The sequence below is a fragment of the Neovison vison genome, chromosome 11 (assembly GCF_020171115.1).
Source record: "Neovison vison isolate M4711 chromosome 11, ASM_NN_V1, whole genome shotgun sequence".
In the NCBI taxonomy this organism is placed as follows: domain Eukaryota; kingdom Metazoa; phylum Chordata; class Mammalia; order Carnivora; family Mustelidae; genus Neogale; species Neogale vison.
In genome coordinates, this window is record NC_058101.1 from 125525715 (window position 1) to 125587656 (window position 61942).

The 61942-nt window shown below is 37.5% G+C and overlaps 2 pseudogenes; one reads left to right on the plus strand and one right to left on the minus strand.

Moving 5' to 3' along the window:
- The first annotated feature begins 34259 nt into the window (after window positions 1–34259).
- LOC122890294 lies at window positions 34260–45948 on the plus strand (annotated as a pseudogene).
- A 2707-nt stretch (window positions 45949–48655) lies between these two features.
- On the minus strand, window positions 48656–60677 carry LOC122890295 (annotated as a pseudogene).
- Between the last annotated feature and the right edge of the window lie 1265 nt (window positions 60678–61942).

The following is a 61942-nucleotide window of genomic DNA, read 5'->3' on the forward strand; positions in this document are numbered from 1 at the left end:
TGTAAAGAGAAGAAAAATATATCTCCTCCTGTGTATTCTTTCAAAGTTGTGACAGGATGTTCTGAGTCAGATGCTAATGCTGCCTCTGAGACTATCCCTGTCCTTTCTGTTCAAAATGCTATCAGTCTGTCTGAAGCTGGCAGCTGGCACAGGTTTTGTATAAATTTTTCAGATCCTTGGTTCTTGTTCTCTGTGGATTCTCCAGGGCTGGTTCAAGGGAGGGAGTAAGAAGAAATCTTCATCATCACTAGCCATCAGGGAGATTCAAATTAAAACCACACTGAGATACCACCTTACACCAGTTAGAATGGCCAAAATTAGCAAGACAGGAAACAACATGTGTTGGAGAGGATGTGGAGAAAGGGGAACCCTCTTACACTGTTGGTGGAGCCAAGTTGGTGCAAGTTGGAGTCCAAGTCGGTGGTGCAAGTTGGTGCAGCCACTTTGGAAAACAGTGGAAACATGACCTAATTCCTCAAGAAATTAAAAATAGAGCTTCCCTATGACCCTGCAATTACACTCCTGGGTATTTACCCCAAAGATAGAGATGTCGTGAAAAGAAGGGCCATCTGTACCCCAATGTTTATAGCAGCAATGGCCACGGTTGCCAAACTGTGGAAAGAACCAAGATGCCCTTCAACAGACGAATGGATAAGGAAGATGTGGTCTGTATACACTATGGAATATTATGCCTCCATCAGAAAGGATGAATACCCAACTTTTGTAGCAACATGGATGTGACTGGAAGAGATTATGCTGAGTGAAATAAGTCAAGCAGAGAGAGTCAATTTTCATATGGCTTCACTTATTTGTGGAGCATAACAAATAGCATGGAGGACAAGGGGAGATGGAGAGGAGAAGGGAGTTGAGGGAAATTGGAAGGGGAGGTGAACCATGAGAGACTATAGACTCTGAAAAAGAATCTGAGGGTTTTGAAGGGGTGGAGGGTGGGAGGTTGGGGGAACCGGGTGGTGGTATTAGAGAGGGCATAGATTGCATGGAGCACTGGGTGTGGTGCAAAAACAATGAATACTGTTACACTGAAAAGAAATAAAAAATTTAAAAAAAATCTAAATCTTATTGTTATTTGATTTAAATTACAATTATGATACTTTCGGTGAATCAAATTTTTGAATGTTAATGTAGTCAAATATTTTTTTCTTTTCATTTTAAGTTCTTTCATGTTTTTGTCTTCATTTCAACACATTCCAGACATATGCCAATAGCACATTAGTACCCTTTCAGGTATTGGTTCTCAGTATGTGAATAGGGCAGAAGACCAGCCTAGGGGCACACATCACTGTGTGTGTATGTGTATGTGTGTGTGTGTGTAAGTAAAAGGTCATGTATAATTTTAAAATAGTCTTCCAATTCAGAATGTTATATCCTCTCTATTTTATAAAGGAATCTGATAATTACTAGTGCTGAAAGTACTTCCCCAACCCAAGGCTTGAGTTAAATTTAATATAGCCAGTGAGTTATGCAGAATATGTATGCAATTCAGGAAAAAGTCACAGAGGTAATGAAAAACAAAAAAGTTCTTTGAGGGCTAAAGATAAAAGAATTAGGAATTTAATAAGAAGATTGAAGGATGATAGTGGTCACGTGATTCTGTGAAGTTGTTCTTCAAGCCCAGCTGTTTTAGTCACTGTCAGTGTGTATGGGGTGGGGAGTGAGGAAAGATGAAAAAAGAGGTTCTTTTTCTCAAAAGACGTGCCATCTAATTTGGAGCAGATTTGCATATATAAAATAAGGAGAAAAAGTGAACAGTGTATAATTATCAGCTAAAAAAAATGGTATCAACCTCAAGAGCAAGAGAAATCAGAGATGGGAGAAAATAAAATTATTCTGAGTAGTTAGGGAAGCAATAAAGGAAGACCCCAGAACGGATTTAGATATGAATTTGACAGATGGGGAGTGAGGGGGGCACATGTTTCAGTTAGGGGTGTGTGTGCAGGTGTGTATTCATTTGTGTTTCATGTTGGAGATGTAAAGAGTAAAGGACTTAAATAATGAATGTTATTATAGACATTAAGCATAACTATTTGGCATTTATTTCCTAGACAGCAAAGGGCTGCTGAAATTTTGTGTGTAAGGGACCAATGTGAGAATAGCAGTATTTTTGTCAGGTTGCAGAATGCAGGATATATTGGAAGATGGTAGAGAATAGAAAGGCCATTTTTGACCATCCAGATGTGAGGGAATACGAGTGTGGACAAGGGCAATGGCAGTGCCATAGAAAAGAAAGAACATTATATACACTGACATCAGCAATAAGATGATTTGTGATTACATGTGAAAAAAAAATAAGGGGCAGCAATCTTTTTGCCAAGACTTTCAGGGTTTCTGAAAGTCAGAGAACATAATTTAAAAATGAACTATTGACAAATTTTAATTTAAAAGAACACACTCCCTCATATACATAATAGATAAATGTTAACTCACTGGTGGACACTGAGGGCGTGAATAGGAGCATCTGTGTTACCTCTTTCATAAAGCATGTTTCGTCTCTGTACTCAAATTAAGAATTCTCACAAAAGTACTGAAGAAAGGTTGTTGTTTTTCAATTTCTTTTTCTGAATTTAGACCAACCTACAGAAATACACCTCAATCATCATCCATAACTTTTTATCTACATACATATGTATGTAGCAAAATGACTCAATTGCCACATTTAAGGATTTCACAATAAGTATTTGCTATTGTATTAACTTTGATCTGATAATATATTGTATTTCCACTTAAGACATATTCTAGAAAGGTATCTGTTTTAGAAAAAGTTGAAAGCTACCAGGTCAGAAGACGCTAAGTCTGAAATTTTAGTGGAACACTGTTCAAAGTAACCTTTTAGAAAACTGGAAATGTGGGATTAAAAATGCTATTGCTGATTCTGAGACTGGTGTGTAGATTTGAAACTAACTCACATAGTTGAAACTGAGAGTGAGTGAGTTCTCTAAGGGCAACAGGTGTTTTATTTTTAAAAAGATTTTATTTTATTTATTTGTCAGAGAGAGAGCGCACGGGCACAAATAGGAAGAGCAGCAGGCAGAGGAGAGGGAGAAGCAGGCTCTCCAATGAGCAGGCAGCCGGATGTGGGGCTCAATCCCAGGACCCTGAGATCATGACCTAAGCCAAAGTCAGATGCTTAACCAACTGAACCATCCAGGTGCCCCACAACAGGTGTTTTAGGCATCTTCCAAGGATATGGAGTGGGAGAAGGAGCTGGATCCCAGATTGGAAATGCAGGGAAATTGGAGGGTTGGAGATGTATCAGTTCTCAAGCATATTAGATTATTGGATATTATTCTGAGAAGCCAATGAAAAGAGTCTCAATCTCAAGTGAAGATTCTAACAAAAATATCTAGACAATAAAAATCAAATATTGCAAGGGGCTGGTGAAGAAGAAATCTCAAATGCATTGCATTGAAAAGTGGAGGCTTGCCCAAAGGAAAACAAACGCATTCCATTGCTTCTGTGAAGAAAACTGACCCAAAAGAAAGCGTGGCTAGCTAATATAACATCTCTTCTAACTAAGAGAGGCAAGGAGGAAGAGACAGAGAGAGGGGAGCAAGGGTAAATGGAAAAAAATAAGAAAGCAGTATTCTACTATACAACGCAAGTCAAAAACAACAGAAAACTGGGAAAGAAAACTGGTAAATATGACTAGATACCAGTAAAAAGGAAAAAAAAAAAATGAAAGAAAAGTCAAAGGGTAAAGGAGCACAAAAGAAATTTATCACAACTGGAGTTCTTTCTGTAGAGCATGACGGAAATGAAAAGTTGAACTTGGAACTTGGAGATGTTCAGGTCTCCCAACAAGGCATGTAGAAAAGGAAGAGGAATTTCAATGAAATGAGCCTGTTTCCATTTTTTGTTCTGTAGAAATGACTTTTATTTCTTCCCAGATCTTAGGAACACTTATGCTCCATTAAGGATCCCAGGCAACTCTTGTCAGAGTTTATATTTTCTTCACTCACAATTTTTCTTTCTGATTGGAGGAAGAGTTTTGTCTTCTACTTTAATAAACTGTTTAGAAAACTTGCTATTGAATTCTGGCCTTTTTCCTGTAAAAGGCTAAGAAGTGATTGCATTGAGCTTTGGACAAAGTAAACACTTCTCTTTCTGTTTATTTAATTTTAGAGCTTGTTGCTTCTTTCCTATTACATGCTTGCATGATGTATGTTCATATATAGATTCTATTCAAACCAATATACATTTTTATGTACAGAAAAGGGAAAAGACTGAAATTGTATAGAGCGTGTCCCTGTGTGTTTATATGGTTAAAAGTATAAAATCTGGGGACTCTGCTGATGATAAGAATAGGTTCTTTCGTTCAGTTAAAGTTTAATGCGACACTTCCTAAGGATAACATATATCACAATAGCATGTATGCATGTATATTGCTTCCATTTTAGCCTTGTCTACACCAAGCTTTGACTTTCAGACTTTCCAATCTAAAAAATAGATGTAAAATACTCTAGTGCCATAATCGCACCAAATTCCCTCAACTTTCCCCTAGAAAATGTACACAAAGATAATCTCATCTTGGAGTTGGAAAAACTGAGTCAGAATGATGACTAGTTTTTTCAATGATCTAATAGAAATCTAAAAGTACACACCAAAATACCACATAAAGTTCCCGCTTTCTTGACCCCACTTGCCGCTTTAGTGTACCACCAGCTGCTAGCACCATTTTGATTTTAGGCCAAAGGGATTCATTTAATGCTATGATCTGGGATAAACACACTTGAAGTTAATCTGGTGTTCATTTTGTGTGCTAACTGTGGTAACATTTCTGGATGGAACCTCCCCAAATCTTCAGACACCTGCTTTGCACCATTTTGTTTCTCTCAAAGACTGAGTGGAGTTCTTGCCTTGAGTCCCAGTTCAGTGTCTAGCTATCCAACTTCCCGCTGTCAGAGGTCTTGCCAGCAGGCTCCATGGTAGCCCCCGTGGTTCTGCTTGTCTCACCTAGGAAGGGATGTTACTGTGGCCGTGCATGCTGTGGGCCCCAGAGATTGCCTGCTTCGTTCAAAGCCTTCTGTTTATGACCCCAATCCACTACCATGGTGGTTTTAAAGCTTTCAACCCGGTATCCAGCCCTGACTTCCACTCAGTTGTGCTATGGGTTTCTGCATTACCCTGGGCATATCCCCATCTTGCACCACCTTTCAGTTCACCCAGTATCTCCTGATGTTGATAGAAATTATAACCAAAAGAAAACAGTATTAATTTTTTTTATTTTGCGTTCAATTCTACAGGTTTGGAATTAAGGATAATTAGAATAAATGCTGGTTATTAGAAGCTATTAAAGTTTAACTTTAATATCATACTAATGAAGGAGAGAAATCTGCTAAAAAATATTAAGGCATGAGGTAGAATATTAAATTTCATGAGAGAATGAACTTTCCAAACACATTTAAGATCTTTTCACCTTTCCATAGAAAATACTAATATATTATTTGGGAATCTCGTGTACTCAACAAAGCATTCCCTTTAAGAAATTTTTTCCAAGTAAGTTTTATTTCATTTATTGATCAATACTATGGTATTTATTTTAAAATTGTGAACAGATATATTTTTATTGTTTTTTTAAACACCCTGCTGTTCCTTTTCACTTAGATAAAATTAGCAAGACTTGTTGAATTAGTTCAAAAACATCGATCATGCTAACATTTATACATTTGTGAGTTTATAGAAGAACATGCAATAGAAAACATAGGAATTAAAGCCTCAATTTGGTATAACTGCCAAAAAATAGTTTTTTTCTGTACTCCATTGAAAACCTATGGTACCTGAGCAGTGTTAAAAACACATTTGACCCAGTTGCGTCAGGTTTAGAATATGGCTAACTTAAAATTCAGCTCTCTTCTGTTCATATTCTTTCTGGGCCCTATGTCCCTATTTTTGAAACTGTGCATTAAGAAGGGACATAGGGACAAAAAGGAGCCCTGGAAACTGGAAAGTGTCTGAATGAAGTGACATGTGAGGCTCATGGAGATCTCACAGTGACCCCTGTATTTCATAGATGAAGACTAGTGAAGAACTAGTGAAGAACCCAGAACTAGACAGAGGAGGAAACATGACAGGGAAAGAGCTAGACTACCTTGAACTCAGACCTCGTGCCAGGCGCCTTACAGACAGGACTGTTGACTGGGTTGGCTAGACTCAATGTTGGACAATGAGGAAGTAGCTTTATTATTGTTCTTCTACTGCCCTGAAAACTGGCTCTGCTGGGTTTTCTCATCTCTGAACGTTAATCTTGCAAATACGCCGGAGATTTGGGGTTACTCAGATCTTTTTCAAGTGTTAAAAATCTGATGCCTTTTGAAGTTTCAATCTGTCCTCAGATTAAAATCTCTACTCCCTGTGCTTAGGGAGGTGAGGTGGAAGGGGGAAGGTCTGGTTTTAAACTATTCTCCAAGGTCTTCACTCCTAGTTCTCACCATAAGGGGTCATGGCAAATTCACCAAGTGCAGACTGGAAAAGATATCTGGGGATGCCTGGGTGGCTCAGTCAATTAAGTGTCTGCCTTTTGCTCAGGTCATGATTCCAGGTTCCCGGGACCAAGTCCTGCATTGGGTTCCTTGCTCAGCAGGGAGCCTGCTTCTCTCTCTCTCTGCCTGCTGCTCTGCCTGCTTGTGTTCTCTCTCTCTCTCTCTGTGTCAAATAAATAAATAAAATCTTAAAACAAAACAAGACAAAACAAAACAGTTAATCTCTTTAAAAAAAAAAAAGATATTTTGTGCCTGAATCTGTCTGTAAAATGTTTTGGATTACATGTCCTCCTTATCAGTTACCAATAGGAAAATGGGAATAAAATGCCTTACCTTTAATTGTTTTGGATCATATTCCATTTTTCTTTTTAAATAAGGTGCAGAACATCTCATTAACTAGCTCAAGGCCATAGCAAATGATTTTCCTGGGATTTGAAACCATGTATTTGGAATCCAGGGTCCAAGTTCTTCTCATTGTTTTATCAAGCTTCCCTATGAGCCTAAACATAGATAAATAAGTTTCATACCTTTAATTCAGCTTTTGCTCTCAACCAAGGTTAAAATAATAGATTATATGTTTAAGACAACTAATACCATTAAAGAATCAACAACCAAAAAGTGACTTACAAATCAATAAATAAAATGTTTACTTTGTTTATTAAAAAGAGTCCAAAATATTGAACATTATAAATGAAATAGATTTATATGGTTTTCTATTTTTTAAATACAGATAATATTTTATTTTTTTTTTAAGATTTTATTTATTTATTTGAGAGAGAGACAGTGAGAGAGAGCATGAGCGAGGAGAAGGCCAGAGAGCGAAGCAGACTCCCCATGGAGCTGGGATCCTGATGCGGGACTCGATCCCGGGACTCCAGGATCATGACCTGAGCCGAAGGCAGTCGTCCAACCAACTGAGTCACCCAGGCGTCCCTACAGATAATATTTTAAAACTGAAAACTGATTGGCTAGGGATCAGAATATAGATGGAAGGCTTTTAAAGATTTGAATGTTTGGACATGTGGAGGGCAACCCAATAGTTCTCAAACAAAAATAAAAACCTACCATGATTCCAGGAGGAAATACTGGTTTGTGAGGTGTTCTTACCACTCATTGTTCAGGGCCGTTAGCACAACCCTGAAGACACGCAGCACTGTAACCGTGAAGTGTAGTTGGAGGTGGAGAGAAGAAGTGGGAGCAGAGGTGGCTGAGACGCCTGACTTGCTGATTTGCCTCCTTTCCATAAAACCCCCAGGTTTTATTTCCACCCTCTGCCTGATATAAATGGAGACACTGCACTGCCAGTGAAAGAGTCTTGACAAGTACAAGTAAATCAGTATTCCTCAAAACTGTTTCCTTTGGATTGTTTAAATTAGGGAAAAGATTTTTGGAAACTTGGGATAACAAATAAAAATATTGAGGAAAAACTGCCTGTTCTGAAGATAGCTATCCTTCTGGGTGTAAGGTTAAGCCAGATGTTTCCTATTCTTCCATCATCTCTCCACTGAAATCCCCTATCTCACCCATTTTGGTCCAGTATCGAAAGCTGTTCTAGAGGCAAATAAGAAGAGGGTGAGAATGAAGGGGGTAGTGACTTACTGAATTATCATGACCTGTTTTACAATTTGGGAGGTGAGTAATGGTCCCAAACTATGGGTTCACTTACCTGGAGTATTTACATAAGGGGACTCAGAAGTGTTTGCTATAGCACTTAGCTAGCTAAGAAGAAATCAACAACAATGTGATTATTTGTGACAACCCTGGGTAATAAATGGAACCAAGTTGTGGGGCTTCCAGAGCCATATCCATCCTCATAAAAGGTACCTGTAAAAAGACAGATACATTAGGAATGTACAGGGTGTTTATATCAACAGTAATGAGCAAATCATTGTTCATTTACAGTAAGCATACTTTTTTTTTTTTTTGTGAACTGTTGCTGAGGAGAACAGACTAAAGATTGTAGTTACAGAAGTGCCAACATTAGTTCTAGGTTTTGTTGCTAGGGTTGGATGACCTGAGAAGCGTTTTGTGGATATAAAGTCAAGGTTCACATTTTACAAGGCTGAGTTTGGCATGCATTATGGGGTAGAAATTTAAGCAACAGAGGAGACTATATGATGAAATCTACCTTCTGAAATACTGAAAGGAGCAACTATTACATTTTTTGTAGACAGAATCAGGTGGAGGGAGACAGATCTGGCAATGAATTAACTTCAGAATGGTAGCTGTATTAGTTGGGGTTCACAAAAGAAATAGAACCAGTAGAATATAAAAGGAGATTTATTTTTTATTTTATTTTAAAAATTTTTTATTTTTTATAAACATATATTTTTATCCCCAGGGGTATAGGTCAGTGAATCGCCAAGTTTACACACTTCACAGCACTCACCATAGCACATATCCTCCCCAATGTCCATAACCCCACCCCCTCTCCCAACCCCCAGCAACCCTTAGGATGTTTTGTGAGATTAAGAATCACTTATGGTTTGTCTCCCTCCCAATCCCATCTTGCTTCATTCATTCTTCTCCTACCTCCCTAACCACCCATGTTGCATCACCACTTCCTCATATCAGGAGATCATATGATAGTTTTCTTTCTCTGATTGACTTATTTCGCTAAGCATGATACCCTCTAGTTGCATCCACATCATCCCAAATGGAAAGATTTCATTTCTTCTGATGACTGCATAGCATTCCATTGTGCATATATACCACATATTTTTATCCATTCATCTGTTGATGGACATCTAGGTTCTTTCCATAGTCTGGCTATTGTAGACATTGCTGCTATAAACATTCGGGTACACGTGCCCCTTTGGATCACTATGTTTGTATCTTTAGGGTAAATACCCAGTAGTGCAATTGCTGGGTCATAGGGTAGTTCTATCTTCAACATTTTGAGGAACCTCCATGCTGTTTTCCAGAGTGGTTGCACCAGCTTGCATTCCCACCAAATGTGCAGGAGGGTTCCCCTTTCTCTGCATTCTCGCCAGCATCTGTCATTTCCTGACTTGTTAATTTTAGCCATTCTGACTGGTGTGAGGAGATACCACACTGTGGATTTGATTTGTATTTCTCTGATGCCAAGTGATGTGGAGCACTTTTTCATGTGTCTGTTGGCCATCTGGATGTCTTCTTTGCAGAAATGTCTGTTCATGTCTTCTGCCCATTTCTTGATTGGATTATTTGTTCTTTGGGTGTTGAGTTTGCTTAGTTCTTTATAGATTTTGGACACTAGCCCTTTATCTGATATGTTGTTTGCAAATATCTTCTCCCATTCTGTCAGTTGTCTTTTGGTTTTGTTAACTGTTTCCTTTGCTGTGCAAAAGCTTTTGATCTTGATGAAATCCCAATAGTTCATTTTTGCCCTTGCTTCCCTTGCCTTTGGCGATGTTCCTAGGAAGATGTTGCTGTGGCTGAGGTCCTTGAGGTCCTCAAGGATTTTGATGGATTCCTTTCTCACATTAAGGTCCTTCATCCATTTTGAGTCTATTTTCATGTGTGGTGTAAGGAAATGGTCCAATTTCATTTTTCTGCATGTGGCTGTCCAATTTTCCCAACACCATTTATTGAAGAGGCTGTCTTTTTTCCATTGGACATTCTTTCCTGCTTTGTCGAAGATTAGTTGACCATAGAGTTGAGGGTCTATTTCCAGACTCTCTATTCTATTCCATTGATCTGTGTGTCTGGTTTTGGGACAGTACCACGCTGTCTTGATGAAGACAGCTTTGTAATAGAGCTTGAAGTCTGGAATTGTGATGCCACCAACTTTGGCTTTCTTTTTCAATATTCCTTTGGCTATTCGAGGTCTTTTCTAATTCCACATAAATTTTAGGATTATTTATTCCATTTCTTTGAAAAAAATGGATGGTATTTTGGTAGGAATTGCATTAAATGTGTAGATTGCTTTACGTAACATAGACATTTTCATAACATTTGTTCTTCCAATCCAGGAGCATGGAACATTTTTCCATTTCTTTGTGTCTTCCTCAATTTCTTTCATGAGTACTTTATAGTTTTCTGAGTATAGATTCTTAACCTCTTTGGTTTTGGTTACAATTGTAAATGGGATTGACTCCTTAATTTCTCTTTCTTCTGTCTTATTGTTGGTGTAGAGAAATGCAACTGATTTCTGTGCATTGATTTTATATCCTGACACTTAACTGAATTCCTGTACAAGATTTAGCAGTTTTGGAGTGGAGTCTTTTGGGTTTTCTACATATAGTATCATATCATCTATGAAGAGTGATAGTTTGACATCTTCTTTGCTGATTTGGATGCCTTTAATTTCCTTTTGTTGTCTGATTGCTGAGGCTAGGATTTCTAGTACTATGTTGAATAGCAGTGGTGATAATGGACATCCCTGCCGTGTTCCTGACCTTAGTGGAAAAGCTTTCAGTTTTTCTCTTTTGAGAATGATATTTGTGGTAGGTTTTTTTATAGATGGCTTTGATGATATTGAGGTATGTGTCCTCTATCCTTATACTTTGAAGAGTTTTGATCAGGAAGGGATGCTGTACTTTGTCAAATGCTTTTTCAGCATCTATTGAGAGTATCATATGTTTCTTGTTCTTTCTTTTATTAATGTGTTATATCACGTTGATTGATTTGCGGATGTTGAATCAACCTTGCAGCCCTGGAATAAATCCCACTTGGTTGTGGTGAATAATCCTTTTAATATACTGTTGAATCCTATTGGCTAGTATTTTGGTGAGAATTTTCGCATCTGTGTTCATCAAGGATATTGGTCTGTACTTCTCTTTTTTGATGGGATCCTTGTCTTTTTTTGGGACCAAGGGGTTGTTGGCCTCATAAAATGAGTTTGGAAGTTTTCCTTCCATTTCTATTTTTTGGAAGAGTTTCAGGAGAATAGGAATTAGTTCTTCTTTAAATGTTTGGTAGAATTCCCCTGGTAAGTCGTCTGACCCTGGGTTTTTGTTTGTTTGGAGATTTTTGATGACTGTTTCACTCTCCTTACTGTTTATGGGTCTGTTCAGGTTTTCTATTTCTTCCTGGTTCAGTTGTGGTAGTTTATATGTCTCTAGGAATGCACCCATTTCTTCCAGATTGTCAAATTTGTTGGTGTAGAGTTGCTCATAGCATGTTCTTATAATTGTCTGTATTTCTTTGGTGTTAGTTGTGATCTCTCCTCTTTCGTTCATGATTTTATTTATTTGGGTCCTTTCTCTTTTCTTTTTGATACGTCTGGCCAGGGATTTATCAATCTTATTAATTCTTTCAAAGAACCAGCTCCTAGTTTCATTGATTTGCTCTATTGTTTTTTTGTTTTCTATTTCATTGATTTCTGCTCTGATCTTTATGATTTCTCTTCTCCTGCTAGGTTTAGGCTTTCTTCCTTGTTCTTTCTCCAGCTCCTTTAGGTGTAGGGTTAGGTTGTGTACTTGAGACCTTTCTTGTTTCTTGAGAAAGGCTTACACCACTATACATTTTCCTCTCAGGACTGCCTTTGTTGTGTCTCACAGATTTTGAACCATTGTATTTTCATTATCATTTGTTTCCATGAATTTTTTTCAATTCTTTTTAAATTTCCTGTTTGACCCTTTTGTTCTTTAATAGGATGCTGTTTAGTCTCCATGTATGTGGGTTCTTTCCAAATTTCCTCTTGTGATTGAGTTCTAGCTTCAGAACATTGTGGTCTGAAAATATGCAGGGAATGATCCCAGTCTTTTGATATCAGTTGAGACCTGATTTAGGACCAAGGATGTGCTCCATGTGTATTGGAGAAGAATGTGTATTCTGTTGCTTTGGGATGAAATGGTCTGAATATATCTGTGATGTCCATCTGGTCCAGTGTGTCATTTAAGGCCATTATTTTCTTGTTGACCTTTTGCTTGGATGATCTGTCCATTTCAGTGAGCGGAGTGTTAAAGTTCCCTACTATTATTGTATTATTGTTGATGTGTTTCTTTGATTTTGTTATTAATTGGTTTATATAGTTGGCTGCTCCCACGTTAGGGGCATAGATATTTAAAATTATTAGAAGTTCTTGTTTGACAGATCCTTTGATATGATATAGTGTCCTTCCTCTTCTCTTATTATAGTCTTTGGCTTAAAATCTAATTGATCTGATATAAGGATTGCCATCCCTGCTTTCTTCTGGTGTCCGTTAGCATGGTAAATTGTTTCCCACCCTCTCACTTTAAATCTGGAGGTGTCTTCAAGTCTAAAATGAGTTTCTTGTAGGCAACATATAGATGGGTTTTGTTTTTTTATCCATTCTGATACCCTGTGTCTTTTGATTGGGGCATTTATCCCATTAACATTCAGGGTAACTCTTGAGAGATATGAATTTAGTGCCATTGTATTGCCTGTAAGTTGACTTTTACTGTATATTGTCTCTGTTCCTTTCTGGTCTACTACTTTTAGGCTCTCTTTTTGCTTAGAGGACCCCTTTCAATATTTCCTGTAGAGCTGGTTTGGTGTTTGCAAATTCTTTTAGTTTTTGTTTGTCCTAGATGCTTTTTCTCTCTCCTTCTATTTTCAATGATAGCCTAGCTGGATATAGTATTCTTGGCTGCATGTTTTTCTCGTTTAGTGCTCTGAATATATCATACCAGCTCTTTCTGGCCTGCCAGGTCTCTGTGGATAAGTCAGCTGCCAATCCAATATTTTTACCATTGTATGTTACAGACTTCTTTTCCCAGGCTGCTTTCAGGATTTTCTCTTTGTCACCAAGACTTGTAAATTTTATTATTAGGTGATGGGGTGTGGATCTATTCTTGCTGATTTTTAGGGGGGGTTCTATGCACCTCCAGGATTTTGATGCTTGTTCCCTTTGCCGTATTAGGGAAATTCTCTACAATAATTCTCTCCAATATACCTTCTACTCCCCTCTCTCTTTCTTCTTCTTCTGGAATCCCAATTATTCTGATGCTGCTTCATCTTATGGTGTCACTTATTTCTCGAATTCTTCCCTCATGGTCCAGTAGCTGTTTGTCCCTCTTTTGCTCAGTTTCTTTATTCTCTGTTATTTGGTCTTCTATATCTTTCTTTTGCCTCATGTATCCTAGCAGTGAGAGCCTCCATTTTTTATTGCACCTCATTAATAGCTTTTTTTATTTCAACTTGGTTAGATTTTAGTTCTTTTATTTCTCCAGAAAGGGCTTTTATATCTCCCAAGAGGGTTTCTCTAATATCTTCCATGCCTTTTTCGAGCCCAGCTAGGACCTTGAGAATTGTCATTTTGAACTCTAGATCTGACATATTACCAATGTCTGTATTGATTAGGTCCCTAGCCTTTGGTACTGCCTCTTGTTCTTTTTTTGTGGTGAATTTTGTAGCCTTGTCATTTTGTCTAGGTAAGAGTATATGAAGGAGCAAGTAAAATACTAAAAGGGTGGCAAAGACCCCAGGAAAATACACTTTAACCAAATCAGAAGAGATCCCAAATCATGGGGGTAAGAAAGCGGATAAAAAGAGGTTCAGAAAAAAAAAAAGAATCAATTAAAAAAAGAAAATGAATAAAGAAAAAATATATATATATTAGATAAACTAGTTCAAAAACGTTAAGAAGGGTAAAAGTTAAAAAAAAATAGCAGCAGAAGAAAAAAACTGAAAAAAAAAATAAGTTAACTGCAAGATTAAAGAATCATGGGGAGAAAGCCATGAGTTCCATGCTTTGCTTTCTCCTCCTCTGGAATTCCGCTGCTCTCCTTGGTATTGAACCTGCACTCCTTGGTAGGTGAACTTGGTCCTGGCTGGATTTATTGTTGATCTTCTGGGGGAGGGGCATGTTGTAGTGATTCTCAAGTGTCTTTGCCCCAGGTGGAATTGCACCGTCCTTACCAGGGGCCGGGCTGAGTAATCAGCTTGGGTTCACTTTCAGGAGGTTTTGTTCCCTGAATGCTTTCCATAGAGTTCTGGAGGACAGGAATGAAAATGGCGGCCTCCCAGTCTCCAGCCCAGAGGAACTGAGAGCTCAGGGCCCTACTCCTCAGTGTGCCCTCAGAGAATAGCGCCCAATTACTTCTGTCTCCCTGGCCTCCAGCCACGCTCTGAGCTCACCGAGCCTGCGACTGGTTCAAGGTAACCCTGAGCTGAGAGCTCACTCCTCGGCTCTGTCTCTGTAGCCGGCTTTGCCGTTCTAATACCTGCAAGCTCTGCAACACTCAGACACCTCCGATCCTTCTGTGACCCTGTGGGACCTGAGGCCATTCTGACCCCATATGGCCTTCACCCTGGTTTAGCTTCTGGAAAGATGTCTCTCAGTGGAACAGACTTTTAAATGTCCTGATTTTGTGCTCTGTTGCTCTGCCGCTTGCTGGGAGCCAGCCCCTCCCCCTGCAGTCCATTTTCCCTTTGCTTTGGATTCACATCTCTGCCAGTCCTACCTTTTAGAAAATGATTGATTTTCTGTTTCTAGAGTTGCTGTTCTTCTCCTCTTCGATCTCCCATTGGATTTGTAGGTGTTTGCAATCTTTAGATAAGCTATCCAGCTGATCTCCTGCTACCTGATGTAGTCTCAGCCTGCTACTTCTCCGCCATCTTGACTCCTCTCCCCTAAAAGGAGATTTATTATGGAGAACTGGGTATTCAGTTCTTGAGGCTGAGAAATCCCACAGTCTGCAAACTAGAGACCTAGGAAAACCAATGATATAATTCAGTCTAAGTCTGAAGGTCTGAGACCTTGTGTAGTTAATGATGTAAGTCTCAATCTGAGGGCAAGAACAGATGAAATGTGATGTTCCAGCTTAGGCAATGAGGTAGAAAAAAGCAGCAAAAGCCTCCTTCCTCCACATCTTTGTTCTATTCAGGCCCTTAGCAGGTTGGATGATGCCTATCCACACTGGGGAAGGCAAACAACTTTCATGATCCCACCAACTCAAATGGTTATTTCACCCGGAAACACCATCACAGACACCCAGAAATAATATTCTACCAGATACCTGGACATTTCCCAATCCAACCAAGTTGACACATAAAAGTAACTATCACAGTAGCTAAGAGAAAAATAAGCAAGAGAGTTTGTTTTTCCTTAAGTGGCAGAAGAGAGAAGACCTTAGGGGGTAAGTAATAACATAATGAAAATAATGGAGAGTATCTTGAAAACCTTTATTCACTTAATAAAACAGACTATTTTTCAATCTGTTCTACTTGATGTTTTGTTATCTGTCCTGAATCTTGATATATGACACATGAAGACCGAGATAGGGCCCATATTACATGACTGGCATGCTCAAAATTATTAATAATTAGTTATGTAAAATTAGTTATGTGAATAATAATAAGAGATTAAATTACTTTAAGCCTATAGAATTGATGAAAATTAGAAAGCTTGATAATGTTAAGTGTTGGTGGGATGTTAGGATAAACAACTACTATGAATGTATAGTAGGAATTATGTGGAAATATTTGGTCAAATTATTAAATGTGATTATCTGTTTTTTGAGTGTTGAATTTGAGGAGTTCTTTATACATCTTGGATATCAGCCCTTTGTCTGTGGTGTCATTTGTGAATATCTTCTCCCATTCCTTGGGTTGCTTTTTTGCTTTCTTGACTGTTTCCTTTGCTATGCAGAAGCTTTTGATTTTGATGAAGTCCCAAAAGTTCATTTTCGCTTTTGTTTCCTTTGCCTTTGAATACATGTCTTGAAAGTAGCTGCTGTGGCCGATGTCAAAGAGGTTACTGCCTATGTTTTCCTCTAGGAGTTTGATAGATTCCTGCCTCACACTGAGGTCTTCTATCCATTTTGAGTTTAAATCTTTGTGTACAGTGTAAGAGAATGGTCAGGTTTCATTCTTCTATACATAGCTGTCCAATTTTCCCAGAACCATTTATTGAAGAGACTGTCTTTTTTCCATTGAATATTTTTCCTGCTTTGTTGAAGATTATTTGACCACAGAGTTGTGGGTCCATATCTGGGCTCTCTACTCTATCCACTGGTCTATGTGTCTGTTTTTGTGCCACTACCATGCTGTCTTAGTGATCAGAGCTTTGTAGTAAAGCTTGAAATCAGGCAACGTGATGCCCCCAGTTTTGTTATTCTTTTTCAACATTTCCTTAGTAATTTGGGATATTTTCTAGTTCTGTACAAATTTTAGGATTGTTTATTCCAACACTTTGAAAAATGGCAGTGGAATTTTAATTGGGATGGCATTTTTGATTTTGGATGAAAGGGACAGTGGAGTTTCAGAATAAAAGGTAAAAATTTACAGAGTTATCTAATAGCGATATCAGCAAAATGTGTGTCCTTGGCACTGGAGAGATCAGGAAAATAAAACCAAACAGTAAGTATTGTCACCATTACTACTATTACTACTACTACTACTACCACCATTAGGACCATAGCTCTCTGGCAAGGAAAGCCCTTAATTCACTCTAAGGTTAAGTAAACAATAACTAAATAAAGTCATAACTCAATGCTTTGACCATTTGTATAAAATATATTTGGGGGTGTTCAGGGGGACTTTCAGGGTTTACTTCTTTTTGTATCCTACTTTTATAGTTTTGCAAGGATCATGTCATTACCAGGCAGGACATATATTTAAATATATCCTTAGCAGTACCCTTAAAATCAGGCCATCTAGGTTATTTTCAAATTGTTTACAGTTTCCCTCTGCCCCATGGGGTAATATAATGAAACATTTTTGCTTAACTCAACTTGAAATCCTTTGGTTCAAGAAGTACCTTTTGAGTGCTGAAGTTTCCCCATGTACTCACATCTTAATCTTTGAGTATTATTTTTCTCTGTATCATTGGTTTGTCTCTGACAGTCAAAAATAACCTCCATGAGACTCTTCAGTGTGTGTCTTTCCTAAGTGCTTATAAGCACAATTGCTCAGGTAAATGGTACTTGCTAATATGGTAGAGAGCTGCTGTGTTTAGTTTTATTTGTCCAGAGTCAGAAGGCTCCCAATAGATGACAACTGGTTTTTGGGCAAGCAGCAGAGACATGACGTTACTCAAGCACCACAGGAATTCTCATATCATCTGCTGAATTTGAAACTGTGCCTTCTTCAAGATGAGCACTTGCTTCCTTCGGGGTTTCTCAGTCCAGAAGAAAATCTATTAGCCTTGAGGTCACATGGCCAGGAAGAAAAAATAAATTTCAACTTACATACACATTTTGTTGTTACTGTGGTCAACAAAACACTTAGAATCATAATAATGTGTTATCTTGAGATAAAATTGTGTAAAATTTAAAGGAATGGAAACACAAGGTCAAGGATTAAAAAGAATGATATAATTTCTGACTGTTAAAACAACCTTAGTTGATTATTTAAAAGTATAAATATAACACTGCCATGTTCTTTAGATTCCCCTGGATACATTGAGAAGAATATAACAATAAAGTTATTTTAAAATATTGGTATTTTTAGTGTGCCAGAGATGACATCTTTTATAAATATTTACATTCATAATAAAAATTTTGAGGTCAACTTTCAAATGGGTCAGGTAACACTTGCAAAACTCTTTTGGAGTGCTTAAGATGAAAAACTCTGAAGGCTTCAAAATCTAGAACCCTGATTCTCAATGCTGGCAATGCATTAGAATATTACAATCACTTGGGGATCAGGAGCATTTATAAAACACTGATGATTGGATGTACTAATGGTTTTAGGGAAGGGACAGGGAAGACAGCGAGTACTGAGGAAGACAGTCTAGAAACAACCCTAGAGTCACTGAGGACTCTGCTGGCTGGTACAGAAGTATATTGCTGCCTTCATCCAAGACATTTAGGAAATACTATTAATCAAAATTGTTATAAGACAGAATGTTGACTACCTAAATGTGTGTCTTGGAAATGAGTTTTAAATTGTTTTTATTTTTTTATTTTATTTGACTGAGAGAGAGGGTGTGTGTGTGTGCATGAGTGGAGAGGGGCGGAAGAAGGACAGAGAGAATCCCAGACCCCCATCTGTGGGCTCAGTTCCACAACCCTCAGATCATGACCTGACCGGATACCAAGCATTGGAATCCCAACCGACTGAACCATTCAGGTGTCCCTGGAAATGAATTTTGAAAGGAAATATACTGCAATATTAGTAGTGATAAAATTGTCTTTTTGTTCTGGGATTGTAGATAGTTTTTTCTGTTTCTTAATACTTTTCTCTTTTCTATAATAAAATATACGATTTTTCCTAACTAAAAAAAGAATATGCTCCAAATTCTGAGCATTCCCCTTAAAAATAAGTTTGCTGCATTTAGATCCAGCCCAAAAGCCCAGACACAGTAATAAGCCATGTTATCAAAACTGCTTCTTGTGATGCTGTGTCTCTCATTCCATATGATCCTAAATTAAGCAAGCATACTAAATGAATAAAATTAAGAGTTTTTAGACAGCCTTTTTTCGGGTTTCATTGTGATCATGACTTGATTTACTAGTTAAGGAAAAATAATAATATAAGAAAAGGAAAAGAGCATAATATGCAACACTTGTGAATAGAAGCCCATGCATTTATCAAGTTGTTGCTCTTTACTATAATTATTTCAAAATAAAATTTTCTACCTGGTTTTTTAATCCCCATCAATAAAATTATTTCTGGCAATAAAAGTATTTTCCTTTCACCTAATCCCAAAAGGATTCACCTTATCTCTTTCTTTAAAGGATAAGTTTGCTAGGGTCATAGCTCATGAAGGCATTATCTCCATGGAGACTCACACGCAGAACCTACAAGGCTAAAGTGGTTTTCTTTGGATGCGATCTATTAACCATGCGGTACTCTAAAGATACATTGGATTTTGTTTACTCGAGTAGAATAGAAATCAGTTTCTTGGAAAATCAAGCTCTCTGAAATAAGTTAAAATGACTATTTGGTGTTCTGACCTTAAATTACTCTGGTGAAATTTCTGATTTTTGATGAAAATAAATAAAAGTATGATACATATGCATAACATGCTCACACATACATGCCACACATGCACAAGGTGATGTTGTGGCTAGAGGCGAATGGTACTGTCACAGGGATTTTGTGGATAGTCACTTCTTTTGGTCTCAGTTTAAGGGTTCCACAGCTTCCTTTGTGAGGGTTAGTACTCTGAAATTATAGACTATGTCCTTTATGCACTTTACTTTCTACTTCCCCAGATCCCAGCTCTTTCATGACCCTGTGTTTTCTTAGTATACTATATTCTCTCAAGCTAGAGGAAGAGGGTGAAAGGGGTGAACATGGGCCTTGGAGTCATAGAGATGTGAGTTAAAACTATTTATGTAAAACGCATTAATTAACTGGCCCCAGGAAAGTTATTTATGATGCTTGAGCCTCCATTTCTTTATCCTTAATGTAAGGGCCTGCTTAGCCAGAGTGAGGCATTTTGTTGTTTATTCAGTAAACTTAGATTGACCCTGCCCTCCCAGAGGAACTTACTTAGAAACAAGTCTGGAAAACCAGAAAAATATGACTGAACAGCCCCTGATAACAGAGCCCATATACTAGGATATGGTCAGGGGGAGGTAACAGAGCCCAGAATACAAGAATGAGCCAAGCCAGGTGGAGATACCCAATCAGGAAAGCACCTCCCTAACCACCCAAGAATGTGGGCCCTGCCTTTTGGGTGCCAATTCTGACAGAGTGATAGGCAAGTTCAAATAACTACTATAGGGTGAATTATAATTCAATTGGCCACCTCTGTGTGGCCAGGCTCAACCACATGGCCTTTACTCTATTAAACTTAGTCTGTGAGGTTGGGAGGGGTCGCCTCTTTGCAAGAGGCAGTCAGTTGGCCAGTCAGTTTGATTCTCAATGCTTGGCACGAAATAAAGCTTTGCTTGACCTTCGCTTTGTATCAGTCTCGCTCCTTTGACCATGGACCCAACAGAAAGGTCAGGAGACATCCCAGCCCTTTGGCACAGGTGCTCCCAAGTTTCCCTGCCTGCAGAGACATCGCTAGATTGGCCAATTCGTCCACCATATTTCATTAAGCATTTTCTCTCATTTTGCAAATTCTCTTCCCTTAAGCTTGTTCAGTCTCACCTATTGAAATTCTTTTGTTTACTTGAATGCATGTTTGCTGTCAGAGTCCCAGAACTCAAAAGCATAATTATCAAAAACCTAGAGGCATTTTAGACAAACAAGAAGCAGGATCCATTTAATGTCCCTTGCATTCTGCTACACACTGACTTTAATAAAAATTAAGAATATTTCAACCATAGCATGACAAGTTTCACACAGAGGAGGTGAGGTGAACATTACATGCTCACATGAGCCTTATTACTTACCTACAGCTTAAACTTTCCTTAATTTCACTCCAAATAATTTACCCAGGGGTGATGCAAATGTCAGTGGGAAAACATGAATCATTTAAATACCTACTAAAGAACCTGGCTAGAGATACTGTGAAAACCCTTGAGGTTCTTCAGTGAAAAGGAGCAATATTAATCATAAAGTATGCCATCATTAAGATGACTAACCAGCAGGAAAATTTACCAATATTAATATTGCTATGACAGATCTACAAGTTTTTTTCTGTACTGTAACATATAATATGTTCCCATGGATACCTTTGGCTTACCTGAAAAAAAGCAGTGCTGATAAAGACTATGCTTTTCATATTGCCCTGATTATCTAAATGCTAAATTCTAAATTTTAGATATTTAAGTGGTCTAAACTTTAGGAGTTGGAAGCAGCCTAAAAATTCAATTAAATCATAATCATTTAATTTACTAATTACTGAAATAGAATGGTTTCTTTAGAAATTAAGTCACTAGTTGGGGAAAATGAATGCTAACACTTTTATTTTGATTTAGTCATATTTTTACATGGAAATAGATTTGTGGTTTTAAAAAGTATGAAAGCGGAGTAAGGGAAAAGCTCATTTCATTTTCTAAAACACACTACTTTATTTCTGTTTCATTTACAAAATATTTCATAATAAGCATGAACATAAACATGATACCTCCAATCACAATCTTAACTGTAGCTTGCTCAAGGGCAAATGGATCGCTTGTTTTCTTGCCTTTTTTGTTTATTGCAACTTCCTCCCGTTGTTCATGATATTGAAAGGCAAGAAAGGAGGGAGACTTGTAGTGACTTTTTTTAAAGCACTTCTGGCTCAGGTTGAGTGTGAGGAGACATTGAGAGTATAATAAAGATACGTATGAAAAGACAGTAGATGAAGCAAGCTGAGAACAGGGTCTGGATCATACTCACCAGTTGGTATTCTATGGGAGACAGGAGTTGCATCAGGAGTGAAGTTTTCAGAAAGCAGAAGAATATAATCCAGGCTCATATGGGGGCGGAGGGGGGGAGAGAAACAATGAAATGCAACTGTTATGGGCTGACCTTTGTCTCCCTCCTCCTCCTTCCCCAAAATTCATATGTTGAAATTTTAACTCTTACTACCTCAGATTGTGAATGTATTTGCAAGCAGGGTCTATAAAGAGGTAATGAAGGTTAAATGAGGGTACTGGGGTGTGGTCTAATTTAATGACTGGTGTCCTTTTAAGGGAGAGATTAGTGCACAGACAGACACAGAAGAAGGACCAGGTGAAGAAAGGGAGAAGACAGACATCGATAAGCCATGGAAAAAGGCCTAAAAGAAACCAACCCTGCCAACATCCTGATCTTCGATTTTGGTCTTTAGAACTTGTGAGGAAATATGTTTCTGTTGTATAAGCCACCCAGTCTGTATTACTCTGTTATGGCAGGCCTTGCAAACCCATATAGCAGCTAGTTAGGTTAGCAAATTGTTGCATATTCTGTGAAAGGTCTTCCCTCCATAACTCTCTTCGTAAACCTGACTTTATGATTTTAGTGAAGTTACTAAATTCATGAAGCGTTTAGATCTTGTGAAGCAGAGAAACAAAGATAAAAACAGCATGAAAACTGAAGTTGCAAGCAATACTACTCAGAGTTAGGATAATTGCAGAAAATTCTCCCAGGGGGCATTTCAGCCTTTGGGGAACTACCCAGAGGCCATATTTTTCAATCAGAAAGTACAATGGGAAACCGCTGAACTCTTTGTGAAGTTACAAGCTTGAGACTGATGTGTAACTTGTGTTCCATTAAAAAACGACTCCTTAAGGAATTGGAGTCCTCTGGGACCAACTTGCCTGAAGAACTGTGCTCTTCACAAGGAAAGCTTAATTTCCTGAACTGAGGTATCACTGTTGGAGCAGTGAGAAAACAGGAAACAGGCACCAAACCTGCCAGTTCAAGGAAGTGGACCTTTAATGTCAGAGGACACTGAATTGTCATGGCCTAGTGTTCTCAACTTTATTTTTTAGTGGCGCTTTTGGCCATGGTATTTGAAAGTAAGGGGTAAGATGTTTATTAATCTGTTCCTTGTCTTGAAACCACATTCTCTTGGCTGCCACCAAAATTATAAGATGGGTCATGAGAAGAAGCAGCCCTCCACATCACACCTTTAGTATGCCTCCAAACTAAAGCTAACAGAATGAATATTAAGCTATGAAATATCCATCCTTGAGTCTTAAGCCAGCTGTGCCTTAATGACACTGAAGTGCAATTGTCTTACACTAGGTTTGTGGTCTGAGTGATCATAGGTATCACAGCCTCCACGCTGAAATTAGTTCAACCTGACAAGAACTTTGGATGAACCATGCTGTTTCTGCTGGGATGTTTAGGTATAACAGATGAATGATACATCAGATAAATCTGTCTGCTCTGCCTTACTTTCCTCAATGTGATACTATATACACTATAAAGCCTTACACAGGGCTCCCTGATGAACCCAACAAATTGATAGATGGCAGTTCCATTTAGAATGTCAGAGTGACTATGTTTGCATGTGGGAAATTTGTACAATTCTTCTATTAAACTGAACTCAGGTAAGTCAAGGTCACCAGTCCTCCAGGATTTGAGAATGGTTGAGTAGAAGTAGAACAATCATAGCCATTAGATGTTCAGGGTATAAGAAACAATGATTCAGTTTTTACCTTGAGCTTCTGTTAGCTTTAGTTTGGAGGCATTTATTTTTAGAGATGGATCTGAAAGTTTATTGATCCTCCACTAACTTTAGGGTACTGTCTATATAATCAGGTGCCTGTAAACATTCCATGTTCCTCTAAGTAAATAAATGTATGTGAACTTTGAAAGAGAGCAAAGCATAATGGGAAAAACAATTTAGGCTTTGGAATTGGAAATACCACTGTGATGAGGAGCAATCAGTGATGGAATGTTTGAAGGCACTCAGTATCATTGTGAGCACATACTAAATATAAAATAATTGATCATTGTTATCATGGACTCTTGGCTTGATCCATTTGAGTATACCAGTAGGTCTAATTTGGGAGTTTTCTTCTCTTCTTTTTTGCTTTGGTACAGCCAATGTTTTCAATTTTTCTCAAATTATAATGACCTTATGTTGTAGATTAAATAAATATTAAAGTCTTCTCAGTCTATGTCATAGCATAGAAACATTGGTATCCTTATTCAAAACTGTTTATTCAGTGCCAGTGAAGCCAATTTTGTCACATCTGGTCTCTGCAAGGCGAGAAGTGATGGAAAAGCTGACCATGTCACCAGGGATAAGTAGCAGACATTTTGTTTTTGTCTATCTGCTGTGTGTCCAGACAGATAACACTTTGGTAGTCCTTACATTTCCATCTTTAAATAAGGAATCTGGTTCAAAAAGCAAAACAAAGAAACTTTAAATGACTTGAAGACAATTACAAAAGTCAACAAAAGCAGGGTATCTGGGTGGCTTAGTGGATTAAGCATTGGCCTTTGGCTCAGGTCATGATCTCAGGGTCCTGGAATCGAGCCCCATATTGGGTTCCCTGCTCAGTGGGGAGTGTGTTTCTTTCTCCCTCTGCCTGCCACCCCCCCTCCTTATGCACGCTCACTCTCTCTCTCAAATAAATAAAGAAAAATTTCTTTAAAAATGTCAACAAAAGCAAGGCACTGTTTTACAAGAGAAATTTAATTATCAAAAGGAAACAATGAAGCTCCGAGTTTGAGAGATTCCTGGAAAGAGTGGTTTGAGTTGAAAATGAAATAGGTGAAAAACATGAAATTTGGGATATTAGTCATTTGTTTACATGTTCTACATAATTCATAGTTATGAATAAGAAATATCTTAATTGTAGTCTTAAGATGAGAATAAGGTTACTCTTACAATGGAAGAACATAACATTTATTGAGCGCCTTTGAGTTGAAAGCTCTGTTCCTTTACTCATTCATTTCATTCATTTTTTAATCTCATGTACTCATCACTGTTGGAATATGGCTTGCTATATCTTTCTTTCAGAAACTGAAACTCTGAGAAATAATTCACTTACTCAAAGTCACACACTGTGTGGCAGATCTGGAATCGAAACTCATCTGTATGACCATAAACCCAGCTCTGCACATCATAGCATGTGAACTCATTACAAACAAATAAAAGTGATAGACCTCAGAGAAAAGCTATAAAGAAAATTTTCTTCTCCTTAGTAAATCGTTCTGTTTTCCAGTAGTAGGCAGATCTCCCTCTGTTTTTACTTACTGGATATATTAGAGCTATATCTGTGAGATGAGTATCAGTGGATTAGTTATCACAAGCCTGGTGAGAAAAATAAATTTGCTGTGATAAACATGGTTTAAAAAATGGAGCTAGGGATCAGGAGGGAGACAAACCGTAAGAAACTCTTGATCTCACAAAACAAACTGAAGGTTTCGGGGGAGAAGGGGGTATGGAGAAAGTTGTTGGGTTATTGACATTGGGGAGGGTATGTGATATGGTGAATGCTATGACATGTATAAGCCTGATGATTTACAAACCAATACCCCTGAGGTACAAAAAAACTGCATCGGTCATCCTTCTATGCATCTATCTATATATCTATCTATCCATCCATCCTCTATCTCCTCTCCTTCTCCTCGTTCCACATTCCCCCCCTCTTTTCCTGATCTTTAATGGCCCCCAAATGCCCTTCTCTCTCCCTTTATCCTTTGGATTTCCCTCACTTCTTCAACTCTCCTTTTAATTTTTCCTTTATTATTCATATTTTTTTGTTTTTTATTCATACATCTTCTTCCTTGATATAGATTGATTTGAGAGTTTTCTGCTCTTATTTGTAATACTACGAGGTAATAATGCAAATATTATGCAACCTGATGTTAACTAGATCCTCCCATGGATTTTTGTTCCATAAAAATCTTTTGACATTTTTAGTAAAGAAACACAATTCTTATGTCAAGATTTCCAAAGATAAGAAACTCCTCTCAGCACAAGGCATTTTCATGAAGAATAAGGAATTTCATGATTTGGTAAGCAGCAGGAGAGAAAGGGAATTTGGAAAGAACTATCTAATTCTTTAATGGTTTTATACAGCTTACATATGAGACCTGCTGGGTTTACAAATTGGTTCATGGATTCAGTGTATAACCTCAGGAATCCTTCTAGAACAAAGAGAATTGGGTGCTAGACCTCTGTACCATCCAGGATCAGTGGGTGAGACCCAAATACTCCATAGATTGATTTCAATTAAAGGTTAAATACATTTTTTTCTTAATTTAACTGTTACATGAGATGTTGATATATGAAATTATTGTTGTTAATAATATTAATACTTGAGAAATTTCCTAATATCTCCAAGCTTCAGTCACTTTCATCTCTAAAATTCTACAGTATAGTGTTGTTGGATGACTAAATTAGATATTATAAGTGGATAGCTCACTTAGTTGCCTAATGCAGTTTTATTTATTTATTTATATACACACAGGTGCATATGTTATAAAACCTTTTCTAAAGTCCCAAAGATGTTCCACTCATTCATGATCAAACTCTACTTGAACCAAACATCATCAGTTTCAACTAACAGTCATTGAGAAAAACTTACAAGATATATCATGATAAAAATGTGATTTGTACTGGTGCTTAGGGAAAATAAAACTTTAGATTAACCATTATACTTGCCTAGACAGTCAAGAAAATTGAAGAGTGTTTACATGGCAATTACTATGCATTTAATCTAAAGTTATACTTATTTGTTATTGTATCATCATAAAGCTGAATTTCTAAGTCTGTTTACTAAAGAAATATAAAGTAAATATTGTTAATCCTGATGATGATTATTATAATAAAACCAAATTCAAAGCTCTGGTGACCATACTAGGTCTTCATATAATAAACATTCCATGCTTTTAGTTTCAGATATTCAGCTTCTCAGATATCTCCATAGGTATCTAAGGTTCACATTTATTTCAAACAACTTGTATACTTCTATCCCTCCTTCCAGACATTTTCACCCATGTTATCTAGTCACCTATCATATCCTCTATCCCAAACCTTGCTCCTGACTAAATTCTTATCTTCGTTGTTGGCATCCCACAATGCCGTGAATCTGCTCATCCACTCAGAAACATGGTGTCCTCCTGGGTTTCTCCCTGGCCTTTCCTCCCACTCTGTATCCTTCCCATATCATTGAGTCAGTAAGATCTACCTAATCTACCCACAAATGTAAAGAACTACTTCTTGTCTACTTTTTCCATAATAGGCACTATTATAGTTATTTTAGCTCTATATCATATTTAATTCTTTTCAATAGCTCTTCTATTTACAGATGGGGAAGTAGTGGTTCACAAAACCTCCAAAGACTGACTGCTCATGCCACAAAGCCGCATTGCCCTTTGTAAAAATTTCCTGCTATCTCTTGCCATTCTCCTTTTTTGTCCTTTCCTATTTCCCTTGGTCTATTCAGAACTTTGATTTTCCCATGTAACCTTTTACAATAGTAGATGTGAGACCATATTATTCATTTTTGTATTCTCACATACAAAACAGATATTTGTTGAATTAATGACTTTATGTCATTTGTTGAATTTGTTTGTTGAATTTGTTGAATGACTTTATGTCATTAATTCAACAAATAATTTAATGATTTTTATTATTTAATTTAATTTAATTTAATGATATTTATTGTGCCAAGTACAGACAACACCTATAAAACTTATATTTGTGCATCAAATAAATTTTTATTTTTCTCTCATTTGGTACCTTTAAATTTAAAAACAATTTAACTTATGTGAGCTTCTAGAAATAATCATTATTTTGAACAATTTTTTAAACAGATTGAATTTTCTTATTTGACAGAGAAAGAGAGAGTAAGAGGGAGCACAAGCAGGGAGATCGGCACAGGGAGAAGGAGAAGCAGACTCCCAGCTAAGCAAGGAGTCCAACATGTGGGGACTCTATCCCAGGATCCTGGCATCGTGATCTGAGCTGAAGGCACATGCTTCACCAACTGAGCCACCCAGGAGTCCCTAACAATTTTTGTTTTTAAAGCAATAGAGAGAGAGCTGAGGCCAAGGAATAGCAGACTGAAATGACATTAGCTCCCAGAAGTTCAGCTAGATTGTCATCAAACCATTCCAAACACCTACAAACTCAATGGGAGATAGAAGAGAAGAAGAGCAGCAATTCTAGGAACAGAAAATAGACCACTTTCTGGAAGATAGGATGTGTGGAGAAATGAATCCGAAACCACAGGAAGATAGATGACAGGGGGAGGGGCTGGTTCCTGGCAAGTGGTGAAGCAATGGATCACAAAATAGAAACTTTTCGAAGTCTGCTCCACTGAGTGACATCACACCAGAGGCTAAGCAGGGATGGAGCCCTTGTTGGGACAGAGTGGTCTCGGGCCCCACAGGGTCACAGAAAGATAGTGGGTGTCTGACTGTGGCAGAGCTCCTAGGTATTGGAGCAGGGAAGCCGACTATAGAGACAGAGCCAAGGAGTGGGCTTTCAGATCAGGGTTACCTTAAACCATGATCCAAGGCATAGTCACACCACTGCTCTTTGAGCAGGAACCCCACAAGTGACAGATCTTGAGACCGACCTCCTCCTTCCTCCTCCAGGAGTGGCACAGGAATGTGTGGCAGGAATCTGCTGGATTTGGAGACTCCAAATAGGGCCATGCACAAGACACAGAAATGCTAGTTCACAGGCCAGGAGAGCACAGACCACACCCAGAGACCAGGGAGACCAAAGTCATCGACTGCTTTTCTCTGAGGGTGCACTGAGGAGTGGGGCCCTGAGCTCTCTGCTCCTCCAGGCAGGAGACTGGGAGGCTGCCATCTTCAATCGCATCCTCCAAAGCTGTATGGAAAGCATTCAGGGAACAAAGAAATGGAGAAATGTTCCATGCTCATGGATTGAAAAAACAAATATTGTGAAAATGTCTATGCTACCTAAAGAAATCTTCATGTTTAGTGCAATCCTTATCAAAATCCCATCAATTTTTTTCAAAGAAATGGAACAAATAATCCTAAAATTTATATGGAACCAGAAAAGACCCCAAATAATCAGAGGAATGTTGAAAAAGAAAGCCAAAGTTGGTGGCATCACAAGTTCAGACTTCAAGCTCTATTACAAAACTCTCATCCTCAAGACAGTATGGTACTGGCACACACACACACACAAAGACACATAGATCAATGGAACAGAATAGAGAACCAAAAATAGTCCCTGAACTATACAGTCAACTAATCTTTGCCAAAGCAGGAAGGAATATCCAATGGAAAAATGTCTCTTCAACCAATGGTGTTGGGAAAATTGAACTGAAGAAGAAAATTGAACTGAAGAAGAAAATTCTTCTGCCACGTGCAGAAGAATTAAACTGGACCATTTCCTTACACCACACACAAAAATAGACTCAAAATGGATGAAAGACCTCAATGTGAGACAGGAATCCCTTAAAATCCTTGAGGAGAACACAGGCAGCAACCTCTTCCACCTCAGCCACAGCAACATCTTCCTAGGAACATTGCCAAATGTAAGGGAAGCAAGGGCAAAAATGAACTATTGGGACTTCATCAAGATCAATACCTTTTACACAGTAAAGAAACAATCAACAAAACCAAAAGACAACTGACAGAATGGGAGAACATATTCACAAATGACATAACAGATAAAGAGCTAGTATCCAAAATCTATAAGGAACTAAGCAAACTCAACACCCAAAGAACAAATAATCCAATCAAGAAATGGCCAGAGGGCATGAACAAACATTTCTGCAAAGAAGACATCCAGATGGCCAACAGACACATGAAAAAGTGCTCCATGTCACTCAGCATCAGGGAAATACAAATCAAAACCACAATGAGATATACACACTAGTCAGAAATGGCTGAAATTAACCAGTCAGGAAATGACAGATGTTAGTGAGGATGCAGAGAAAGGGGAACTCTCCTACACCTTTGGTGGGAATGCAAACTTGTGCAACCACTCTGGAAGACAGCATGGAAGTGCCTCAGAAAGTTGAAAATAGAGCTACCCTACAACCCAGCAATTGCGCTACTGGGTATATACCCTAAAGATACAAATGTAGTGATCTGATGGGTCATGTGCACCCAAATGTTTAAAGCAGCAATGTCCACAAAGCCAAACTATGGAATGAACCCAGATGTCCACCAGTGGGTAAATGGATAAAGAAGAAGTGGTGTATATATACAATGGAATACTTTGCAGCCACCAAAAGAAATGAAATCTTGCCATTTGCAACAACGTGGATAGAACTAGAACGTATTATGCTGAGCAAAATGAGTCAATCAGAGAAATACAATTATCATATGATCTCCTTGATCTGAGGAATTTGAGAGGCAGTGTGGAGGTTTTGGTGGTAGGGAAGGAAAAAATGAAACCAGATGGGATTGGGAGCGAGACAAACCCTCCCAATAATTTTGTGAGACTCCTAATCTCACAAACAAACTAAGGGTTGCTGGGGGAGGGGGGCTATGGAGATGGTGGCTGGATTATGGACTTTGGGGAGGGTATGTGATATGGTAAGTGCTGTGAAATGTGTAAGCCTGATGATTCACAGATCTGTACCCCTGGGGCAAATAATACATTACATAGGTTAATAAAAATAATAAAAAATAAATTAAGCAATAGAAAAATAAATCTTAAAGAAAATAAAATAAGTAATCAGATGTGTGTTCTGAGTGAAAAAGTTGATTAAAAATTATAGATATTTCTGCAAAGAAACACACCAGCACTTATCCTTGTCCTCTCACCTCTAAGCACAGGGGATAGGTGAAATCAGTGAAGGGGATTAAAGAGCACACTCATTGGGTGCCTAGGTGGCTCAGTGGGTTAAGCCGCTGCCTTTGGCTCGGGTCATGATCTCAGGGTCCTGGGATCGAGTCCCACATCGGGCTCTCTGCTCAGCAGGGTGCCTGCTTCCCTTCCTCTCTATCTGTCTGCTTCTCTGCCTACTTTTGATCTCTGTCTGTCAAATAAATAAATAAAATTTAAAAAAAAAGAGCACACTCATCTTGCCTAGATTTTATTACTGTCATATTGGTCCTTTCTGAAGCCTCTCCATTCAAGGTATTTATTATAAAAGATACCTCAGAAACATTTACTATTCATTCATTTATTTGTATGCTTTAGTTCAACATTGATGATTATTTCTTAAGAATTATACTTCATATTGGAGATTCTGAATCAAAGAGCTCACAGTGTCCTTTTTTTTTTTTTTAAAGATTTTATTTATTTATTTGTCAGAGAGAGAGGGAGAGAGAGCGAGCACAGGCAGACAGAGAGGCAGGCAGAGGCAGAGGGAGAAGCAGGCTCCCCGCTGAGCAAGGAGCCCGATGTGGGACTCGATCCCAGGATGCTGGGATCATGACCTGAGCCAAAGGCAGCTGCCCAACCAACTAAGCCACCCAGGTGTCCCTCACAGTGTACTTTTAATGCTTTCAATTTTAAACTGTAAAAAAACAAAAAACAAACAAAAAAAAACAACCAAAACAACCCAGCTCATCATTATCTATGTTGACTGCAGCACCATTCTTAGACTTTTTCAGCTAAGATTTACATTTTAATCCATTTTACAGCACATTAAGTACTGTGCCATCTTCAATGAGGATTGGGAACTCTGGATGTTTTAATATGCAAAGTGGAAATTCCAAAGAGCAAGATTTTTATTTATTTTCTATGCTTGCATAGAAAGTATGCAAGTAATTTTGGAAGTAATTTTAGTGCAGATGCATTTTTCCCCTTTTTTTCTTATCTCTGCTATACCTCAGATAAGAAAGGTTCAGATGCATTTCCAGTAGAGATTTGTTAAGTTAAAACAAACAAAATCTTAGCAATTAGAAGAAAATACCATATATTGTGTTATCAAAAAAGTCTTCAAAAAAGTCTTGTGATTACAAGTAATAATGATTTGTTAATAATTAAACTTTGCAAGGAGACAGCAAGACAAAGCCACACAAATTATCATCCAAAGAAGTTTACTAATCACGTTAACTTTTGTTTCCTTGTACACTGTTGTTGGGAATGAAAACTGATGCAGCCACTGTGGAAAACAGTATGGAGTTTCCTCAAAAAGTTAAAAATAGAGCTACCCTATAATCCAGTAATCACAGTGCTTAGTATTTCATTTCCCCCTACAATACAAAAATACTAATTCAGGGATATACATGCACTCCTATTTTTACTGCAGCTTTATTTATAATAGCCAAATTATGGAAGCAAACAAAGATCCCATTAATAAATAAATGGATAAAGAGAAGGTGGTATATATGTATGCAATGGAATATTATTTAGCCATAAAAAAGAAATAGATTTCTCCTTTTGCAATAACATGGGTGGAGCTAGAGTATATAATGATAAGCAACATAAGGCAACCAGAGAAAGGCAAATATCACATGATTTCACTCTTATGTGGAATTTAAAAAACAAATCAAATGAGCAAGGGGGAAAAAAGAGAGAGACTAATAAAGAAAGAGACTCTTAACTATAGAGAAAAAAACTGATGGCTACCAGAGGAAAGGGGCTGTGGGGATAGGTGAAATGAGTGAAGGCGATTAAAGAGCACACTCATCTTGATGAGGACCAGGTGATGTATAGAATTGTTGAATTGTATATTGTACACCTGAAATTAATATCACACTGTATATTAACAATACTGGAATTAAAATTTAAAACAATTAAAAAAGAAAAGTATTAAAAGTAATTAAAAAAATACTTAGGCTAACTAATCCTTGAAATTTAAATTGATTTTAGCCATACTGTCCAGCATCTCCTCTTTCACCTCAGTTTTTAAATTTTATATTTTGCTAATACCATTTATTTTTGCATGTAATTTTTTCACTGCTGACCATAGCTAAAGAACACATTCACAATTTTAAGAATCATCTGAAATTTCATCTCATCTATGAAACTTCCCCTAACTCCCCTATGTAAGTAGAGTAGATCATTTCTTCCTCAATTTTCTTGCACCACTCAGTTCATTCTTTATTCTAGAAACTATTACTTGTGATATGAGTATTGGCTTAGGTACATGTCTCCCCCTCTTGAAACATAAACTATGTGAAGACAGATTATTTATATTTGTAAGTCCAGAATCTGAAACAGTGTCAGAGGCATGGTAGATGACACAAACCAAAAATAATTATTACATTCAGATATTCACAGACCTGTAACCCTGAAACAAATAATACATTATATGTTAATAAAAAAGACAAATAATATTAACACAAGTATAATCTTTTAATACATAAAAAAACAAATATTCTGCAACACTTTCTGCTCTCCCCACCAAATACACATAAAGAAGATACTAAATGTTGTTTTTACTTTATTTTTTTCTAAGACCTGAACTCTTTAGTTTACCCAGGAGAAGCAATCTAATTTTCAACAGAGACATAAGGTGGCATTGACATTGAAATCACTATGTATATTAAGTCGTCACACTAGATATATTAGATTGATGTCTATAGTGCCAGGTTTGATATGCTCAGGCTATATTGTTAAGTTGACTTCATAAACACTTCCCAAGGAAAGCTGTACCAATCTGGAGTACAGATTCTCCTGGCTCACACTGTCCACAAAACTGCAATAGTTGGAGTAGACTTTATTTCTCTGGATGGAGCAGAGGGTAGCCATGGCATAGTCCTGGTTTCTTGATTTAATTTTTGCCATGTAAACTGGGAGACAAATAGGGTGGAGGACTACAGAATCCAGTGTAGTGGACAACAACATATGCCATGGGAGCTAAATGATCCCTAAATCCTATATTGAATATTTAATTAAGAAGTCATTACTGTGGGGACACCTGGGTGGTTCAGTCAGTTGAGTGTCCAACTCTTGGTTTTGGCTTAGGTCATCATCTCCGAGGTTTTGGGATGGAGCCCTGGCTTAGCGGGGAGTCTGCTTGAAAGATTCTTTGCCTCTGCCCCTCCCACTAATGTTCATTCTCTCTCTCTCAAAATAAATAAATGAGCCTTTAAAAAAAGGAAGTCATTACTATCCCTTACTATATGCCAAGATCTATAAAAAAAAATGCTGAATGATAGTGAATGTATCTTCTTTTTCTTTATTTTCTTTATTGTTTTACTCTTTTTTAGTAGTTTCTTCCACATTCCTTTTGGCTCTTGCCACCAGAGGTCTTTTCTCTTCTTCAAGACAAAAGGTCTTTTCTCTTGAGCTGGCTGTAATAAAATAATTGTCATTTTGATTTATTTTCATTATTTATTCAATGAAAATTAAGACCTGATCAAATTGATATCCTGGAGAGTTGCTGCTTCCCTTATGATTTTGAAAATAAATACACCACTTGAGCATATTAGGCTCTTGTGTTTAAATGTTTAACAATCATTTCATTCACAAGTCAATTTCTCTTCTCAGCCAGACTGCTTTCCAGTGTTCTCCAAACCCATTCCTTCCAAACCTTATCACCAAACTTGTTATTGAGCCCAATTCTCTATCTCTCATACAGTGGGTAATGTGTGAATACATACTTGTGTAAACATCTTCAAAACTGGTTCTTGTTGGCTGAATACAGGTAAAGATAGTAGTGAGATTCTAGGTTGGTTTATAATTGTTCTGACTGAAATTTTCATGGAAGCATGGAGGGATTCTCCTTAAACCAGACCAAAGCACCTTTGACATCAAGGCGAAATCTTGAAAGGTAACCAGAGACTTGATAATATAAGGGTGTCAGTCTCTTCAGAAGAATCCCACAGAAGAGAAGGGAGAAATCGTGCATTTAGAGACTTCATGAGTGGAAGAAACCCAGGAAATCAGAGGTGTTTAGGACTTTAAGAATAGCTGACCAATAAAATACCTCTCAGAAAGGTGACCAATGGGAATGAACTCTGCTCTATCTAGGGTGAATTAATGATAGGACTTGGGATGTGTGAGACTGAAGTTAGGCTGTAGAGGGAGTTGCTCTCTGACTAGGTGTGTCTTCGTCTCACATTGTACATATGAGTTATGGTTCATGGCCAGTTAAATTGAGAGTTTTTAAAACCATGCTGACTCCAGACTATTGTGCTAGCTCTCTATTTTGTGGAATTTAAATTTTAGAATTTGTGCTCTGAAACCCTATGTGGCTTGGATTTGGTCTTACTCTAATAGCTAGTCAATTTCTCCTTTCTCTTCATTTACAGTCTTCTTATGGTTTATAATAGATTTTTATAAAAATAGTTACCATAATTTATTATCCTATGTCAATACTCTTTGCCAGTGTCTTTCCACACTGATTCTGAGCTTGTCTATGTGACCTGTTAAATAAAGGTGTATTAGCTAACTTGAAAGAGATTACGTTGGAAGTACTCCCACACTGGAGCTCACCCTCTTCCTGAAACTCAGAGTTCTTGAAGCTCTCTTCTGTGTGGAAAACTATGCTCCAGTTAAATGCCAGTGTGAAAGGCCATCTTTGGTAATACACCCCCCAGCCACCATGCCAGCTGAACGTAATGCTTAGAGAACTCAGTAGAGATCAGCTTATTTTCAGGGTGTCACAGATTGCCAGACCAGATCAAAGAACCACTAGAATGACCTACAAACTATAAAATAGTGAACTAAAGAAATGGTTGCTGTTTCAAGAGACTATGTTTGGAGTGATTTTTTTTTTTCTTCCAGCAAATGTTAACTGATAAAGAAAATGATATCTAGACTTGGGATGTTTCCATAACAACAACAACAACAATAAACATGTGACAGTGTCTTTGGAGACCATTCTGTGCCAGAAGCCATAAGACATTTTGTGAAGTCTGGAAGATTGGCAAGCAAACTGCTAGTGGAGAATGGAAAGATTGTGACATGTATGAGATGATCTTATGAAACAACTCACAAAACTATTTCCTGGTGTAATCTGGAAGATAAAAAATGCGGACATTGGCAAGATAATTTTCAGGAGGACTTTAACATTTCTATTGGCTTCTTTTAGTTGTCTATGATAATTCATAGGAAAAGAAAGATGAGCTAAAGAAAGAACTGATTAGCTTGCAGGAAGAATTTATGTAAAACATGGAGGACCCAGGATGCACTAGATTAACTATTTCTCATTTGCAGTCTCTCCAGCCAGTAAGAGTCCCAGTGTAAATTAAAACCTAAGGGTGTTTTGAAAATTCAGAACACTTGCAGTAAAACGTGGCTTCTGTATCAAGATCAAATCAAGGATATGACTGTAAAATCCTTGTTAGGACTCTAAAAAACACTTATGGTGATATCTAGTGGACTTTCTCAGTTAGACCAAAGCACTTCAAAGGTTCTAAATAACATTGCCTTATAAGTGGCCCAAAGTAAAGAAAGGCCTGTATTGAAAATAACTGTGGAAATGACTTCTGTTAAAAGATGTATTAAAAGCACACACATTTTTTTTTAAAGATTTTATTTATTTATTCAACAGAGGGATCACAAGGAGGCAGAGAGGCAGGCAGAGAGAGAGGGGAAGCAGGCTCCCTGCTGAGAAGAGAGCCCGATGTGGGGCTTGATCCCAGGACCCTGAGATCATGACCTGAGCTGAAGGCAGAGACTTAACCCACTGCGCCACACATGTAATCCAGCACACACATTTTTGAAGGAAGTTGTATCCATTTAAGATTTCTTAGACAGAAACTGAGTCACTTCAAATAAAAAAGAGTCCTCTGGACTTTCAAATTTCTATTGGAAGCAGTCTTAGAAAACTACTCAACTGTCAACCTGGGACATTTACTTTTTCCAGAAAAGGAGAATATCTCAGAGGGAGGAACCAAGAGCCGAGAGCTAAGAGTCATGGAAAAGAGACTGCTTACAAAATGGCAGGTTAAATTTCTATTGTACTCCCAGTGCCTCTTGATAGTGTCCTCTCACACTGCTTTGGGGCTTGTCATGTGACTTCCACTAGTGGATGTAACATTAGCAAACTTGATCTAAACAAGTACTCTTAAGAGTAATGGGGCCCTTCCTTGTCCTAATCTTGGATCTCTGCTACCTCTGTGTAAGGAAGCATAGCCAGCCTATTTAATGAGTGAAACTTGGCATACTCACCCTTGTCACTCTACATGTCCCCACCAATCACTACACCTTGGAGTGAGGTTCTATTGTTGAAATACTGTGTCATGGTCAACTATCTTTCTAACACATGGGACACTTCTGAGGAGATAAGTTAGAACCACCCAGGCAATCTATAGAATCATGAGCTAATAAAAGGTTATCATTTGAAACACTAAATTTTGGGGTAGTTTTTACAGAGAATAAGCTCATTGATGCACACCTTGTCTAAGGCATTTATCATATTACATTTCTCTTTTTAATCAAGGTATAATTGACATAAAACATTACATTAGTTTCAGATATAAATGTTGTGATTAAACAAGTTTTATGTTAGGTTATGATTATCACAAGTGTAGCTACTCTGTCACCACAGAACACTATTACAATAACACTGACTATATTTGCTATACCTTGTATTCCTGTGACTGATTTATTCCATATCATATTATATTTTAATTAACTGCTTAGAGGTCTAGAACCCCTATTGTACTATCATCACCATGCTTTAATAGAGCACATCACATCTCAGTCACCTTTTTAACCCTAGCAACTGGTATAGTGTCTGGGAGATAATCAGGATGGGAAATGTGATTGCCCTTGAAAAATATAAAACTGATTATGTCACTTCCCTAATTAAAATTCTAAGCTCTTTGTGCATGCATACAAGATATTCAATAAATACTTTTAAAAACACATGTTAAGCTTTTAAAATGCCTTTTTGTTGACAAAATTAATGATTCATCTCTAACTTCCCCAGCTCTAAGATGGCTGTTGAATTCATGAAAAATTTATTAACAGCTAATATATATCTGGAATACTATGTGCTAACATTCTAACAAGGGAAACAGGATTTTAAACAAGTGCAAATATAAATAAAAAAAATAAGTATTACTAGCATAATAATGAGCATATATATTGAATACACAGACCAACCCAAAGGAGGACATCTCACCCGAAAGGAAGCACAGTGCTTCAGCTGTGTTCAGTTTTGCATTATGAGGCTGTACTGGTTGGGAAGACATAGTGAGAGGAGAAGCAGTCTTGGCACAAGAAGCAACATGGGTAGATCCCAAGTGGCAGGAAACTGCAAGGAACACAGGGGTATAATACATTTTCTCTGGTTGCATTGTAGGGGTAAGAAGGTCAAGTGCAATTCTTGGTTAGAGAGATGAGGCAAGGACAGATTATGAGAAACTGCTCCTGACACCAAGGGGCTTGGGAACATGCCAGTGGGCTTACTTGGAGAGGAAGAAGCAGAGGCGTGCCATGATAAAATGTCTGTGTTAGACTAAACAGTTTCAAAGTAGTAAAATATGGTGGAGGTCATATTGTTTTCCATCCATCCAGATGTAAATGCCAGAATAAATGGAAGGAGTATTATGGGTTTTGTTGCCTTTTCCAAATAAAAAAATAAAGACTAAAGATTTTTAAGCATGCACATCAATTCAGCATTGTTCATAGTGGAATGAATCTAAGTTCCCCCGGGAGAAGGGAAGTTTTGTTGATGAATTATCCTTGTCAAATGCTTAATGCCATGGTGTGCACCCAATGACTTAATTCAAATTTGTTGATGCTCACAAAGTAAACATTCGGTAAATTTATATTTGAAATGCAACGTGTTTTTCTGCTTACTCTCCAGGTGTGGAGAGTGTTTAAATTGTACAGATTTTTAGTTCTGATAATTCTATAGAATTATCTATAGAAAATTCTTCCTCAATTTCAAACTGCATTTAAAGTGGACATCATCTGTGACTCTCTAAAAGGTTATTCCCAGAGCTCATACCAGAATTGATTGTGCTTTGTTTGTACTATCGTCATTTTGTTTAAACATGGTCTTCACTTTCTACCACTTTGTATTTCTTTTTCAACTGAAAAATTCAATCTTAAATATGTTGACTGAAATCGGTAGTTTAATGAAACTGAGGTTGGGTCAGATAGAAGGTCTATTGTCACAGCTAGATAAAGACTAATCTCAAGTGTGACTAATGACCACACTCAACACAGAGAGAAGTGATTTCAAAAAGAGCACTGCAAATCTTATCTTTATGAATAGGAATGCCTAGCCATTGATAATGCTTTGCAATAGACAGCCCTGTTAAACAAGTCTTCAGATGCCACTATTTCTTTACAGGGAGAGTTGCTTTTTTTTCCCCTCCTCCCATCTAATAAAGCTAAGTTCACATGTGCTGAATAGTGCTATCTGAAGTGTTGTTACACAGGGCTGAATAACACGGTATAAAGCTGACATCCCTCAGGTAGGATATCATCATCATGGGTACAGCCTTATGATTATTAATTGCCCAGGAATCTAGCTCCAATATTTAGGAATCAAAGAAAGGAACAAGTAGAAAAATTTTCAGTGGACAAGGAAGAGAATATGTATATGGCCAGAGATGGGACTTGTTGGTAAATGGGTGAAGGCGGGGGAGATAAAAATGAAGATCTCTAAGGGCAGAAGTCTTGGGGTTGAATCCTAGAGGTAGGCCAAAGGAAATATAATTCTTCTGGTTTAACTAGGCATTGAGGCAAAATAAACAAGAGACATTTTTATGTCTTATGCTAACTATCATACCTGCTATACTGAGAAGGATGCCAGAATACAACGGTGAAGAAATACGTTGAAGACTTGTACAGCTTCTGGAAAGTTCAGCTCTCAGACTCCCAAACTCCTTTCACTGGATCAGTTACATCTCTTTTGAGTTACTGGATCATAGCTTAATTTAGATACAGTCCCTGTCTCAAGTCAGAAATTCTTTGGATCAAATTTTATTAATCCGAAGGTCCGTGAGTAATGGACAGTTTTCAAATATCTGGGAAGCAGAGTGGGGATTTTTCCTTTCAGGTCACTTCCCACTTTGATGAAAGCTGCCTTTCTGGGGACAAAGTATCTTTACTATCATCTTTACTTTACTATCTTTACTGTATAAACTTACAAAGTGTCTTTACTATCTTTACTATCTTTACTGTATAAAGATACAAAGTATCTTTACTATCTTGAATAGAACAAGGCAAAATAAAAAGCAGGAAGAAGCAAATTTGAAAATATAATAGTTTAGGGCGCCTGGGTGGCTCAGTGGGTTAAAGCCTCGGCCTTCAGCTCAGGTCATGATCCCAGGGTCCTGGGATCGAGTCGCGCATCGGGCTCTCTGCTCCACAGGGAGCCTGCTTCCTTCTCTCTCTCTCCCTGCCTCTCTGCCTACTTGCGATCTCTGTCTGTCAAATAAATAAAATCTTTGAAAAAAAAAGGAAAATATAATAGTTTAACATAAATTATGTCATTCAGGTATGGTTTTTATTTAAAAGAATTATAGAGCATCATTGGATGGACTGGTCCATAATGTAGGGCACAATTATCATCACCTTTGGAATACTTCATCAACAGCAGTTCTGAGTTGGGAAAAAAAAATACAACTTTGCTTTCCATTATAATCATGATTATCTGTTTTTGTTTACATTAGCCTGGATTTCATATAGGAAAATACTAATAAAGAGGGAGTATTTTGGAGCTATTTATCATCTAGTTTTTAATTCAATTTACACATATAATAGAAGACAAAAGTTATCCATTCATTTCGTATGGCAAGGTATTTGCCAGTTAGCACATGAAGTACAGGTGAGGGTATCTTTAATTAGTTTATCCTGAAAACACATCAGATGGCATAAAATATTTCTATCAGAAGAGGCTCAATTTTCAAGTCCTTGAGCATAACAAAACTTTGAATTTACCTCTAAAAATCCCTGTTCGTGGCACATGTCACAAGACTATTTATTCTCTTCCTAAAGAAGGAAGCCTACTCTCAAAATGAATTCCTGGTTACAACCAAAGTGCTTGTGGGTTGGGACAGAAGAAGAAAATGAAAGTTTCTGTCAGATCACAACATACAGTTAAAAAATGCTGTTGTTTTTTATATGCAGATGAGTCAGGTCAAGGAACAAATGGTGCTTATGACATTTCAGACCTGTAACTGAATGAACTTGAACTCCAGGTGTTCTTCTGTATAGCAAGCTGCTGCTTCTTCTTCTTTTAAGATTTTATTTGACACAGAGAGAGCAGCAGAGGGAGAGAAAGAGAAGCAAAGGGAGAGGGAGAAGCAGGCTCACTGCTGAGCAGGGAGCCTGATGTGGGGCTCCTCCTGGGATCATGACCTGAACCAATCCCAGACACTCAACTGACTGAGCCACCCAGGTGCCCTATGGCAAGCTTCTTGTTTCAATTCCCATTTTTAGTAAATACTTGTTGAATAAATAAAGAAACTGCAGAGGCCACAGATATTAGTAATAATTTTTATGTTCTATAAATACTGGATATAATTTCCTAATATTCTGTTAAGGATTTTTGCACCTATTTTCATGAGAGTTATTATATCAATAATTACTTTCTTTACCAAGTTTGGGTGGTAAGGTTATGCAGGATTCATAAAATGAGATGAGAGTTCTTACCTCCTTTATTTTCTGAAGGAGTTAGAAGGGTGAGATTTCCTTCCTAAACATTTTCTTTTTTTTTTTTTTTAAATATTTTATTTATTTATTTTACAGACAGAGATCACAAGTTGGCAGAGAGGCAGAGAGAGAGAGAGGGGGAAGCAGGCTCCCCGCTGAGCAGAGAGCCCAATGCGGGGCTTGATCCCAGGACCCTGAGATCATGACCAGAGCTGAAGGCAGGGGCTTAACCCACTGAGCCACCCAGGTGCCCCCTAAACATTTTCTTTTAAAGATTTTATTTACTTATTTGACAGACAGAGATCACAAGTAGGCAGAGAAGCAGGCAGAGAGAGGAGGAAGCAGGCTCCCTGCTGAGAAGAGAGCCGGATGCAGGGCTTGATCCAAGATCCTGGGATCATGACCTGAGCCGAAGGCAGAGGCCACTGAGCCACCCAGGTGCCCCTCCTTCATAAACATTTGATAGAAATCACCAATAGAACTAAATGGGCCTGATGCTTTCTTTGTGGGAAGATTTGTGATAAGAATAATTATCTTTAGTGGTTGTAAAGTTATTCAGATTTACTTATTTATTTTGTGTCGATTTTGGTTAATTACATTTTTCTAGGAATTTGTACATTTTATCTAAATATCAAAATTGGTAGCTTAAAGTTGTTCATGATATTTTCTTAAATGCCTTTTAATATATAGAGAGGATTTGAGTGATGACTCTACTTTCTTTTCTGATATTCGTAATTCATGTTTCTTCTTTCTTTTTTTCTTAATCCATCCAGTTAAAAGTTGACTAAATTGACTGACCTTTTAAGAGAATCAATTCTGTTAATTTGTTTATTGTTTGTTTTCTATTTGACTAATTTCTGTATTTTATTATTTTCTTCCATTTACATTGGTCATTAATATACCTTAGTCCTTTTTCCTAATAATTTAAAGCTGCAGATTTCTCTCTGAGCACTACTTTATCAAGAGGAAAATTTTTTGATATATTGTATTTTCATTTTCTTTTGCTTAAAAAATTTTAAACATCTCTTATGATTTTTTTACCCATGAATTATGTAGAAGCTTAATTTATAAATATTTGAAGTTTTCTAGAGATTTTATTTTTATTGATTCTAATTTTATTCCACTATGACCAATGAACATATTGTGCAGGATTTTCATCCTCTTTTAATCTATGGAGACTTTTCTTTAGCCCAACATGTGGTTTATCTTTTTTTTTTTAATTTTAAAATTTTTTTTATAAACATATAATGTATTATTAGCCCCAGGGGTATAGGTCTGTGGGTTGCCAGGTTTACACACTTCACAGAGTCTCTTATGGTTTGTCTCCCTCCTGAGCCCATCTTGTTTCATTTATTCTTTTCCTACCCCCCAAACCCCCCATGTTGTGTCTCCACTTCCTCATATCAGGGAGACCATATGATAGTTATCTTTCTCAGATTGACTTATTTCGCTAAGCATAATATCCTCTAGTTCCATCCAACATGTGGTCTGTCTTAATGTAATACCATAAGCACTTGTAAAGAATAAGCATTCCGTTGTTACTTGGTAGAGAGTTCAATAAATATCAATTTATCAACAACATCGACACTGTTCAGATATTCTCTGCCTTTACTGATTTCTTTTTGGCATAGTTCCTTCACCAATTTTTGAGAAGGCTACTAAAATCTATAATCATTAATATAGTTTTATTTATTTTTCTCTTTAATTTCCATCAATTTTAACTTCATGAACTTTTCATTTCTGTTGTTAGGTATAAATCCATTTGAAATTATGTCCTTCTTATTAAAGAACTCTTACCATTATGAATTATTTCTCTTTATCTATGATAATTATCTTTGTCTTGATATTTTTCACTTTATCTGACTTTAATAAACTCACTCTGACCTCCTTAATCTAATTGTTTGTATGGTATAATTTTTCCCATCCGTTTTTCAATATATCTATTTTATTTCATAGACTAACTATGTGCTGAAGAAAAAAAATGTTTTCTTTTAACAGAAACTTTTTTCCTTCTTCATTTTTAAAGGCTATTTTCATGAAGGTATAGAGCTCTGGGTTGATAACTTCACTTTCATCACTTTAAAGATGTTCATCTGTTCTCTTTGTTCTCTATTGTTTTCATGAGAATTCTTCAGCCATTTGAATAATAATTGTTCCTCCATATTAACATGTGATTTTTCTCTTATAGATTACAAGATGTTCTCTTTATCATTGCTTTTCAAAAGTTTGTCATGTAACTAGGAATGTTATTCTTTGTATTGACATTTACTGAAATTTTAAAATATGAAGATTCTTATCATTCCCCAAATTTGGGGAATTTTGAGCTATTATTTCTATAATGGTATCTTTTGCTTTGTTCTTTCACCACTCCCCTATGGAGACACCAATTGTACCTATGTTACACAAGCTGATATTGTCCTACCAATTACTGAGCATCTCCTTATTTTTAAAATGTTTTTCTCTAACAGATTGCATAATTTCTATTGATAGATTTTTAGGTTTACATAGTCTTTCCTCTGTCATCTCCATTCTGCTATTAGATTCATTACTTGAATAATTTTATTTTTGGCATTATATTTTTCAGTTCTATCAATTTTATTAGTTTCTTTAGGTTTCCTATTTTTCTGTTTGGATTTCTAATCTTTAGTTCTTTGGAGACATAATTTATTTTACATCCTTGGGCACAGTTTTAATATCTGCCTTTAATGCCCTGTCTCCTCATAGTAACATTTGGATGGCCTGGGATCAGTGTCTGTTGATTTTTTTTTTTTTCCCCTTGAGGATGCATTGTGTTTTCCTACTTCTTTTATAAATGTTATATGTGAAGATTTTGGATTCTGTTATATCTCTCCAAATCAGTGTAGTTTTTTGTTGTTTGTTTAAGCAATTCACTTGGTCTGTTTCAAATAACAAACTCACTCCTAGGCAGCAGCAATACATCTTTGTGCACTTCTTCTAGCCTTGACCATAGTGATTGGACACTGACACATACATGGTGTAGGTGTCAGCTAGGGACTTAGGCAGAGTTTCAATATAGACTTTGAGGCTCCCTCTCTCTGCCTGTCTTCTTTCGGGGGATTTGCCCTCATTTTCCAGTGATTCTGGCTACCCCAAGTCTTGTCTTCTGGTTCTTCAACCAAGAAATATAGTAGATTTCTTAATACTTTTTTTTTTTTTAAGAGAGAAAGGAAGAGCACATGAGTGGTGGGGGAGAGGCAAAGGGAGAGGGAGAGAGACTATTAAGCAGACTCCACACACAGCATGGAACCAGACAGGGGCTAGATCTCATGACCCTGAGATCATGACCTGAGCTGAAATCTAGAGTGGAATGCAAAATTGACTTAGCCATCCAGCCACCCCACTCTGCCTGTCTTTTTTTGGGGATTTGCCTCTCATTATCTAGTGATTGTGGTTGCCCAAATCTTGTCTTCTGGCTCTTCAGCCAAGAAATATAGTGGATTTTCTTCCTTTATTTTTTTTAAAATTATTTATTTATTTGAGAGACAGAAAGAGCTAGAGAGAGAGAGTACAAGAGAGGTAGGGAGCAGAGTGAGAGGAAGGCTCCTCACTCAGCAGGAAGCCCAATGCAGAGCTCAATCCCAGGACTCCGAGATCATGACCTGAGCCGAAGGTGGACACTTAACCAACTAGAATCATCCAAGTACCCTTGGATTTTCTATTACATTTTTAACTGTGCTTCCTGGCACAGTTTGTGAGGGCCCTTCAGAGTAGAAGCCCTAAAACAAAAATGGAAAATGCACCCAATGCTGCTTCTTTCCTCCTAGTTGTAATTCCCTTCTAAAATTTGCTGCGGCCTTCTCCTTCCTTCCCCTCTCCTTTTTGCTCCTGTTCTTTGCTTTCCAAAGAACTTCCATAGTTGTTTTTATAAGTATTCCAGCATGTTTAGTTGTTGTCTGAGGAGGATCAGTCTAGCAAGAGCTAACCTGGCCATTATTAGAGGTGGAATGCATAGAATTGATATCCCAGAAAAAAATTACATTTTTTTTAGAAAGAAGAGAAGTCTGTCCCCAGAACAAATGTTTTGGAAAGCACTTAACAATTACCTAATTATCTTGTTTTTTAAAATTTTATTTTTAAGTAATCTCAACACCCAGTGTAGGACTTAATTTCACAACGCTGATATCAAGAGTCAAGGTTCTACTGACTGAGTAGAACCCGAGCTGCGGAGAGTGAGCTTCCCCTACCTGAGCAGCCTGCTGCCCTTCAGCCGCGAGTCTCCCACGATGAACCCCGTGGTGGAGCCGCTGTCCTGGATGCTGGGTACCTGGCTGTCAGACCCGCCGGGAGCCGGGACCTTCTCGACGCTGCAGCCTTTCCAGTACCTGGAGGAAGTGTACATCTCCCATGTGGGCCAGCCTGTGCTGAACTTCTCGTTCAACGCCTTCCACCCGGACACGCGCAAACCCATACACAGGGAGTGTGGCTTCATCCGCCTCAAGCCCGACAAGGAACAAGGTGGCCTTCATCAGCGCCCAGAACACAAGCATCGTGGAGGTGGAAAAGGGCGAGGTGAACGGGCAGGAGCTGTGCATCACGTCCCACTGCATTGCCAGGATCTCCTTCGCCAAGCAGCTCCACGTGGAGCAGATTACCCGAAAATTCAGGCTGAGTTCTGAAGGCAAACTTGCACAGACGGTCTCCATGGCAACCACTACCCAGCCCATGAGTCAGCATCTTCACATCACCTACAAAAAGGTGACCCTGTGACCTTTCGGCTTCTCCGTAGACGCTCACAGCCTGTGCGGGTGTGGCCGCAGGCCTCGTGGGCCCCAGAGTGCTGACACAGGTTCCTGTAACAGCGTAGAAAAACCAAATAAAAGGACTTTATTTTAAAAAAAAAAGTTTCTACTTTTTTACTCTAGAAAAGCCAGGGTTCTACTGACTGAGTCAACCAGGTGCTCCCTAACTTCTTGACAAATATTTTTTTTTGTCAGATACTGTGGTAAACCTTTCAATTCCAGGTTCCTATAGTCACCATCATGCGTACGACTGAAAGCTGATGGTATCTTAGCCAAGCTGTCACTTCCAATAAACAGATTTGGGGTGAAAAACCATAACTATTTTGCTATACTATATAAAAGGCTTCTGTGGGTGCAATTAATGTAAAATAAAAACTACTCCAGACAGAAAGCTGAAGACACTTGAATATACCAGGGAAAATTACCATGTCAAAGATCAGATGACTAGTACTTACCAAATACTTACAAATTTCTTACATTTCTCAGTACTCCTTTCAATTATGTTAGGTTTATTTAACTAATTCTGGAAAATGAAATGAAAGCGCAATGATACAAATCTCTTCTGAGCCAAGGCATTTATGAGTTGGTGAGCTGCCTTTACCTCTATCTCCCACACCTTGGGATCCGGGAGACTGCATACTCTATGTGACATTGGATTTATATTGAAGAGGGTTGCCTGGCCTGTCATGGATTTTGCAGGAGCAAGAATTAAGACTTTAGTTTATTTTGCCACTGAGATTTTGGTGTTTTTCTACTGTGTCAGCTATTTTTTTTTTTAAAGATTTTATTTATTTACCTGACAGACAGAGATCACCAGTAGGCAGAGAGGCAGGCAGAGAGAGAGAGGAGAAAGCAGGCTCCCTGCCGAGCAGAGAGCCCGATGTGGGGCTTGATTCCAGGACCCTGGGATCATGACCCAAGCTGAAGGCAGAGGCTTTAACCTACTGAGCCACCCAGGCGCCCCAGCTATTTTTAATTTTTGAACATACCATTCTACAGTTTAAATTCCTATTTAAGTTATAATTAGTAACCTTTTCATTAAAGTTGCCCTTGGAGAATTTACTGAAAGTTTACTTTTTATTTTAACTGCATGGTTTTTTTATTTATATGAGGTAATCTTTTTTTCTCTCTTAAGAGTAGTCAATTTTTGCATTGAAAAAAGGAGGACAAGAGAAAATATATTTACATTTTGGACTCTTAGAATAAAATGCATTTCCAATAGAATACAAATTGCATTCTTCTGTTATATCATTGATCTGTTTAACTTGTTCATAGCAAGGAAGTTTCTAAAAGTCTTTATGCATTAATTGAAGGTATTCGATTATTAAAGTGCTGATGGCTTCTAAAGCTATGTTATAAAAGTCTTTGTATATCTATTTCAATGTTTTCGAACACAAAGTCATTCAGAGTAAAAGCAGAACAGAAACAGTCTTACTTTCAAAATGTTCCTATGCTAATGCAAAATTTGGTACCACAGGCATAACTTATGGAAAATTTTGATCAAAATGTACATTTGACCAAGGTATTACATTGTAATCTACACATATAATTTAGGCCAAATCTTTCTCTTGTTGCATTCCTTATTCAGCTCCATCTGTCTCTTTTCTCTCAAACTACCATGTCTTATCAGCAGAGGAGTCCCATCACTGCTGCTATTGCCATGAGTCTATAGATATTTGACCTCAGAATCTTCCTTTCCCATGGGCTCTTGATGTTCTATGGTGTACAGCCAGGCTCGAGTACTGAAAAATTACGTGATGGATCTAGAACCTCTTAACATCGTAACCTTAAAGGAATGACTGGTAATTAGTAAATCATATACATCAGAGAAATGTCTAAAGAGCACTTCTAAGGTGACAAGCCCAATATCAAAACTCTCAACCTATCCTTTGGTTATGTCTTCTAGGTACCATCCATCCAATTTTACACCCAGGCAGCCTTGACATTCTCTCTTACCCCACACAGTCACTTCACAAGTCCTATCAATTTTATCTCAAAATATCTCTCAGGTACGTGCCATTCTTTCCATCTGTACTTGCAGCCCTCCTTTTCAAACTACTGGTATAACTCTCCTGAGCTACTGTGACATGTGACAATCTGGTCCCAAAAGTCTCCTCTGCCTCACTCAAATTCCCACTTCAGAATTCTTTACCCAAGGTTTTAAAGTGCAATCATGTCATCTCCCTGCTCACAATCCTCTTAAAATTTTCCTTTGCTGTTATGAAGAACAAAACCCATGATATAGCATACAAGGCTATTAGTCTGCCCTCCATGACCACTCTGGTGTTATTCCACACTTACCTCCCCTCCTGCTCTCTGTGCTCAGCCTTGATGATCTTCTGGGTCTCAGTGCCATTCCTTTGGCCTTGGACATTCTTCATCAGGTTAAAATTCATTTGTCTTTCAGGTTCTGGCGCAAATGAAACTTCCTAGTAGGTCACAATGTTACATCTTTTCTTATCCTTTCATAATTTTTCTTCATAGCTTAAATGAAGATTACATTTATGCATTTACTTCTGTGACTTCTAGCACATGTCTCTTTTCTAGTAGATGGTGACCTCCAGAACCAAAGGGGCTGTGGCTTGTCAAGCTCTTCGTTTCATCCCTAAAACTTAGTACTTTCCTTGTACTTAGTTGGAGCCCCAAGGATATATATTTCATGAGTGTATGAATATACAATTAAATGAAAACAAATAGAATTTGTAATTCCAAAAAAAATTTTTTTTTAGTGGCTGAAAGACAACTTTATTACTTTTATGTACAGAAAATCAAGCCGTGTCCGCTCAGCTCAGTTTGGTGGCCAGTTCTTTAGCCTTTGCCTTTTCCAGCTTGGCAATATGAGCCACTGACTTCGGACGTTGCCTCCCCAGTGGCAGTGGATCTCGTCATATCTGTCATTGTAATTGGTCCTGATGGCTTCCACCAGCTTCACCAGAGCCCCTTTGTCTTCTGAGTTGACCTGCGTGAAGGTGACCGTGGTGCAGGTCTTCCTGTGGACCAGATGCCCCAGCCTGGCCTTCCTCTTGATGATGCAGTAGGGAACCCCCATCTTGCGACACAGGGTGGGCAGGAACACCACCAGCTCAATGGGGTCCACGTCGTGTGTGATGAAGACCAGCTGGGCCTTCTTGTTTTCCACTAGCGTGGTGACCGTGTTCACCCTGGCTCCCAGCACGGGGGGCCTCTTGGTGGGGACATCTTTGCCGGCATCTTTCTTCTTGTTAGATTATCTGGTTAGATCTACTTAATAGAAAATGAAATGTGAGAATAACAGTATTATCTAAACCTAGGTTTATCTGTAGTATTATCTAAACCTAGGAATCAATGGTAAGAAATAGTAATTAGAGAAGCTTTAATTGCAGATCTCCCCAGTGTATGTGGGAATTCCAGAATGAACCATTTTCTTACTGAAGTCCCATTTAAACATTCAAACTCATTTTTTTCATATTATAACTGCCTCTGTTTTCAAAATATTATTTGTTTGTTTTTGTTTTGTTTCTAGTTTACTTGTATGTAGAATTTGTAGTATTAAAGAAAAGTTAGTATCATTGATTATGATGTCTGGTAGTTACATTTTCAAGAAATAGCTTAGGACTAGAAAAGTATGCACTTTACAGTACATTTCATTTATACAAAATAATCTACCATATTTCCTATATTCATTCTATTCCCAAATACCACCTTTGTGGTCATGTTATGAGAACCATTATTTTCCAAGTCAAAACTAACATACCTCATGCTTCACGTGTTTGACAAACTCATTCGAACGTTTTTCCTTTTGAATTTTTACTTAAAAATATGTTTTGTATTTTGAAAAGAAACCAAAGACTCATCAAACTTTCACCAAATAGAATTTCTACAATTGTTGCTGCAGAGGAATAATTAGTGTGTTTTACTTATTGTTGTTCTTAAAGCCTTCATTCTCCTTCTGGTTATGTTCGCCAGATTTAGGTTCCTGCTGTTTGGGTCTATATACAAGATGCTATTCTTTTTTTTTTTTTTTTTTAAAGATTTTATTTATTTATTTGACAGAGAGAGATCACAAGTAGGCAGAGAGGCAGGCAGAGAGAGAGAGAGGAGGAAGCAGGCTCCTTGCTGAGCAGAGAGCCCGATGCGGGACTCGATCCCAGGACTCTGAGACCATGACCTGAGCCGAAGGCAGCGGCCTAACCCACTAAGCCACCCAGGCGCCCACGAGATGCTATTCTTAACGCAAAAGATTTTTGGGTGTTGGGTAACTGAATTGCCTGAAAGTCGACAGGCCTGGGAACTTATATCTCAGAAGACTTATGATGTCCCTTTGGCTACTAACTTGGAAGTGCCAAAGAGTACCTTTCTTGAGCTGAAAGCACTTTTCCATTAGGAATAGGAAGTACTGAATTGATAGTACAGATGAATGGTTTTTAATCCCATCCTGTGACCTGCAGGGCACAAGCACCACATTTTAGTGACTTAATGAAGATGAAATGAGTGTCTTTTTAATACAGGTATTTTAATACTTTTCTCATACTGAGTGATTTGGTAATTCCTATGAAAATTTAATAAGCAAATACTCTTTATTTTCATTTCTAAGAATGTATCTACAATCAAGGATATTAATTACAGCCTTGTCAACAGAAGGAAACAAAACAGACTAACCTAAGAGAGAAGGAAAAAAGAAAAGGCAACTGGTTTAGTTCTTTACCTCTACTCAGAATGGGAGGGAGACTCTGGGGGCTGTGTCTCCTCTTAGAGCTCAACGTTCTCTCAGGTCAACTGTTCCAAGGTTTCTACTGGGGAAGAGGTCATTAGCAAGCCCTTTTGGTTCCCACATTAAGCTAAGTCCTCTTGTTCTTCATTACTTTAAAACTGGTTCTTGTGTTCTCCATCTGGTAATTTTTGTCCCAACTCGATTGGTTCAGAAGTCTGGTGATTAAGTGTCACGCTATATATTAGATTGTGTCAAAACCCCAAAGCGTTGATAATCGGTGATCCCCAAGATATAAAATTAAGTGAAAAAATAAGGTGTAGAGAAGTAGGTATCATTTGTACTGAACAGGAAGATTTGCATATATTCTTTTATATTCATTTGATATCTCTGAAAGTTTATGCTGTTGATGCTCCTGAGGGGAAATTTCAGGCAAAGAAAAAGGAATAGAGAATGCCTTATTTTTTACTATATACCTTATAATTATTTGTCATTGTAAAACTCTGTGCATGTAGAACTTTTTCAGAAAAATAAGTTAAAATATAAAATTTATAAAAAAATAATATACACATTTCAATTTGCTCTTTGGAAGTAATGTGATTAATAAGACTCCGAGATAGTACTTACTGAGAAACCTGCTATGCCAGGCTCTCTGTTAAGCATCATGATGACTTTCTCATTTCAACTCTATCAACCCTATTAGGTAGATATAGGTCTTAGAGTTGGAGATGAGGAACTTGGGCCCAAAAAGGTGATTCACACAAGTTGACACAGTATTTATCAGAGCAAACATGCAAATTTAGCTTTTGTAATTCCAAGGTGCATGCTCACTTCATTATATCACACTGGAGTTCAGTCTTAAAACTCATTTCGTTTATTCACCAGGAAAAACTGAATTGAATTAATAAATGGTGGCAAGCCTAAGCACTACTGCCCTTCCATTGGGTGCCTGAGATTTGTATAATGCATGTTGAATTTGTTATATTAAGGCTTAGAAAATCCTTGGGTAACTTGCAATAGATTTAGTAATGACCATTTTATCTAAATTTCCCCTGCCCCCGCCTTTTTTTTTTCTGAATCAGGCAACTAGCTCCCGGAAGAAGCACTAGCAAAATGGAGCACAAGATAGGTAAATAGTTTATCATTCTTAAATCATCTTGTTTGTGGTATCACAAGGACATATGTGGCTTTGTTTGGGGGGCTTACCACAGAATTGGCAATGTGAGGCCACCACTAAATCATATGTTGTATTTATTTCACGTTTTAATTTAGAATACACTGTGTTTCTCTTGGTATATTACTAAACTCTAGGCCATGCTATGTTACAGAATTTCCTTTGAGATTAGACAATTCAATTCTTTATCACTTCTAGCTGATGACCTTGGGCCACTTAACCTTTCTATGCCTCAGTTTTCTCATCTTTTAAATGGGGATAATAAGAATACTATCTCATAGACTTGTGATGAATATTATATGAAATAATAATAAAATAACAATGCCTATGAAATAATAGGCATGTAATACTGAGGTTGCATAATGTTTAATAAGTCTTACCTATGTATCATTATGATTTTATCCTAAAAGTCAGTTTTTGTTTTTGTTTTTAATTTATTTTTTATTTTCAGCATAACAGTATTCATTATTTTTGCACCACAACCAGTGCTCCATGCAATCCGTGACCTCTATAATACCCACCACCCCCGACCTCCCACCCCCCGCCCCTTCAAAACCCTCAGATTGTTTTTCAGAATCCATAGTCTCTCATGGTTCACCTCCCCTTCCAATTTCCCCCAACTCCCTTCTCCTCTCTATCTCCCCATGTTCTCCATGCTATTTATTATGCTCCACAAATAAGTGAAACCATATGATAATTGACTCTCTCTGCTTGACTTATTTCACTCAGCTAAAAATCAGTTTTAAATTTGCTTAAGACTTTAAAATTGTGATAGTCCTGCTTTCATAGGAAGGATAATGTGAAAAATCTTAAGTGGGTAATTATGTCAAATGGATCAAATACTGACTAAATTACCATCCATTTATAGCTCCTTTAATGGGACTTTAATGTATTGTGAACTCAAACCAATTTGGAATAAGTTTCATTTATTTTTTCCTTTGTTTCTCAGTTTGGTTAAATCAAGAAAGAGCTTGGGACGCCTGGGTGGCTCTGTCAGTTAAGCCGCTGTATTTGGCTCAGGTCATGATCCCAGTCCTGGGAATGAGTCCCGAATCTGGCTCCTTCCTCAACAGGGGGCCTGCTTCTCTCTCTGCCTCTACAGGCCACTCCACTGCTTGTGTGCTTGCATTCTCTCTCTCTCTCTCTGACAAATAAATAAATAAATGTAATCTTTAAAAAAAAAGAGAGAGAGAGCTTAAAACATTTTAGTCTTAGTCAAAGTTTGGATGATAATATAAGTCATGTAGTTGTGAAGAAATTGGACATATTTTACAATAAAACTTTCCATTTGAGTTTATTGTATTATTGTAAGCATATTCATAGATTTGGGTTCACAATGAGCTGAATTGCTCTCCAGACAAATGTTATGGATTTCTTTCTCTCTCTCTTTTTTTAAAGATTTTATTTTTATTTGACAGACAGAGATCACAAGTAGGCAGAGAAGCAGGCAGAGAGAGAGGAGGATGCAGGTTCCCTGCTGAGCAGAAAGCCTGGGCTCAATCCCAGGACCTGGGATTATGACCTGAGCCAAAGACAGAGGCTTTAACCCACTGCACCACCCAGGTGCCCCTGGATTTATTTTTATAATTCTGTCATATACACTGCTTACCCTTCTGAAGGGGAGGAGGGCAGCTAAGTTTTATTAAGTTCATCAATTTCCCTCTAAAATGGTCTGGTAGAAATATTTAAATATTAGGTGTTTGAAGTCTTTAATTTTTCACTAACTAAATATTATTATATTCATAAATCTCACATGTTAATTTATCATATTATATATTATATTCATGCATTACTTATTTTGAGATCATATCTTAGCTACAATTTTCACTGAATTTAATTTTGTATTAGGAATTTAATTTTTAATCAATGTCTGCTATTTTTGTCTTCTTTTTTATTCATACTTATTCTTTACTATAATATAAGAGATATAATTTTTGTTAATTACTGGCATATAATTGCATACAATAAAGTGCCAAATTTTAACTATGATGGTGAATGAATTTTCAGAGTAAATGTTAAACATGGGTATGTGAAATGTATACACCTGTGTGATCATTTCCCAGTTAAAATACAGAAAACAGCAAGCTTTCAGAATGCATGTTTTCCTCTTACCTCTTCTCAGACAATCTCTCCGTGGAAAGTTAAATATCATTCTGACTACTGTACCCATAGATTAGATTTGTCTGTTTGAAAACTTCAGGTTAAATAAATCATATGGTATATACTGTCTTGTACATGGCTTCTTTTGTTCAACTTTATGTCTGTTAGGTTCATTTAAGTTGTTGTGTGATACCTATTTATTCTTTTTTCATTGCTGGGTAGTAGTCTGAGTGTGTGTGTGTGTGTGTGTGTGTACGTGTGTGTGTGTGTGTGTGTGTGTGTTTATTTACATTCTCCAGAATGTTTATTTATATTTCTCCAACTCACTGTGGATGGGTTTTTCCAGTTTTTAGTTATAAACAAAATTTTTATGAATATATTTCTATATTTTTTGACACAACTACTTATTATTGTTGAACACATATGTAGGAGTATAACTGTTGAGTTGTAGTATATGTTTGTGTTCAGCTTGGTACATGCTATATATGGTATGTGTGTGTCCTCCCAAACTTAATACATTGAAATCCTACCCCTCAAAATGACAGTATTAAGAGGTGGGGCCTTTGGAAGGCAATCAGGATTAGATGAGTGGTGAGTCATGAATGGTGGGTGAATATACTAATTTATATTCCCATCAGCAGTTTATCAATTTTGTAGACTTTTTTAAAACATTAGCTTTTGATTTTATTTTTTACTTTTCACTAGCTTTTACATTTTCTATTTCATTCATTTCTGGTCTGATATTTATTTATTTCCTTTCTGCAAGTTTGGGTTAGATTTATTCTTTTCTTGGGTTCTTAGAATGGAACCAGGATTATGGATTTTAGATCTTTCTTCCTTTCTCATGTAAACATTCAAAGCTATAGTTTTCCATCTAATCACTGCTATAGCTTCATCCAATACATTTTTATTTTTATTTTTACTTGTTATATTTTATTTTCTCTTTCTTTTTGATTTCTTCTTTAGCCTAGAAGCTATTTAGTATATGTGTTCCCGAAGCGAGTACAGCCTAGAAGCTATTTAGAAGGGTTGTTTAATTTCTACATATTTTATGTATTTCCAATTTTCTTTCTGTTGCCAACTTCTAATTTGATTCAGTTGTGGTCAGGGAACCTACGTTGTATGATTTCAGTCTTTCAAATGTATTTAAGCTTATTTTATGTCTTCACATATTGTCTATAATAGAGAATGTTCCTGCACAAAACAAATGTGTTCTGTTTTCTGTAGGGTAGAATGTTCCATATATATTCCATATATAAGAATTTGGTCAAGTGGGTTGATAATGCTGTTCAAGGGTTCTATATCCTTACTGATTTTCTGTCTAGTTGTTATACCATTTCTTGACAACAGAATATTAAATTCCAGTTGTAAAGTTGAATTATACATTTCCCCTTTTAATTTGTCATTTCTCACATCATATATTTTAGGGATCTGTTTTCATATAATCACGCACTTATAATGGCTATTCCTTCCTGACACATTGCCCTTTTTATTATTATGAAATAGCTTTCTTTCATCCTGTCGTATTTCTTGTTTTGAAGTCGTGTTTTATATTAATGAAGTCACTCCATTACTCTTATGGCTAATGTTTCATGGTAAATATTTTTCTACCTTTTCTTTTCTACTTATTAGTCTTTGATTCTAAAATGTGCTCTCCTAGTCAACATTCTGTTCTCAGAAAGTAGCATAACAGCCATTGATTGTTAGTTATTCTTCACTCTTGAGATTTCAACAAATGAGTGATCATTTCTTTGGAATTTTTTAGATAAGGTGCTACTGAAAGGGATGGAAGAAGACAGGGTAAAAAACATAAATAAGTTCCCAAAACTTTGGGGAGTTGTATTTCATAAAGTTTGGAGAAAAAGTATATCAAAAAGTCAAAATACTTAGTATAAAGTTAGTTAAATATTAGTAATTCAAATGAATAATTAAAGGAGAACAGACCTATAAATTATACTCATTCATGATGCAGAATTTTTTGTATGCTTTATTTAAAGCTATATCGCCTTTACCCAGAACTGTGTTTGGTCCAGGGAAGACTCTCAATAAATGCATTTTGGATGAATGAATGCAGTCCTTAAAGAAACATTTTATAAGAAGAAACTATAGAAATATAACCAAGAATAAATATTAGCGAATTGTTAGAGGGATGCTCAAACATTACTAGTAAGGTGATTCTTATAAAAGTGTGAAAGCTACACAAAGATTTCTGATCTCCAAAGGAAATAAAACCCACAGTTTTGGGGACCAGCAGGTATTGACTACAAAGATTAAACAGATATACTAGAATTATAGTAAAGATACATGCGTTCTAATCCTTGTTCTTTTTTTGTTCTCCTTTCTTTTCACTTGGACAGATCAACTCAATTGTTGAAATATGGGAAGTGAACAACAATGTTTATAGTTTATTCTGTTTTTTTTTCTTAATTTATTTTTTTATTTTCAGCATAACAGTATTCATTATCTTTGCACCACACACAGTGCTCCATGCAAGCCGTGCCCTCTCTAATACCCACCTCCTGGTACCCCAACCTCCCACCCCCTCCGCCACTTCAAACTCCTCAGATTGTTTTTCAGAGTCCATAGTCTCTCATGGTTCACCACCCCTTCCACTTTCCCCCAACTCCCTTCTCCTCTCTATCTCCCCATGTCCTCCATGCTATTTGTTATGCTCCACAAATAAGTGAAACCATGATAACTGACTCTCTCTGCTTGACTTATTTCACTCAGCATAATCTCTCCCAGTCCTGTTTCCTCTGTTTCTAACATTGAAATATTTCTTAAATGGCATATTACTTTTACCTTTTCTGCTGAAAGGAATTTTTTTGATGGAAAATAGATAGAATGAATGTTTCCATGGAACTGTATCATTTACAAAAATCACTTAGGATGCAGCCTACAAATGCAAATATCTGGAATCTATTGTCTGCTCTGTATGCCAGTTCAGTAGGTCTCACATGGTACCCAGAAATCTACAATTTTACCAATCATTCTAGATTATTCTGATGCAGGTGCCCTGAGGATTACTCTTTTAAAAAGTATAGTCTTGGTAAGAGGGAAGTTCAGCCAAGAGTTGGTGAAGAGGCTATCTGAGAGCATTTAGGTGCTCCAAACTAAGACTGCCTTCCAACTGATGGATATAGAAAAATAAATTAGTAGAACATTTCCTATTATGGAAAACTTTATTAAAAATTAAAAATTTACATATTTAAATTACTATGAATATATACTTTATATTATTATTATTATTATTGAAAATCCTAGAAAATATAAAAAGATTATTAAAAGTTGGTAAGCTTACATTAGGGCAAAATCATGTTCACATAATAAGAGCTATTATATAAAAGAATACTTTTCAGTAGCCCCCTGGGCAGAGTTAGCACTATTTAATCAAATATACGAAGAGAGGGATTTTATCTTTGAAAAATATCTTCTTGAACATCAAAATTGTTTAAATTGCTAAAAATTCAGGAATTGATTTAGCTTAAAGGAAGGTTTCTGGTTTCTGGTTTCTGGTTATACTCCAGAGATCTCTGTTCTCTGTAGCACTCTTTATTAGTCATAAGTTATAGGCATTATTATAATATTTGGAAATACTATCTATAGTATTTTCATCTGATATTTCCATTTTCTATTGATGCTACACCCCGCCCCCACCCAGTCAGCTAGGTAATCCCATATTCATTGCTATAGGGAAGGAATGTAGAACAGAGAAAAAGTATTCTTTATTGGTTCCTGAGTTTAAAGTTTAGGACTTGCAGAAAAAGAGAAGTATTCTAATAAGATAATACATTTGTATAAATAAACAGAAGGAAAGAACATGAATTCTGGCATCCAAGGTAAAGGTTCTTCTGGTTGGAGAAGGAGAATTGGATGAGGAATAGTGATATGAGTTTTGGTAATGCTAGCTTCTTCATAAATGGTGCCGGGCCCCTGAGTTCATGCCCCCCAGGATGAGTGGAGAGGGATGTGGCAGGGGGGAAACTGTGTGCCCTCTGCTGGAAAAAGTAGTTGTCAGTAGAGGAGCTCTGCCTGCCTGTTCTGTCTAGGCAGATAGAAATTCCATGGAATCCCAGCTCAGAGTCCATGAGCTCCATATTGGCAACAAAACAGCAGTCTGAACTGTGTGCTCAAAGCATCCATTGTGTCACAGAAAGACAAGAAGTTCTGAAGAGGACTTTTGGAAGGGAACAAAGTATAATACAACAGGACTTACATGTAAAAGAGCTAAGTTGCCATGAGCCTGAAGATGACTCGACAGATGTCCACATGGTCAGATGGCAACCAGAGCAGATGCATTCCACCTGCCAACCTCCCACCACCTGCCTCCTATCTCATTGGCATCCTTCAAACCTTCTTGGAACGTAAAGGTGATTTTAGGTAATGTCAGCTGGGGATCTTAAATCTACAAAGATTAAATTTCTCCACTTGGAGGAAAGGGCCAACTTAAGTTGGGCGATTAAAAACAATGAAGAGGCTCACATTTGTTCTGTAGACATATATGAAATTTAAGGAAATAATGAAACCATGTGAGATAGGAAATGTGTGGGTGTTTGGCCCATGATCCAAAAAGTAATAAGTAGTTGGAACTATGGGCCAAAGCCATCAAGATAATATGTTATGGGGAGAATGTGAACATAATATAAATATTCAAGCAGAGCCTGAGAGCTTAGCCACAGAGAGGGTAAATAGCTAAGAGCTGCAATGAACCTTACAATGCATTAATAAATTCATAATGGCTAAAGAAAAGGATGGTTTTAATCCACTGCATTGGAAAGATAATCTTGGAGGGTGTGTGTTTGGAGGGTGTGGGGGGTGTGATGGCAGTTATTTGTTTTTGGTTTGTTTTGATGGTGGTTATTTTCACATAATTCGCTCTAAACTGGGCTGAGTTCAGAGAAATGTAAAACAAGGCAAAAAAAAATTAATGAGGTCCTATATTCTATGAATAATATGACCATATACCATAAATCCAACTAGCTCAGGACAGTTCCATTAACACCTGTTGTCTTAGTGATTTGCAGGTTTTACATAAAGCAGCAGTAAAGAATGGAGATTTGTTTTTATCTGTAGATAAGAACTGGTGCTCTCCCCGATGGCGGATGACTCACCAGGTGGCTGTCCTCCATCACTAAGGGCTATCACTTGGAAGAGGAATTGAGCTTTTCTGTGGTGCCAGTGGATAGAATTAAGGCCACTTTTTTTTTTTCCCCCAAAGATTTAATTCTCTTATTTGACAGGCAGAGATCACAAGTAGGCAGGGAGGCCAGCAGAGAGAGAGGGGAGAGGGGGAAGCAGACTCCCCGCCTGAGCAGGAAGCCTGACACGGGGCTCAATCCCATGACCCTGGGATCATGACCTGAGCTGAAGGCAGAGGCCTTAACCCACTGAGTCACCAGGTGCCCCAGAATTAAGGCCAGAGGTGTTTTAACTATGAAAAGAACTTTTCATACATTAAAGCTCTCTGAGGATAAAGAAGGCATCCCTTAATGGGAGTGAGTTTACAGTCACTAGCAGGAAAATTAAAGACCAAATGGTTTTCAGTCAGGATACTGCAGAAAGAATTCAAATATCTGATGGATGATGGGGTCAAATGAATTTCTGATATTTTCTCAAACTGATATTTTTACAGTATTTAGGTTTTGAATCATGCAGGGAATCAGAAAAGGATTTGAAGACTAGAAAGAGAATGATTGTCAGAAATCATTATAGGTTACAAAGGCAGTTCCTAGAACAGGAATAGTTGAAAATCTGAAGTATATTCATGTTCTCATTTATTATAAACCAAAATGTGTTATTGTATTTCCTGTTCTGCTCCTTCTACCAAATAATGTAAAAATCTTGCCGAATACATTTTGCATAAAATAATCTAAAATGCAGAAATGCTCTTTTGGTTTATGGAAGCCAATTGCTTTCCTCTGGCAGAAACCACAGACAGTTTCTGGAACTACAGAGCTCCATGGAAAGAGGGTTCCTGGGTTCTGCCTTTCTGGGACGGAAGAATGAGTACACAGGACATTTAGCATTTTCTGGTGCCTTCATATTTGGATCTGTTGGCATGCTTTCAGGAACAAGTCACAGAAAATCTAGCTAAACCATAAAGATACTTACTCTATTGCACAGCAAGAAGCCCAGAATAGGCAGTTAAAGGGTTTGGTGGATTCAGTGGCCTATGCTGGCCGGTATCCAGGTTGAATTCTATGATTCTTTTTGGCTTTTCCCTTCATAGCTTCAACCTGGCTGAATCACGCGAATAATCACGTATGCTGGAGGAAGCAGCTGCCCAGATATTAGATATTGTTCTCACATTATAATGTCCAAAGGCAAAGAAGAGTGTTGATCCTGTCTTATGTTGCTTATTAAGAGGGAGCAAGCTTCCCCAGAAGCCCCGCAGTAGATTTATGCAGCAGCAGACAACTCATTGGACAGTACTGCCGAATGTGCTCAGTGCAAGAAAAACAAAACAAACAAAACATTCCGGGTAGAGGAAATGGAATCACTAGGAGAGGCCAGGTACATGGTGGGTAAATGGATATTCAGTGTTCGAGCTCATTCAGTGTTCTCTCAGTGGGGGAGAAAAGTGATGGGGCATAGATGGATTTCAGCTAGGTAGCTAACAAGGTCTGCTACAACCCTCTCGTGCTGGGCTCAATGTCTGCTCCAACGTGGAAATAGCTGCTGTATTAATTTCCTAGGGCTGCCCTAACAAAGTACCAGAGGAAGGCTTGCTAGAAAGGCTTAAAGCAGCAGAACTTTATTGTCTCACTGTTCTGGAAGCTGACGTCTGAAATCATGGTGTTGACAAGACCATGCTGACTCTGAAACTTTCAGGGCAATCCTTCATGGCGTTTTCTTAACTTCTGGTGTTGGCTGGTAATCCTTGGCTTCTCCAGTTTGTAGATGCATCACTCCAGTCTCTGCCTATATTGTCACAAGGATGTTTTTTCCCTCTATAAATACCATCTTAAAAGAATACTGGTGGGGGGTGCCTGTGGCGGGGGGAGCTCAGTTCCCTAAGCATCTACTTTCAACTCAGGTTGTGATCCCAGAGTCATGGGATCCGAGACCTGCATCAGGCTCCCACTTAGCGGGGAGTCTGCCTCTCCCTGTCCCTGTGTGCCTCTGCCCTGCTCATGCTCTCTCTCTCAGATAAATAAATAAAATCTTATTAAAAACAAAAACAAGAACAAAAAAGAACACTAGTTCTACTAGATTAGGGCTCACCCTAATGATTTCATCTTAATTACATCTACAAAGATTCTATTTCCAAATAAGGGCATAATCATAGGTGCCTGGAGTTAGGACTTCAACTAAGCTTTTTGGGAAGTCAAAATTCAAACCTACATCTATCTACATCTTTTAGGGATCCCAATGCTAGAAGTTTGCTTCTTCTAAGTCTTCCTATATAAAACCAAGTTTCCACCCAATGACACAGTATAATATATTGGAATGGGCACCCAAATAAGGTTTGAAGGCTCTAACACTATTTGGGTCATCTTAAAAAAGTCACTTATTTTCTCTGAACTTATCAGTGTCCTTACTATTTAAGAACTTTCCAATACTCTAACCCAAAGGCATTACTTACATGTTCTCCGAGGAAACCTCTTTGGAGGTGAATTTATCTGGTCATCATTGCCTGAAAATATTAAATATTAGAATTATTTAGTTTATCCCTTTCCAGTGTTATATTCATGTTACACTCTGATTATAAAGTTTTTCCATATGATATGCTTATAGAATATGTAAATTCTTCTCCAGTGTTGTTATGTTTCTCAGTATAATTTCAACCATTGGCCCCTGAATTGTTATGAAAAAATGTGGATTTTTTTTGTACTTCCAAATTCTCAGTTGTAAGACTTCATGATCTTTCCTCTATTAAGGCAAGTTTTACAAGGCAATGTGACATTCTCATTTTTAATATGTAATGTCTTGGTTAGAAATTTGTATTTTGAGATGTTTGTAATTTAATAAGAGAAACATAATTATTGGTTGAGATATTGAATTATGAGAGGAATAGGAACGTGTAGAGGTGAATGAAGTCAAGTTATTACAGGTGGAGTTCGAAAAGAAAAACACCCAGACTTCCAATTACAGGAGCGGGGTGGTTTA